The sequence below is a fragment of the Motacilla alba genome, chromosome 28, assembly GCF_015832195.1.
Source record: "Motacilla alba alba isolate MOTALB_02 chromosome 28, Motacilla_alba_V1.0_pri, whole genome shotgun sequence".
In the NCBI taxonomy this organism is placed as follows: Eukaryota; Metazoa; Chordata; class Aves; order Passeriformes; family Motacillidae; genus Motacilla; species Motacilla alba.
In genome coordinates this window covers 1,997,996-2,065,322 of record NC_052043.1, presented here as the reverse complement: position 1 = coordinate 2,065,322, position 67,327 = coordinate 1,997,996, and the positions used below count along the sequence as shown (strand labels likewise).

Sequence of the window (67,327 nt, the reverse complement as noted above, 5' to 3'; positions counted from 1 at the left end):
TCTCCAGTTTGAGACCTGCTGCCCCACCAGAGCCAGGCTCCACCTCTGGCTCCTGTGAGCAGATCTGCAGCTTTTCTCTGGATGAGCAATGCCTGATGGCTCAGAGACCCCTGGGGTTTATCCAGGGCTTCCATGCCAGTGCTCAGTGCATCCTGCTCCAAGTGAGCACCAGGAGAGGCCGTGCAGGGTGCTGGGCAGTGCAAAGCTGAGTGATCAAGAACGCTGACCGGGCTCCATCCTGCAGAATGAGCTGTTAGAGGATGACTGGAGCTGAAATTCCTCTTCCAGAGACAGCACCACAGGTGAAATAACCAAGAGCTGTCCCCTGGCTCCAGGGAGCTCCAGACACACCCCAGCCCTCGGAGGTACCAACTCCAGCAGGAAACTTCAGCTTGGAAAACAGAGCTCTCATAAAGCTCTAACAAAGGCTGATCCACTGTTCCTCAGTTCCAGGGTGACACATCACTACCCTGTCACCTGTGGAATCTCCAGGGACCAGAGCATTGCCCCACAGACAAACCATGGGACAGGACAGGAGAGTACCATGAAGCTGCTCTGCTCCTCGTGGGAGCACACAGCACTACGTGGTGGTCCAATACCCCAGTGAAGGAACTGGTTTGGCTGTGTTAGGTTCAGAGGACACTTTGCTGTGTCAATACTGGGGGCAGAACACCTGCAGGCACACTGCAATATGTGCAGTCTCACTACAGAAAGAAAGAGTCCAAACAAAAGCTCATTTGCCTAAAATCAACTCACTCCTGTCCATGGCTTCCTCTCCCAAAGGATAAGAGCAGCACAAGAATTATTTCTTGCTCTGGGAATCATTTGAGGTCATTCATGCTTGCTTTGTCTCACAGTTTCCTGCTCTTTTCTCCCCCAGCCAATACCCAGCATCTCCTTTCACAGAGAACCTCCAAAAATCTGCTCCTCCAAGTTGGCTGAGATCAATTTCTGTGATGCAGCAGGGAAGGAAGCTGACTGACCACTGAGATACTAGAAAATACATAAGTTAAAGAAATAATTAAGCCTTTTTCCCGTTGAACCCATCAGCCAAACCCCACCAGACCTGGAGGTGAGACCTATGGCAGGGACCCCTCTCCCCTTCCCATCACAGCCTGGTAAATGGTCTCACAGGTTGATGAGATCACCTTTCTGCCTCGTTCCTCCCACAATTAATTCTGCAGGAGGCAGAGATCAATGCTGCTGTGATTCAATTATTTATCTGGTTTCATCCAGCCAGAAAACCCTGCCCAGCAGCTCCCAGTGGCTGCCCAGGGGGGTCCCTGACGTGAAGCATGGGGAGCTGGATGGGGGGACCTCACCAGTGGCAAAGTGGACCTCACCCCAAAAAGCACAAATCCCCAGCACCTACACATTCAAACCTGCAGAAATCAGAGCCCCAAGGAGGGACAAAACCACTCTTTAGCCATACCAAGAAACCAAAAACACATCAAGGGGGGAATTAACACATACACCAGCAGACACCAAAGTCTGTATTGATTCCTAGAAAGGATATAAGATATAGCCTGTCCCTTCTTTATTCCAAAGTCAGCTCTGTCATATCAACTACTTGCAGTTTTTACTGACTAATCTTACCATAAGATGCTGCCAAAAGCCAGTGCAATGTTCCAAAACCTCCATGGAAAAAGCTCCTTCCCATCCAGAGAGATCCCCAAGGTGAGGGAGGTCTGGGTCCCCAGAGACGCCGAGCGACTCGAGGTCACCGCTCATTCCTCCCACACTTCAGTTCTGCAAAAACTGACCTGGCTCCACTCTTGGAATGCTAGGCACTGAGCTGATGTAATCCCTAAATATTCCCTATTCAGGAATCCACCACTTGTGACCAGTGAGGAAGAACATGCAGCACCAAGAGCATTTTGGGAGGGAAACAACCAAAGAGTCTGAAGCGTGTTCAGTTCACACTCTGGGACCCTCCTGCAGCCCCCCAGTGTTTATGCCAAACTCCCCTTGAAAAGATAGAAGCTGTTTTACCACAGAGAAGCTCCTACCAAACCATGGACACCTTTCAAATTCCTGGTGTCAGAGGACTGATCCCAACTGCACACAATTCCTCTCTGGGGGCTGGACAAATTTATCGCCCATCTCTTCATTTTCCCTAAGTAAGGCAGCACTGGAAAGCAATCCCCAGCACTCCAAAGCCTCATTTCTCCCCAAAGACATCAGGAACTCTGCACTTACCTGAGGAAAATCCCCATTTTTTGGGAAGAAGTCAGTGGGGTCCACAGCTGCATAGTTTGTATCGAAGAAATGTGGTCTGCTGATGGAATCCATATAAAAATCCTGAGGGGGGCTAAAATATTGCCTGTAAGGAAATGGGAAAAGCAGTTACTCCCTGTCAGTCCCCAGCACTTCTCAGGTCACTTCAGCCTCTGCCAGCAGTGAAGCTGAAACTTCAGGATGTCACATACAGGAGAGGGATATTATTGGATATTATCCAGAAGAGAGATGGCAAAATAATACCTCTACCAGTTCTAAATAATACCTCTACCAGTTCTACCCCACTTCCCAAACTCAGCAGTGTAAGGACACTGAATTAAGAATATAATTCTTGGCAATTTGTGTAGATGAGGAAGGAGTTAATAGATAGCAATGGTCTGCAGCACCCAATATTTCAGCCTGATGACAAAGCAGAATGAAGGCCTGGGACGTCCCAGCATGATGGGTGTGGTGGACCTGCCAGTCACACCATGTAAGGACATGAGCTGCAGGGAAACATCACACCTGAATGCCAGTTTAGGCCACAAAACCCCCAAAACGGCCCCAAAAATCAGCTCTGACAGGGTAACACCCCTGTTAACCCACCTGGACAGGGGGTTCACCACTCACAGAGCCCAAAGGCAGGTCAGAATGGAGGGGCTGGTGACTGGGAAACACAGACAGAGCTGTTACCCAGAGAGAGGAACCAGGGATATGACTGGTGTGAGTTCAAAAGCAAGATCTCTGTTCAACTAACAAGGGAACAAAGCAAAGATCCTGCCTGCTCCACCTGGGCAGGGCCATGCCAGCTTCCTCCTGCTCCCTGCACCCAGCATCCGTTTCCTCCAGGCAGCCAGCGGCAAAAACTGCTCAAGAGCAGCCAATTTCCTTCCTCCTGGCCAGGAGCAGCCCCTGGCCTCTGCTCCACGCCACCTCCTGGTTTGCACAAGCCCTTTGCCTCTCCTGCAGGAGCAAGGAATGTGCTTCGTAATCCTTCCCGTAAGGGGCCGTGCTCCTGCTTGGAGGATTGCCACCGACACCCTGGGCGCTGGAGCCACGGGACAGCCACCCCCGGCTGGGTAATTTCCTCTTGTGGGGAGCTGGATGCTCGCCCTGGTGCCCAAAGAAGCCACGGGGAGAGGGAGAAGCAGAGTTTGAACAGAACTCCTGCCCAGGAGCTGGGAATGCCAAGCTGCCAAAGGATTATTAAGCAATTAAGGTGCCATGTGTGGCCAGCAGCTCGTTAACACACCCGGTGAACATTTACATGTGGATTTGTGTGCAAACACAGTTATCTCCTCTGATAAATACATTTTTCCTGCTAATTTCCCATCACTAAAGGCAAAACCCTGAAAAACGAACAGCTCTTTCCTCCTTTCCTTTTTTTTTTTGATTTTCTGTGCTGCCCTGGCTTTACCTGCTGCAGAGACACCTGAGACCCTGTGTGAACACAACCTGCACATCCCAGCTCCCACAGTCCAGCCCTGATTGCTGGCTCTTTGTAATCCATCCAAGGAAATGAAAATCTGGGCATAAATTCTGGGAATTAATTATTTCCACACAGGAAAAGGTTGGTTTAAAAGGCTTTCAAGCCCAGGCTGCTGTGGTCTCACCGTCTCTCACACGAGGACACAGCTTGGCCAGCATCAAGGAACTAACCAAGGAATAGGAAAACTATTTTTACTGGAAAAGTGAACACCCTCTCCTGTTCCCCTGGCACTTTGTGGCCTGGACAAGGGTCAGTCAAGGTAACGAGAAAGAGAGCAAGAGAGCTCCAACCTCCCTGGCCTGCTGTGGAATGACCAGCTCTGCTTGATGTCCTGTTACCCTTAATCTTGGTCATCCAATCTGCCCATGTGAGATGCACTTGGTTCCTGCAGTTTGCAGGGAGAGCTGACAGCAGCTCCGGGCACCGCTCCGAGATCCTCCTTGGAAAGCCCCAAAATCCCTTCAGTACCTTTGGAGCTGGGCTTTACCCCCCTTAACTCAGAACTCAAAGCTGTCTCCTCTCATTTGCAGGGCTGGCACAGAGCCATTGACAAGTTTGCTTGAAATAAACTGAGACAAAAACGCTTTAACTGGAAGAATCAGGTCAGTGACCCTGCCACAGGCAAGGTGTGAGCACAGCCTGCAGCAAACTGTCCCCACCTGCTCAGCCTCTCCAGGGCTTAGCTCCTGCTAAACTGCTCCATGGAAGCTGCTGTGGGTCAGAACTTCCCTCAGATGTTGAGGGGGCTCACTGGACAACCAAAAACCGTTCCAGAAAGGAAATTTATGCTGGTTTAATCACACCAGCTGCCCAAAGAGGAACGCTCCGTTGCAATCCCGCTGCATTCCAGCTGCTCATCCCAATGAGCATGACCAATGCATCCAAAGCCCTTCTAGGCCCACTGTGCCACTTCTCTGAGACCTCCATGCGTGTTTTGGCCAGGCTCCATCCTCTGTCCTCCACTCAGAGACACAAACTTCTCATCTCAAGCCAGTGGAAGATCGGGGAGAGCTGAGAGGCCGCAGGCTGCCTCGGCACTAGTCTGGCACTTCCCTTCCCCATCAGACACCACTCCATGTTTCTTCAGAGCCTGCTTTACTATTTCAGCAAGCAATGCTTCATGCAGAGGTGGAAAAGGGCATAAAAACAGCAAGAAAAGGGCTTATGTAAACTGGGGACAAAGCTTTGCTGCAGCTGTGTGACACCTGGGCTGCCCCAGATCCCCCCAGCCAGGAACGTGCTGAGCCTCCAGCAGCAAGGGGAGCTGAGCTCTGCAGGGAAAATTTCCTCAGAAAAGAGCTGAGCTGCTGCTCTTCAGAGCTCTGAACCTCCCTGGTTCTTTCAGGGAGGTTTAATACACTGTTGACACTTGTCAGGTTAAGAAAATCTGAACCTAAGAGGCCGCGTTTGGGGTCTTCTAAAGACATTCCCTAGCATGAAAGTGAACTCCTGAAAAGAAACAGGAAAAACCTGCTTCAGGATAAAGGTGTTGCTATGAGAATAAGCCCTGTCCAAACACAGCTACTTGCAAATGAGATTTCTCTGCAAGGATTCTGAAGAAAAACGTGCACCACCTCTAATGCCAGCTGCATTTTTTCATGTCACAGCATGGGCTACAATTACAACTGCCTTTAAAATCCCACTTTTCAATGTTTCCATTCCTTCCAGGATTCCTACCTGTAACCCCTTCACCCTAAATCCACCTAAAACAGAGTCGGTGCCATTTTCAAATACAAAAAGCACAGACTTTTTTTTTTTTTTTTTAAATGTGAAATGCAGATATGGAAGATCTCACCTGAAAGGTGATTTTTACACCTCCTGGGGTATGAAGAACAGGAAGCTAAAGGTGCAGCCTTGGCTAAATCATTCCCTAGCAAATCATTACTACAATGGGCCTCATTTCCAGAAGTAACTCCAGCAAAGGCAGCAAGTCCAGGTTTGTGTCAGACCCAGGCATGTCCTTGCAGGATCGGGCTGAAACGTTCCCGGCAGCGCTGGTACGAGCGGCACCGAGCAGGAAGAGAGTGAGGGGCAAAACCAGAACAAACGGTCAAGAAGGGAAAAAAAAAAAAACCCCAATGCAATAGATAAACACAATCTAATCTTGTGGTTCAATGCAGCAAAACAGAAATTCTGTTATAGCTCTCCGGAGGATTCACAACATGTAATTTACAGGAATCCCGCTCAAAAAGCACAGCCCCTTCCAATCAGCCAGGCTGGCCAAGAGCAAAGGGCCTGAATGGATCTGAGAAGTCTCCTGTTCTCCTGTGGGGAGGAGGTGGCACAGCTCAGCTCCCTCAGCACCTGTGGGGCAGCTCCTGGTACCCTCTCACGGGGAACTGCCCTGTGCATCCATCCCCGTGCTGCTGGGGCCAGAGGGGACCGAGGCCACCAGGACAGCACAGGGACACGAGTGCCCTCGTGCCCCTGACAGAGGGGCTGATCCTCACTGCTCCTATCTGCCTGGAACTCACACCCTCACAGGGAGGGATCTCACCACGAAGATGCCAAAATCCCTTTAGGAGGGAGGTTACATTAAATCCCCACTTTAATGCCAGGCACCTGGAACACAGAATGTCAAAATCTGCTTCTTTCAGCTCTCCTTCCTCCCACCTCTGACCCAGATAAAGAACACATCCTGTGTACCCGTGCCACTCCCTGGATTCACAGAGACCAAAGAAGCCATGGATCAGCCTCCAAAGCCCCAGCCCCACCAGAGCCCCCATCCATGTCACTCAGTGATGGCACAAGGCCACTTCATGTTGTCCAAACATTTGTCATATCCCACCCTGTGATCCAGGATGAAGGTTTATTGTAAAGGGAAAATGGAAAACAATTTTTTTCAGTACAGACATGACATGGCTGTTAGCTTCAGTCACCTCCAGTGACATGGCAAAGGATTTTAACATCACCCAAAAACCTAACACCCAGTACAGGTAACATCTTCCCCCCAACCTGTGTAAAGCTAGGGACTGCCCAGTGTTTGCTCAGTTGGATCTGTAAAGAATTCCATCAGTGTTACAAACCAAAGCTGTTTCTCCCTTACTGCAGCCTCCAGGTTGAACAGAAAACCAAGTTTTTTTCTCGTTTTTTTCAAAACAAAAAGCTGTTTGCTGCTGTTCTCAAGCTGCAGCAGTGTCTGAAATGCCACAAGATCAGTGAGTGATGCAATTATTTCCCCATCAGATCATGAAATAAAGTAAACATGGAAAGCAGCAAAGAAACAGTTGAATCACGGGGTGTGCAAGAGCAGAGGGGATTAGACAAAGGAGAACAGCACTCACTGGTTTTCACTTGGGAAAGATGAGGTTGGGAAAGAGACTGGGTAGCAGCTACTCCACGAGTCGGCGGCCAGCATGGAATTCTGCAAGCAGAAGGCACAACAGTTAGAGCAGCAGAGGCCTGGAAACATCACCTGGGGCTGCAGATAGAGGGCAGGCCCATGGCTTCCCTCCCTCAGCGCTTCCCAGAGGCACAGGTGGCTCCTTGTCCCTCAAGCAGGACTCCAGTTTCAGCTTTGGAACCTACTCCCCTACCACTGTCCCCAGGTGGCCACCAGGGTCAGTCCCCTTCCCCAGCCCTTCCACAGGACACCCTGAAGGGACAAGAGGAAATGGCATCAAGAGGAAATGGCATCAAGCTGTGCCACGAGAGGCTCAGGCTGGACATCAGGAGGAATTTATTAGTGGAAAGGGTAGTCAGGCATGGGCAGGGGGTGCCCAGGGAGGTGGTGGAGTCCCCATCCCTGGAGGTGTCCAAGGAAGGACTGGACGTGGCACTCAATGCTCTGGTGTGGTGACAAGGTGGGAATCAGTCATAGATTGAACTTGATGACCTTGAAGGTCCTTTCCAACCTCAGTGATTCCATGATTCTGTGATTCAGCCTCTGTGGGGTGTCAGCACCAACCCAATAACCTGAAACTGGCCGGCAGAGGTCACACCCAAAACTGTCCTTTTGTGCCTTTTGTCTTCTCAGCTCATACCAATAAAACCAGGGAGAGAACACAGCATCTCCTCACTCAGCTCCACAGCAGCCTTTAATCTGCTCTTTTTGTGTCCAAAGCAATGAAACCTTGTACTTGGAGCAAGAGGAACTTGGGCCTCGCTTGAACCTCTGTGTCCCTGCATGTGACACATTCCAGAGTTTGAAACAGAAAGAGAAAACTCCAGGAACACATCAGCTATTTTGGGACAGGGTTTGCTTTTTGCCCTGTTGGACAAATGCATCAGGGACCTGGTCTGGTTTTAGCAGCTATATCAGGACAAATACAACTTATTTATCTCTGCTGCTCTGGAAACAGGGACAGCTGGACCCGGGCACAGATTCACACGTCTGGCAGAGATGTGCTGGGGTAGAAACAAAGTCTGCAATCCTGAGCAGATTCTCTCAGTCTCTTCAGTCCTTCCTCAAGGAGCTGGCAGGCAGCAACTTTCAGAGCTTTGTTTTAATCACAGCCCTGCTCTCCCCTCCTCACTTCAATCCTGCAACCCCCTGCGCAGCCGCCTGGGAAGCCTGGAAATTGCTGCTGTAAACACAGAGCAGGACTCCTAGGATCTACCAGGCCAGACTGCCCTGCCCAGACCCCTCCTGGGCACAGCCTCCCCCTCCCCAGGACCTGCAGGGCCTCACCTCCACATCGGGCACGGCGAGCTGGGAGCGGAGGCCGGGGATGCCGCGGACGGCATCGCCCGGCTGCTGGTGCTGTGGGAAGCTGTTCCCCCCATCCATGGTGGGGTGAGAGCATCAGCCCGTGTCCTGCCTCATGGAGTCCTCAGGAGGGTGGCACAGGCTGTGGAGTGAGTGGTGGCAGCGTCTTTAACTGTGCTCTTCACCCTGCACCATGTCCTGGGCTGGGAAAGAAAGGCACGTTTAGGTTTGGTGGAAGGGGAGGTGGGGGAAAAAAAAACTACTTGGAAGCTTAAACATAGCTTAGAGATGAGCAAACAGCCACCAGCCTGTGAAATGCTGCCTCCTCTTCAGAAAAGAGAGGGTTTTATGGGAAACAGAGCTCTCCATTACCACCACACCTGGAATTCACCCAGGCTGGAACTGAACACACCTCTCCTGCCTTTTACCAGGAGCCCTGCACGTCCCTAAGATCACCCAGAGCTGGGCTCAGCCTGAGGAATTTGCTTATCTAATGCACAAGGAGACTCTGCACTCTGCATGAGTGTAAACTCATGGCAATCAATTCCCCCAAACTGCCTGGTTTTCCTGAAAATATGCTCTGGAGGTGGGGCACTGCTGAGCCAGCAGGGAACCCTCATCTCCCACCCTGTGGCACACCAGGGTGTCCCCAGCTCCAAGGCAGATGTTTCTGTGCACCAAGACCTTCCCCACACCAGCCAAACCCAACCATATCTTGTTACTAATTTGAAATTAAGAGCATTAATGCCACAAATTCCTGAATTTATCAGCCTCTGGGACTTTCCCACTCGCCAGCAAAAGGGGATCCAATGCAGGAGCATTGTCCTGGCAGGATTAACCCCACAGTAACACCCTGCCGCCAGTGCAGCTTCTCAGTCAAAACCACCAAAATGATTAATTTTCTTCTAAATTCTCCATAATCCCACTGGAAACCAATTTCCAACTGGATTCAATGGATTAAAATAAAAAAGAGATGGCGAAAAAGCAACTTATACAACCAAAGGAGCAGAGAAAAGCCTCCACGATGTCTTTACTTCCACTGAATCTTTCTTGGCCACTTCCTGCCTTCCCTGACCCTCCCCAGAAGCTGAGTAAATCAAAGTGGCCAAAACCTCTGGATGGAGCAATCCAGCCACACACACAACACCTACAGAGCACAGACCAAAGCTGTAATTTAAAAGAGCCACCTCTGATCGTTCAGGAGACACTATTTGTAACAGGGAATATTTTTGAAAAGCCATTTCTGACTCCGAGGCCCTGTAAAAATAAGTGACCTTGCGGTGGACAAAATGACTGCGGCATTTGCAACGGAAAGTGAAATTAAAGTGACTCTTTCTGCCTTCTCGTGGTGCCACAGCTGTGCCAGCAGTGCCCTCTGGGCAGGGCTCATGTGGGGGCTGCAGGGACCAGCCAGGACCCCCCCAGCCAGGACACTGATCCTACAGCAGAGTCACAGGCAAAGCCCTCAAGTGCCAAGGATGTTCTGTGTGAAAAGCAGAGTTCAACACTCACATCCCACCTACGGAATGCTGTGCGGAGCTCCCAAAGGGATTATTTGGGTTTTGGTTCTCTTGTAGGGAGAAGGTCACCCTTTTCTATTTTGCAAAGATTCCCTACAACTCCTGCTCAGCTTTACCCAAGCCAGGGCTGAGGTTTGCTGATCTCAGGGTCAATATCACCAACTGCTCTGTGTCTATAAAACCCTGTGACTCTTCCTTACACCAGACTTCAGGGGTTTTGCTGCTTTTCTTTTTTTTTTTTTTTCTTTCCTCTACTTGCAACAGCTTTTGAGAGGAAATCAGCAGCAGTGATTCCTGTAAGAGCCATAGCAAATATACAGCTTTACTTACACGTCCAAAGGAACTTAGGAAGGGTAAAATCAATATCAGTATCCCTCCGTGCCTGCTCTGCATTAGCTGGTGTCTCACACCACCAGATCTCACTGGTGGGCCCCGCAGAGCAGAGGCTGCCTCTAAAGCAGCACCAGTTCCCTGGGAAAACTGCACAACAGATCACACCCCGCTGGCAAAACGAAGGAAAACTGCTTAGCAAGAAAGCTGGAACGCTCCTGGCCCTGGTTTGTGGGGGGCTGTTGTGCAAGTGCAAAATACACCCAAGCATTGAAAACAGGGGGGGAAAGAGGCACCAAGAGACCGCTCTGCAGGTGGAACCATTCCAGCCACACTTCAACCCTGGAGGATGCTGAGGGAACTCCTCACCCCAGCACTTACTGGACACCCCAAAATCCAACCTGCACCTAATCTTTGTGCTGCAGAACGAGCTCCTGCTGATGAACATGGAGGCTGACCCAGCTCTCACACCGAGCTCACGCTCCAGTGCCAGGGGCTGCTGTCCAGTTTACACTCCCAAATTCCAAGAAAAAAATAAATAAAGCACTCACTAAATCAAGAGTCAGAGACTTGTATGAGCCTGAGGACAGCAGGACAACACCCAGCACAAGAACAGAGAAGTGGGAACAGCCCCCAGTTTGTGCCCGTCCCGCCATCCTCCAGGCAGCCACATCACGGAAAACCATAAAAATCAGCAAGTTCCAAAGTGCTTCCACTTCCACATGCCATCCTGCTGCTGTGACAGTAAACACTGATTACACAGAGGCCCACACACGTGAGGGAACAGCTACAGCAAACTTTTCAAGTGATTTTCCACCGCTTCTCTTACCAAACATACTCCGACCAAGCAGCAGCTTCCGCTGTTATGGCAAATCCCCGGAGATGAGGCTCCCGGTCCCAGCACTCGTGTTGGGAGAGGGCTGGGAGAGGAAAGGCCAGCCCTCAGCAGCAGCAGCAGCACACAGAGACCATTCCCAACTCCAGCCACTTCAGCCTCGTCTCCTTGCAGCAGCGCTATGGAAGAGCAGCGATCCCCCAGATCCAGAGGGAGGACACGACCCTAAAAATCCCACTGGACGTTTTCCTTCCTGGCCAGGCAGCCCAGGTTTGAAAGTGAAAGCAGCTCCCTGCACAGGATGACGAAGCCCCTGAGTGATTTCATCCTATCACTGAGCTCCAGAACAGTTTCAATATTCCAAACAGTTTGCTTAAAGGTTTGCTGTCAGCACAGGGACTAAGGAGCAGCTCCAGCCTGGAATTCCTCAGAATTCATCATGTCTAGAGGTTACAGAGCACAACTTTCAGCTTTTAACAGCTTCAGCTTTTTAGGCATTTCTCAGACCAGCGCTCCAGCTGGAAAATTCCAATTAGGAACACACAAAGAACTGCTGTGCTGTAAGCAGGATGGACAGAGATGGGACTAAGGGCTTGGATCACTGATAACTGCGATCAGAAGAGGTGAAAACACCCCAGTGAAACGCAGCCAGCACTTCCTCCTGTTGTGTTCCACTCTTTGTTGGTGTATTTTAAATTGCTTCCATTAAAGGAACACAGCCAGAAACCCACAGACATGCCTGGAGCAGCGGGAGCTAAACCTGCCGATCATGAATTACCACGCGCTGGGAACAACAAAAACACCTTGGGAATGTGATCCTGTTCTTCCTCCTGCTCAGGGATCAGTTCCCCTCACCCTGCCCACCCCTACCGAGCAGAGGTGGAGCCCCAAAGTGTCCCCACCTTGCTGCACCCACTCATGAGCCCCCGGAGCTGCAGCTGGAGGGAATTCTGCAGGATACAGCCTGGATGTAACGGCCCCAAAGAAATGGGAAGTCAACCCTACAGAACTCTGAACAGCCAGTTTTACTTCTCAAGCACACAGGCACCTTCAAGTTCCTCTTTTGTGCTTCTCCTTGACGTATTTTTGGGAAGTTTAGACCAAACAAGCAGATGGGAATAGGACTCAGTCCCGTCACCAACACAAAGGAGAACACCAGAGCGGAAAACATGTATTATGGGTGATGAAAATGGAACTGCTTCAGGGCATCCTAAGCCAGCACGTTGAGCCACCCTGATCTCCTGAATGCTTTGGGCATGGAAAAGGCTCTTGGGACACAAGCATTGCAGCCCTGGAGCCGGGCACTGCTCTCTGCCAGGCTCCAGGGCAAATCCTGGCATCACCTGGGCACCGCAAGTCAATGCCGAGCTGCAGCATGGAACAATCCACGCCACCAACTAACTGTGGGAATTAGTCTGTAAGGAAAGGGAAGAAAAATCTGGATCATTCCAGAGATTCTTGCAGGAGCTGTGGGGTGCAGATAAAAGAACAAACCTGCCCTCCAAGGACAGCAGAGTTTCTACAGGGAAGAGCTTGATGCTTCAAGCAGTACTTGCTGCTTCTCGTCTGACACTCAGACCATACAGGGGAAAACCAATCAAATACTGCTTTTTGGAGGGAAAAGTCCCTTTTAGGAGAAAATATTAACTGCCCCCCCACAGGTAAATCCCACCTATCCCTGCTTTTCCACCTGGGAGAACACATAGGACTATTTCCACCTGGGAGAACACATAGAACAGGGCAAAAATGCCTCCCAGACACCACCCACGCTCTGCCAAGGAACTCGGCACGTTCCTGTGTAAATCACACATCCAGCACCAACATTCCCAAACCACAAACACATCCCTGCAAGGCAGAGGCAGTGGCTCAGACACTGGGTCCATGGAACATTCCCAAAAACAGGGCTTTGGGCACCTCCCAGCACGAGGCAGAACCTGAGCAGGGCACTCTGAGCACAGGGGCTGCTCCCCTTCCACGCAGAACTTAGCCAAGCAAGGTCAGAAGCCAAGAAAATGCAGGTCCCAAATTCTTTACACTTTCTCCCCAGTTTCTGTCCCAAGAGACACTTGGGAGAAACCCTCTGGACCTGAGCAGGTCCCAAAGTTCTGTTTCACACACAGCCACCCGTGGTAGAAAAACCACTTCAGGACATCAAAGCCAACTTCCCTACGGATTAGGGCAGCCCTAAGGCAGACCCAACGTGCACCTGCTCCGTGAGAGGCGTGTGTTCACTTTGATCACACCCACACTCGTGCAGACCTCGATTGTGTAACCAAAAAAGACTTAGGAGTTTTAAGTTTTAAACAGAAAAATGTCTCAGGAGAGTATAAACCTTCCCTGAAGGATCCAGACTCTTACGGTGACAAGTGACAGTGCAGTTTGCTCCTGTGCAGAGACCTCCCAGCAACATTTGAACAAGAAAGGTACAAGCTTATTTTAGGAAAATGAGGGTGTAAACATCCAAAAAACAGACCCCCATGAAGTAAAGAGCTTTTGGCAGAGATAGCAGAGCTCAGGCTTCCAAAAGCTTCAGCTGGCAGCTTATGGAGCTCTGCAAAACCTGGCAGTGCTGCATGGGACACACAGCACTCCCAACCCCACAGCAACTGTATCAGCACACCATTTTCCACTTGAACATTCCCACCACCAGCTGCTCTTGGTTCAGCCATTCCCACGTGGCTCGGGATGAGCTCAATGCTCGGATGACACGAGGATGATGTGCGGCAGGAACAGCCCCAAAGAGGCACAGCCGACCACAGCCAACACCCTCCTGCCCTCCAGACTCACCCCAGGGGCAGTGCATGGACCAGAAAACCTTCTGGGGGTTTGGATCCCAGCTTTGGGATGCCACTGCTGAACCTGCAGGACCTGCCCTGCCCAGCCTATCTCATTTTCACTGTAAATCGAGCCTGCTAAGGCTTTACACAGTCCTTACACTGGAACTTAGGGTTACTCTGAGGAGTTTTAGACCTGGCAGTAGTATTTAATAAGGTGAAGCCTCTGGTATCAGCCCAGTTAATGGTGTGACAGCACTGGTTCCACACTGCAGAGACTCTGAATTGGGCCGGTACGGGCTGCGCCACAGCAGAAGCTTGGTGCATGATGGATTCATGGCTCCACACTGACAGAGAGGAAGTTTGGATCAGATATTAGGAAATCCTTCCCCGTGAGGATGCTGAGGCTCTGGCACAGGTTGTCCAGAGAAGCTGTGGCTGCCCCATCCCTGGAAGCTGGAACCCTGGAACCCAAGGCCAGGTTGGACGGGGCTTGGAATATCCTGGGATAGTGGAAGGTGTCTCTGACCATGGCAGGGGCTGGAACTGAATGAGCTCTGAGGTCCTTCCAACCCAAACCATTGCATGATTCTGTGATCGCTGTGCAGTTTCCACAGCGCTCCGTGGAGAAGCGGCTCAAGAGGGAGTCAGAGACACGGGGGTTCGCTGGCTGCGGCCACCCCGCCTGCACCGGGGCGATTCCCCATCCGGACCCGGCTCGGACAGGGTTGGAGCGGTCTGGGCTTTGCTGGGACCGCGGTTACAGAGGCTCCGCAGCATCTCGGGCTCTCCCCGATGCAGACACGCGCCGCCGGTACCGGCACAGCCCCGAGCGGTCCCCGCCGAGCGCCCCCGGCCCCGCTCCACACGCGGGACGGACACGCGTGGGGGACACGGGCGGCTGCAGCGCGGCGGGAGCGGGGCGGGCGCTGCCGCCTCCACAGGCTGCTCCGGGCCCGGCCCGAGCCCCGCAGCCGCCGCACTCCCCGCGGCACCGACCGACGGCTCCCGGGACAGGCCCGGCCGGGGGCCACGTCCCCACCGAACCCCCCAGCCCGGTCCGAGCGGGCCCGCGGCCCCCGCCCACGGAGAGACCGGGCCGGGCGGGAGGAAGCCCCGGGGGCAGCGAGCGGGCGGCCCTTACCTGTGTCCGGGGGTCGCGGGGGTGCCGGGGGGGGTCCCGGGGACTCCGGGGCTCAGGCTCCCGCCCGGCCGCCGCCGCCTGGCGCCGCTTCCGGGTCCGCCATGCTGGAAGGGCCACAGCGCTTCCGGGGAAAGGGGAGGCGGCGACCGGGGAGAACCGGCACCGGGGGACGGGAGAACCGGGGAGCGGGGAACGGGAGAACCGGGGCAGGGGCAGCGGGGGACGGGAGAACGGGAGAACCGGGGCCGGGGCAGCGGGGAACGGGAGAACCGGGGCAGCGGGGAACGGAGAACGGGAGAACCGGGGCCAGGGGAGCGGGGAACGGAGAACGGGAGAACCGGGCCCGGGGGAGCGGGCAGCGGGAGAACCGGACACGGGGGAACGGGAGAACGGGGCCCGGGGGAGCGGGGAACGGGCAGCGGGAGAACCGGGTCCGGGAGAAGCGGGCAGCGGGGAACGGGAGAACCGGGCCCGGGGGAGCGGGCATTGGGGGAACGGGAGAACCGGGTCCGGGGGAGCGGGCAGCGGGAGAACCGGGCCCGGGGGAAGTGGGCAGGCTGCAGAGCGGGAACCAGGAGAGGCAGGGCTCGGAACTCGGTCTCGCTGAGAGCCGCCAGGGTGGCCCCGAGTGGTGAACGGGCAGCGAGGCCCGCGGCTCCGGAGACCGGCAGAGGCCCGGGGCCGAAGGAACCCCCGAGGCAGAGGGAGCCTCCGGGGCCGCGTCCCCTGCCCGGCCCCGTCCAGGAGCGGGCGCTGCCCCCGGAGCAGCGGGTCCTGACCCACTCCCGGCCCGCGGGCTCCTGTGGGTGCCGGCACAGCCCATTCCCACAGGCTTTGCGTCGATGCAGATCCAGAGCGAGCAGTCGCCTTTTGTCCCTCATCCACCCATCCATCCATCCATCTGTCCATCTCTCTGTCCATCTGTCCGTCCAGCTCGGGATGGGATGGAAATGGGAGACAAACCAAAGTCCTGGAGCATTGGCTGTGCACACCATCAGCACCTTCAGACTCCGCAGCCCAAGCGGAGTTTTTTTCCACTCCTTTTCCTCTCAAAAGGAAAGGAAACAGCAGCTCAACCCACAGACGACACGGAGAGCTGAAAACACTCAAACCCTGAGCAGCTTCCAAGCATTCTGCCCACTCCCATGCCACGAGTCCTGCTGTAGGAATTAAATGAATTACAGGGCTGGAGAATGACCTGCTCTGACCATCCTGGGCTTTTCACTCGTTTTCCCCACACTGAGTCTTTTAATATTTTTAATTTCACATTGCTTGCATTGGATTAATGCCACGGTAGGAACAAAATCTCCAGGGGTCACACAAAAGCCTCCTGGATGGGTCTGTTTTTACACCAGCACAGCAGCAGCCACAGGGAACTGATTTATCCCCAAGAAGGGAAGTACTGGCAGATGGGAACCATGTTAACACCGGCTCCTTGGGAATACTGGGTGTGTGCCAGAGGCAAAGGGGGAACCAGGCCCTTTGCTAATCCTGCTGCTCCCATCCTTCACTCGTTTGCATAAAGTAATTATCAAGGCAATCTCATCACATTTTCCAACATACCCTTCTTACAGGGATCCTTCTTTTGAATCCCCCCGGGTCTTTATTTGATGTTATACAAGTACAAATAAATTAGCACAGTGGGAGAACACACAAGGATCCATCCAGGACCAAATCAGCCTCCCCAGAACCACCAAACCCGATTTTCCCCTACCAGGATCTCTTCCTCCTCCCACCCCAGCCCGGATCCCAATTCACACAGGAAACCCCAAAGAAGCAGAAGTGACGCTGGGCTGGGAGCACTGGGGCTGTCCTGGGCCTGCACTGGTGGGAGATGTGGGGACACGGCTGAGCTGTGCTCTGGTCTGTTTGCCCCTTTCCAGGAGTATTGTCCCTGGAAAACAGCCTGGCTTCTCAGGAACAGCCCTTCCCGAGCAGCTGGTCCCTGTAAGACACCCAGGCTCAGGAAATGGGGACAAGATGGGAGTTTTTGGGCCCTGATCCCATGGTTTCAGCTGCAGAGCAGCTCCTCATTGGGGTGTGCCCGGCTGCTGTCACCCACTGCCACTTCCTGTTTTTTCCCAGAGCCTGGAAATCCCCTGACTTTCCGTGGGGTGAGGGCTGTGGAGCCATGCAGCCAGCTGGCCCTGTGCCCCCGGAGCTGTGGGAAGAGGCAACCAGGGGACAGACCCTGCCCTGTGCAGGGTCCTGGCAGTGCTGGGCTGGTGCTGGGGCCATGCAGCGGGCAGGGATGGGACCTGGCAGGAGTCATGCTGGGGTGCCAGGGTCCCACAAAGCCATCCCATGTCTGAATAAACCCTTCTGTGCCCCCTCGGCCACGCTGTGGGGCTGTAGAGGGTGAGGGGGCAGCTCCTGCCGTGCCCCATGTGCCACGAGCTTGCCAGGTGCCATCCATCTCCCCCACCTTGTGACCTCCCCACTGGAGGGGGACGATGCTGGTGCAAATATTTGGGAAAGCCCAAGAGCCTCTGGCTTTGCCTGATGCACCTGCAGCCCCAATGAGGGACAGGGCTGGGGGGCTCAGGGGGTCCTGGGGACACCCCATGTGAGCCCTCGGCTTGCCCCGCTCCAGTGGCCATTCCTGGAGAGTCAAGCAGGATTTTGCTTTTTGGGAGGGATTGTTCTGCTACCCTGGTGGGAGAGGGAGCAAGACAGGCAGTGGGATGGGCAGGGAGCAGAGTGTGGAGTGCCAGGAGCTCCTCCAGCCGATCCTGCCCTCCCACTGCTGGGAACACCTCGGGAAGGGGATGCACAGCACTTACCAGAATTTCGGGGATGGGTTCCAGCACTTTGGACTCAGTGCCAAGACTGGAGTAAATCACTTGGGGCCCAGCGCTGTCATGACAGAAGCTGTTGAGGGAGGAGGGAAAGGCAGTGCTAGTGGGATTGGAGGGCTCGGCAGAGCAGCCCCCTCCTCTGCACCCCCTCTTCAGAGCCCTTGGAACCTCCTACTGAACCTTCACTGGCTCAAATTCCTTGAACAAACCAAATTCCTTGAACAAACTGGAGTGTCGCAGTGCTCTGACCATTTGGGGACCCAGGGGGCCCTGACCCTGCTCAGGCCCCCCAAAACGGGCTCAGGGCTCTCCCACCTGTGCTTTGGAATCCATGCAGTGCCAGGGCAGGATTTGTCCTGCCCTGCCTCAAATTAACTGCTCGGCTCTGGGAGCTGGTGCTCCACGCTGCAATCCCAGCTGAGTCTGGCTCCATCCCTTTTTCCAAAGGGTTTGATCCCCCGGCACAGCGGGGCTGGAGGCGGACGCAGGGGCATCGTGGTTCCCCTGAGCTGACACTGCACAAACCCCACGTACCGGCGCCGGTTCCCGGTGTTCCCGGCGGGAGCAGGCACGGCAGAGGCCGGAGCTGTCATAACGCAACTCCACGGGCTGGACACCCCCGGTATCCGGTGAAACCGGGAGGAGACCCTTGAACGGCCCTGCGGGGGGAGCAGAGCGTGCAGCCCAACCCTTGTGAGCCACCGGAGGATGCCCGCAGGAGAAGCGTCTCTGCCGGGGCCGTGAGGGGCAGGCGGCGCCGAGAGGAGCCCGTTCCCTCGGGCCGTGCGGGGGCTGGCCGGGGCGCTGCAGCTGGGCGCCGTCATTGTGGGGATGCCCTCGCAGTTGCTTGGCTGGACTTACACAGCCACGCTGGGCAGGGTGGGACGAGAGGCAGCCGGAACCGAGCGGAACCGAGCGGGCTGGGGGAGCGGGTTCAGCCCAAACCAGGAGCGGCTGCAGCGCGGCCCAAGCACGGCAGGAGGACCGCAAGGGCGGCGGGGCAGGACCAGTCCCCGGCGGGGCAGGGCCGCTCCCCGGCGGGGCAGGGTCAGTCTCAATCGGGGCAGGGTCGCTCCCCGGCGGGGCAGGGCTGCTCCCCGGCGGGGCAGGGTCAGTCTCAATCGGGGCAGGGCCGCTCCCCGGCGGGGCAGGGTCAGTCCCAGGCGGGGCAGGGCCGGCTCCGTGCCGGTCCCGTCTCCATGACTCCCGCGTGCCCTTTGGCCTCCGCCCTTCACCTACCGCCGCCCCGCCTCCGAGCGGTGACTGACAGCTCCCTCAGCCTATTGTAGCGCGCCGCCGCCGCTAGCCCCGCCCTCACTCGCGACGGACATTCCTATGAACCGTCACATCTGAATTGCGCCTCAAACCCCGCCCATAGAGGTGACGGACAGCTCAGTTTACCTATCATATAGCTCCGCCGCCGGCCGGGGTGGGTGGGAAGGTCGTTCGTAACGAACCAACCGGAACCCGACGTGATGCAGCCGCGACCAATCAGCATCCGAGCGCTCGGGGACGGGGCCGACGGCGTGGCCAATGGGGGCGCGCGCCGGGGCGGCGCGAGGCGCGGAGCGGGGCGGGGGGGGGGGACGGAACGGCGGGGGCGGGCGGGGACAAGATGGCGGCAGCGGCGGCGTCGGCGGCGCGCGCGCGGCGGGGCGGGCGGTAACGGGGCGGCGCGACCGGGACACGGAACGGGATCGGGGCCGGGAGAGCGCCAGGGGGCAGCGGCCGAGGGGCGGCCCCTGAACTTGGGGGGACGCGGGAGGCGGCGGCTCGGCGGGGCGGAGCGCGGCGCCGGGGCCCGGCCCGGCTCCCCCGCCTGGCGGTGGGGAGGGGGGACTCGGCCGCCCGCCCCCCCTCCCCCAGTTCACCGTTCGGGCCGGCGGGAGCGGCCGGAGCTGCCTGAGGGGAAGGACCCGGCCCGGGCCGGGCAGGGCCTGGAGGTCACCGACCCCCCCTCCCCGGGAGCCCGTCCCGTCGGTCCCGGCTCCGGCGCTGAATTTGTCGCACTGAAAGTGTCCTGTCCCCTGTCACCCCTCTCTGCTCTCCCGCTGTACCCCGCCAGCCCCGGTGACACCTGTGGGAGGTGCGGGAGGGATCGTCCGGGCCGGGTGGGCATCCCTGACCCCCTCCGTGAGGAGGCGGACACCGGGCGGGAGGTCCCCCCAGGAGGAGCCGGTGTTGGGGCACGGGGCCGAGCGTCTCCCTGACCCCCCCGGGATCGACGGGCCGGAGTGGTTGTGTTGTCCTGCACCGCTGACACCCGGAGCAGAGGTGGTGACACATCATGTGCCGGGCGGAATCCCGGTGGATGAAGGATGCCCCCGGGAGCTCTCGGTAGGCACCGAAGGCCTCAAACTTTTGTAGGCGAAAGCGAAGACGCAAGAATTGTTTCGGAAAACTCCTTCAAGGAAACTTGCTTCCAGCTCCCCAACGGCTGAACCCCCGCCTCCGGCCCGTGCTCCGGGGAGGGCGGCGGGAGCACACCTTCCCACCCCAGCCGGGAATCATGAGCTCCTAGGGATGGAAAGTCACGAGAGGGACTGGGAGCTGCTCTGGTTCCACGGGGTGGCCTGACGGCCCGGAGATGACCTAACTCTTTAGGATCAAACTGGGCCCAGTCAAGGCCAGTTGACTGGGAAGAGCCCCCGGTAGCAGGACCGGGTCAGAAGCAACGTGAGTCCCAAACTGAGTGTGTCCCATCACAGATTTATGTTCTTTTTCAAAGACATTCTGGAGCCAGGCCGGGATCTTTTGGCATCCAACTGACCTGGAAGCAGCTCTTAGGTTTGGTTTTCTCTTTTCTTTTTTTTTTTTCCCTTCTTTTTTTTTTTTTTTTGGTTGGTGGTTTTTTTTATTATTATTCATGTTTGTACAATCTTCTGGATATTTTTTTCCCGAGAAGGAGTAAAAAGGGAGTGTTGGAAACTAACAAACAGGATTAAAGCCCCGAGCGCTTAAGGAAAAAAACAGGTTAAGGAACTTAATCCAGGATGGATCTGCAGGAGCCCCAGCAGCTGGGAATGTTTGCGGAGAGCGAGCTGATGTCGGTGGGGATGGACACGTTCATCCACCGCATCGACTCCACCGAGGTCATTTACCAGCCCCGGCGCAAACGGGCCAAGCTCATCGGCAAGTACCTCATGGGAGACCTGCTGGGAGAGGGCTCCTACGGCAAAGTCAAGGAGATGCTGGACTCAGAGACCCTGTGCAGGAGAGCTGTGAAGATCCTGAAGAAGAAGAAGCTGCGCCGGATCCCCAACGGGGAGGCCAACGTGAAAAAGTGAGTAAAGAGGTCTGGGAGCTGAGGGGGTGAACTTGGTCCTCGTTTGGCAGCTGAGCTCCTGTGTTGTTTTAGCTGACAGCGTGGCTCTGCTGTGGAAGTGCTTCCTAATCCGCAGGTATTTAGGAATCTCTTCCCTCTGAACAGCAGCCAGTGCTCTGGGTGAGGCTGGGCACAGGGAAGGGACAGGTTCCCAAGGACTGGGACAGTCTGCAATACACTACTTTGGTGTCATTTAAAGGATAAAATATTATTTCTTAAAGCAATTCCTCTTAATGGATAAAATATTGTTTCTTAAAGCAATTCTTCTGTGTCCTCTCACCTTTCCCAGCCAGCAGCACCTGGGCGAGGTGAGACCTTACAAACACACCTGATGTCCTCACAGGGTTATTCCTATATCTGCCCAGGTGTTCCAAAAGCCCTGGAGCTCTCTGGTGGCAATTCCTCCTCCAACCCATGTGGAAGGTGGCTGGAACAGGATCCAATATATGGGGCACCCCATGGGCACAGGAAGTTTTGGGTTTTTTTTCCTTGGCTTCGTTTCTGAGGTCCTCGGGAGTTAACTCAAGGCTCTCCCCAGCTGATTTCTGTGGCTGTAAAATGGGGCCAAGGGTTGTCAGCTCTCTGTGCCTCTGCCACACCTGGTTACTCAGGGCACGAAGCCCGAGTGGAAGCGAGCCCCAGGAGGGGCTGGATCTGTGGGGCTGGTGTGGGAACTTTCCCTTCCCTAGACCTCGCAGCAGCTGCGTCCCAGCCCTGCCAGGAGCTGCTTATCAGCCCTGCAGGAGCCTCTGCAGCCCAAACAACCCATGAGGGTTTATCTAGGCTGGGAGGGAGAGCTCTGAGAGGTCGAGGAGACTCTTGTGGTGTTCTGCTGTGGCTGAGCCCTGACCTGCAGAGTCCTGTGTCTGTCCCTCAGTTTGATTTCCCAGTTTAGCTGTGGGATATTTCACATCCTGTCCCAGGACTGCTGTCAGGGAACTCTCTCACTTTGCCTTCCAACCTTCCTTGACAGCCTTGGCTGTGGAACAGTCACATCCCAAGGCTGGGACCTCCCTGTCTCTCCCTTCCTGGCTCAGGTTCAGGATCAAGCAAACTTGGTTAATGTGTAATAAAATGTTTCTTGTTTTTCTGGTGGAGGCTGAGTGCCCCATCCCTGCGTCCCTCCACGGGCACATCCAGAGCTGCCACTGGGGAACGTGGAGATGGTTTCCTCCTTAGGGAAGCTTTCAATGTAAATGAGGTAAAAAGAGCTTGCCCACATCAGGAGAGTTCCCTGCTCTCAGAGCCATGGGAATGCTCCTGTGTCCTGAGGTGAACTCCATGGAAGTTTTATTCATGCCCAGAATGGGGCTGTGAGTATCAGACAGGTCATTAAGGGAGATAATAAAAGGGGCTTTCTGTGGATGTTTCCTTGCTCAGCCCCACCTGCTCCAAAACACCAAGGCAGATTTTAGGTCTTGCCTTGTACCCAGAGGTTTACTTTAGTTCAAGTTCTTATTTCTGTTCCCTCATCCTTTTCCCTCTACCCACCTATCCATGTGCTTTATCTGCTGCTTCAGTGGGGAATTTTAAGGCAAACTGTTGTATTTTGTGTTTCCCTGGTCCCCTGGCACTCTGAGCTTATCAGAACCCTTCAGCACTGCTGTGAGAGGGAGTGAAAGCTGCGTCTCTGCTGAGTTCTGAGTGTGAGATATGTGACCAAACCCAGATGTCTGAGTCAGTGTGGGAGGAACAGAGTGCTGTGGGGTCTCCAGGTGGTGCTGGACAGGACACTGACACGGTATTTTAATGTCAACACGGTCAGATTGCACTGGAACCTCACTTTGGGCAGCTGTGTTGGAGCAGCTTTGAGGAGTTTGTGCCCAAAAACTGCTCCTGTGCACAGGACAGCAGGAAATCAGTTTGTGGGCTGGATCACACCGTCGGGTTCTGCTTTCTCTCTTGGAATCTGATCACTGAAGTGCTTTCCAGTGTTTCCTACCTCACAGGGAAAAGCTGCTCGTGAGGCTTGGGTTGTTGGCCAGAGGTGATTGAGTTCCTGTGGTGGGCTCCTGCCTGTGCCCCCTCACAGGGCACCTCGGCGCCGCTTCAGCCGTGCTGATAGCACAGGAATGGAATTGTCATCCAAGGAATTCCCTGGAAAACGGTTCCTAGACAGTGGCCCTTGGGTAATTCCACAAGCAGTAACACACGGGGAGTAACGAGAGTGCAGTAATGAGCTGTGGAGGATCATACAGGTCTGAGCTGGGCCTTGGGCACCTGGAGATGTTGGGCTGGAAATAGGATGTTAATGCCAACCTTGGGTCACTCCTTGCTGATATCCCAGGCCACAGCCTCATCTCTGCCCCAGCCCTGTCTCCTGGTGTTCTGGAGACCCAGAAAATTACAGCTAAAATGTGTTTGGAACTTACATCAAATCAAATTATTTTTCTCTACCCCAAAATACTCTGCTTCTGCCCCAGGAAAATGAGCCCTGAAGGGCTCTCCGAGTCCTGGAGAGGATGTTGAGGGCTTAAACTTGTAAGACACAGTTTCCCTAAATCTATTGGGAGAATCCTCATTTCTCTTTAGAGCAGGTGGAGGTGGCTCAGTCAGGCAGACACTGCAGAATCTCATCCCTGCAAAAGAAAGGAGTTTAGTGGGATTGCCAAAAAGAGGCAGGAAAACCCGGCAGCCTGTGGCTGCAGCAGCAGAGGTTTAATAACGCCGTGTGCTAATAGCCTGACACGTTAATTAAGTGTTTGGGGCTCTGTGGGATCCCAAGTGCCCTGTGCTGTACTTACCACCTCAGCAATTGCTCTGGTTGGAAATTCGTGCTCCTTGGAATTCCTTGGAGGGTTAACCTGGGTTATGGGGGTGTGCTGAGACAGTTTGTTCCTGGGGTCTGCAAGTTCCAAGGAACCTCCAAACAAGGACAGCCCTGGAGGTGTGAGCTCAGGTGGGAACGGGCTGATCCCTGCACCTCAGAGACGTGTTCCCCTTGTGTGGCTCAAGGACTTCCTCTGCTGAGCTGGATGTTTGCTTGGCTTGAGAGGTGAAATGCTGGGAGCTGCGCTCCGTGGAAGAGTCCAGGTTGTGATGGATATAGAACTTGGAATGCCAGACATCCCTGTGGGAGCAGGATGTGGATGGACCCTTGGGACTAGGACAGAGAAAAAGTGACTCTGAAATCTTCCTGGCACTTCCAGCCCTGGGGCTCACACGGTCCTGGATCAGGTGCTGCACTTCCTCAGCTTTCAGGATGTTGTGGGAAGAACCAGAGGAAGGGAATGAATGTTTTGGCTGTGTTCTGGTTTTGTTTAGGCAGGAATGGTTGGGAACAAGCTGGAGGCAGAATGCTGGATCTCACAGTGGAGATGTCCAGGAAGGAGAGTCTGCTTTCCAAGCTGCCTTTGGCATGTTCCAAAATGGTGTGGCCCATGGAGCAAGGGGGCAGCTTTGCTATTTACAGTTCTGAGCAACAACACCCCCTGTTATTTGCCAGAGCAGGTACCTTGCAGGAGATAAGTCTTAATCCACCAGGATGAGCTTAATGGATCTGACAGAGCTCGAGTTAGGTCTTTTCCCTCCTTGTCTCCTTCCAAGGGCGTTGGACTTGGAGGCAGGCCTTGTCCTCTGGCAGTCTGTCTGCTCACACACTTGCAGTGGGCTGTGGTGGGGTTTTGTTGGTAGTTTTGGAAGAAAAAAAATCAAATTTCAGCCTGTTCTGAGGAGGTGAGACCTGTGTTCCCCTACTCGAGGGGTTTGCAAAGCGAGATGGGATTGGAGGTGACTGGGCTGGCTGTCCCTGCTCCTCAGGCATTCCAGAGCAAAAGAGGGGCTAAAAATAGAAGTAATCTTTCCTCTGGGAAAAGGCTGGCTTGGCCTCTGCCCCAGAGGTGGGGGCACTGCCCTGGCATTTTGGATTGGTTCGCATAGTCCTCATGGGGGGGGGGAAATCATTACAGAAATATGAGATATTTATTCGTCTGTTGAAGGTGGGAGGAATTAGTGTTTGTGCTTCCAAGCTGTATTACAGGGAACGAGCTGCTAGGATCAGGATTTTAAATGTGTTCCCAACATTTGGGCCTTAAAGCAGTTGTGTTTGAGTGTGTTTGCTCCCCTCTGGCAGCCCTGGTTGGAGCCCTCGGGCCTCTCCCCTCGTGCTGCAGGATCTCCTCAGCTCCACACTGACCCTGGCTGCTGTTCCTTGTGCTAATTTAATCCACTTCAGCCCTTTGGTCATTCCTATAATTAGACTTGTCTGCTATGTCCACACAACACTTGGGAGTTTTGCTGTGGTATCCTGGGTCTCTGCTCAGCTCTTGGTGGCTTCTTCTAAATCCAGAGCTGAGGAAGGAGTCTCTGGCCTTAATTTTGGTAGTGAAATAATTCATACTGCTCAGGCATCCTCAAAAGATCTGTAAGGATTCTCCTTGCACTCCTGCATCAGAGAAGCCCTTTCCAAGGAGCAGCTCCTGGTTGTTGCTCAACCTTTGTGCTGGCCCCAGCTCATTACTGGAGCTGCTAATTGTGCCCGTGAGGGGCTCTGAGCTGGCTTTGGGCAGGGGCTCTCACTTCCAGAGCTGTGCTCAGAATTCCTTGTAATGCTGCTTCCCAGAGGCTGAGCTGATGAAGTGTGACCACACCGCTTAAAGCCCTCACCAAATCATTCTGGAAGGGAGCTGGCAAGGAGAATTTGGGAGCTCAGCACAGCCCAGGATGGAGCAGCAGCAGAACAAAGCGAAGAGCAGGACGTGCACTGCCAGGCACCAACAGAACCACCCTGACCTGACTGTCCTGCTCTGCCTGTTTCTCCACAGCTGGCATCCAGTGGGATTTTGCAGGATGAGTTTAATGCAAAAGAGACTAAACTGTGGTTTGGGGCAGGTACAAAATCCCTGGAGCCAAAGATCAGAACAGCTGACAGAAGGTGGCATTCGAGGGGCTGTTCCCCAAGCCAAGGGAAGGTGGCTCCTCACTGTTTTACCTTATTTATTCCCCACAAACACAGGATTCACTTCAGGTCTCTAAGCCATTCAGTCAAGTTAAGTTTGGGTGAAATTTTGGAAGAAATGGGGTTGGGAATAAGCTTTTTAAATGTAACATTTTCCTTGTCTCTCCCTGCAGGGAGATCCAGCTCCTGCGGAGATTACGGCACAAGAACGTCATCCAGCTGGTAGATGTGTTGTACAACGAGGAGAAGCAGAAAATATATCCTTTTGCACAGGGCTGTTGATCAGGTTTGCACTCCCACTGCTCTCTGCTGTAGTTCTGCTTTTGGGAAGGCCCTTTTGGATGTTTCTTAAGCTTAAATTTTCGCAGCTAAATTGCTTTCACGGCTAATAACCATCCTGCCCATCTGGCAGACTTTCCACACGAACACAAATTCACACAGACCCTGATCAAGGCCATTTTATCCTCACTTTGCTGGATTTGGTGAGACTCTGCCACACTGAGAGCACTTTGCCTGGAACCAGTGTGGAAGTTCCTGGAGCTGATCCCTTGTAGCATATGTTATAAATGGATCCTTTTATTTTTGACAGTGTTTTCTAACTACTGCCTTCTTATTACAGTACTCCAGCAAAGGAGTAATTTAATTGTGTGCATTAATTAGATCAAACACTCTGCCACCAGATCATTAGGATAAAGGAGTGTGACAACTTCTGCTTGTGCTGTGGCCTCGACAGAGTGAGGGGACTGCAAGTCAATTATTGATAGAGAGATTCTGTTTAATTAGGTAGAAGGGAGGAGGCAGCGTGGGGAAAAGGAGCCCGAGAGAGACATCGTGTGTTGGTACCAGGTGATGACAACCCAAAACCATCACTGAGAAAGGGGATCTCTCCAAGGATGCTCCTTGCTGGACTTTCTGAGCAGTGCTGGTCCAGAGTTGGTTTTCAGTGCTTTCCTCTTGCAAGGACAGGTTGACTTTGTTATTTTTATCTTTATCTGCTTCTACACTCTACAGCACAAAGATTGTTCCTCCCTGTGCTGATTCTGGCATAACTGTAGGAATTTGTTTTCACTGGAACTTGGAGCAGGAATTCATCCATGATTTTGTTCAAGCCCTTCCCCAGCTCCTGACTGGCACTGCCTGTGCTGCGTGTCCTGGGCTGTGGTAGAGCAGACCTTGAGCAGCCACATGGGGAACAAGTTTGGGAACAGATCCAGCAGAAAAGGGACTGTTTCCCTCAGGCTGCCCTGGGGGCAGGGCCCTGAGGCATGCACAGGGCTGTGTTGGTTCCTTGCAAGAGGCAGAGTTGGGGTTTAGGGGGAGATGTCAACTTCCCTGTTGGTGATTAAATAGAAAAATCCTCATTTCCAGAAGAAGCTCTGTAGGATTGGAAATTGGGGTTGTGGAAGAAAGGATTCTGTCCCCACCTTAATGTTCTGCTGCCGTTGGAAGTGCACTGCAGGCTTGAGCTGTCAGAGTCACAGGAGGGCTTGGGTTAAAAAGGGCATTAAAGCTCACCCCATTCCAGCCCCTGCCATGGGCAGAGACACCTTCCCCTATCCCAGGTTGCTCCAAGCCCCATCCAGCCTGGCCTGGGACACTTCCAGGGATCCAGGGGCAGCCACAGCTTCTCAGGGAAACCTGTGCCACGACCTCACCATCCTCACAGGGAAGATTTTTTTCCCTAATCTCTCATCTAACCCCCCTCTCTGTCAGTGTGAAGCAATTTCCCCATGTCCTGTCACTGTGTGCTGTTCTAAAAAATCCCTCTCTGTCTTTCTTGTAGGCTCCCTTCAGGTTAAAACAGCGTTTGAGTAACTCACCTGATAAAAACCTTCAGTGATTTTCTGTGGGAAAGGGAAAGCTGTGGCGACTGGATTAAAAATATCAATGACTTTTAGTATTTAAGGGCTGTTTGCTGGCCTGCTGTGGCTGGGAGTGCAGAGCTAGTGGTGAATGGAGAGCTCATCCAGGCAGAAAATGAACCCAGTTCCATGAGGAGCATCCCAGGGATCCCATTACCAGTGTGTACAGCTGAGTGTAGGAGCAGAAGCCCTTGAGGAGGAGAACTGAGAGCTTGGGGCACCTGTAACAGATCTGCTCCAGCCTGGAAGTCTGTTCTCTAATCTGATTGATCAACCTGAAGTGGATCAGTGACCAGGAAGGGGTGAGGAGCAGCCTGGCTGTTAATGACACCCAGCCAGGGCTGTCCTTGAGCCTCTTTGCTCCCCAGGAGCTGGTCTGGATTATCCACCACCACTGTTATTCTCCTGACAGTGGGAGAGTTGATGTATTCCAAATCACTCTGATAGGAGTCGTTCACAGATTTCTTCCAGAGTGAGAAAGGGTAGGAATGAATTTTTGGGAGCTCTCTCTTCTGTTCTTGCTCTTATTGATTTACTGAGAATCTTCATGCCCATCATAAATTTTGGTTTAGGGTATATTTAGAGTATTTTAGGGTCTCTCTAAAGAGCAGTTCATGGGGAATGGAGCAGGAATTTAATGAGTTTTCAGTGTTTGGAGCTGCTAGATGGAACATGCTGGAAAGGGGCAGCAGAGTCTTCAGCCCAGATCCCACACAGGGCAGGAGTCTCCCTTCTGCCTCTTCCACCTCAGCTGGCTTCTTGGGGCAAAAGTCACTTATTTTGGGTTTAGGTTAAGATGGCAACTGCGTGGAGGAATAACTGACCACGCTCAGGATTGCAGAGGAGACCTGGCAGCTTCTGCTCTGTCAGGACACTCCCCAGTGTCCCAGGGTCTGTTCTCCCAGGCCCCTCCAAGCCAGACTTTGCCTTCAAAAGCCCAGGGAGAGGAGGAAACAGGCAATTACAACATCAGGCAGTCTGGTTCCCATGTTTTGGCCCCAACATTAAAGCTTACAGAGATAAAAACTGGAATATGCTGCAAGGGAACAAATGCTGCAAAGTGCCAGCAGCTCTTGGCATTCTGTTGTAACTGTTTTTATCCATGGTTTCACAAAGCTTCTCTGCTCTCCAAGGATCCTTTTTCCTGCTACTGGAATACTCCTGTGGAGCTGGGGGTAAGCAGCAGCTGCTCCACAGAGCACACAACTGGATTGTTTGGGACGGGGAATGAGGAATAACCAACTTTGGGGAAGGTGGTGGGAGCTCACTTTGATCTCAGCTGCAGAACACCCAGGGCACTGGGGGAATGGCTGCAGCTCTTCTGCCAGGGAGTTCCCAACTTTCTGTGCCCACTTCAAGTTATTTCCCTGTTGTCTGTCACACCTCTGAGATCTCCAGCTTATTTTCTGTGGAGTTCCCAACTTTCTGTGCCCACTTCGAGGTATTTCCCTGGTCTCTGTCACGCCTGTGAGATCTCCAGCTTATTTTCTGTGGAGTTCCCATCCTGTTTCAGTCTGGTCACGGAGATGCAGATGCTCATTTGGCAGAAGGATTTTCCTGTAGGTGCTTTCCTGTCCTGTGGGAGCTGGAGGAACATTCCCTCAGTACTTGGGAAGTGCAGCCATTCCCTCTGGGATGGGGCTGCTGCCCATCTGAGGAGTGTTTAACACTGAGGAGTGTTAACCCTGGAGCTTCCTTAACTCTGCCCTCACGTATATGGTGATGGAGTACTGTGTGTGTGGGATGCAGGAAATGCTGGACAGTGTCCCAGAAAAGAGGTTTCCAGTGTTTCAGGCTCACGGGTAAGTTCTTTTCCTCTCCCCACTTTGTTCTCTCGAGTGGAGAGCGCTTTCTCCTCTGCTCAGACTGCCTTTGAAAGCAAACCTGGCTTTGTGCAATAATTTCATATTTTACACCCATGCAAAAAAGTGAAAAGCTCTTGGAAGTGGCCAGCAGGGATTGCCCTTAGATTCTGGGAGGAAAACCATCCTTCTATTGATTTTTCTGTTATTTTTGTTTTACTTCCTGAGCTGCCCAACAGCCCCCCCTGGTCCCTGTGCTCTTGCCTTGCCAAGGGGTGTGAGGGGGGAATCTCCTGCCTAAATGGAGGTCAAGCCACAGTTCAGCATCAGAAAAGACTTTAAGGGCCTTGGGATGGATTAGGGATTGCCAATATCCAGCATGATCTGGTAGCTGGGGTAGTTAGCTGGGATAAGCTGGAGCCCTTTTTACTCCTCAAGGAAAAAAAACTCAGAATTCTGGGAATAGATACAAAAACATTGTCAGGATCAAATCAGGGCAGAGCAGCAAATCCATGGCAACTACATAATTTTATGGTCATATTGTCATTTTAGTTTAAGAGATCTCTGAGATTTCAGACAGCCTAAGTGAAATTCAAGCACATTAATATTATTTCTGGGTATTATGAGATGAAACACTTGCCTCTACAACTGCCAGGCTGCATGTGGGTTACGATGATGGCCCAGAGTCTCTGACCACAGCAAAAAGCTCCTTTCTGCTGGCTAAAAGTGTTTGATTTTTTTCCACTCTCCCTCTCTCTGCAGGTACTTTTGTCAGCTTATAGATGGCTTAGAATACTTGCACAGCCAAGGGATTGTCCACAAGGATATAAAACCGGGGAACCTCCTGCTAACAACCAATGGGACACTAAAAATATCTGATTTAGGCGTAGCAGAGGTATGTGAGAAGCCCAGCAAAGTCAGAATGGGACATTCTAGATTGAGGTCACCTCTGTGGTGTCATTGATTCATTGTGCATTTAGGCTTTTGTTCTGTTGCACTTGCAGAGTGCTCTGAGTGACTCTGAATATTTATTGCAGTTGGCAAAGCACTTCTTTTGGTAACGGCGTGAAACCTCTGCTCAGGAAACACAGAGAAGGAAGATGTCAGTCTGGGATGAGCCCAAAAGTGGGGGGAAATGGGGATAAGCTGCATAACCTTATCCTTCTTTTTATGTGGAGACTGTCTTAGGTAGGAGAGGTGCAAGACTTGTCGCTGTGGCGTGTGGCTGCTGTGGTGGCGTGATCTTATCATCTGTAGATGTTCAGTAGAGCAGTTTTCCCCTTTTGTTTCCCAGGTGGAACTTTTCCAAGAGTCACAGTTTGTTTTCCTTGGAAGCCTGACACTGTTTGGTCTCTCCTCCTCAGGCACTGCATCCGTTTGCGGAGGACGACACGTGCAGGACGAGCCAAGGGTCGCCAGCATTCCAGCCCCCAGAAATTGCCAATGGCCTTGACACCTTTTCAGGCTTTAAAGTCGACATCTGGTCTGCAGGGGTGACACTGTGAGTGCCCAGGAGCCCCCAGGATTTCACAACTAATGACGTCCTCAGATAGCCCAGCTGTGTCATCACTGCTCTTGTGTGGTGGGGGGTGCTGCTCACTCCTGTGGGTGGGTTTATGCTCCCCAAAGTACCTGTAATTCTGCACGAGGGGATCTTTGCTCTCCATGAGTGACTCTGCAGCTGTTGCTCAGCCCCCAGAGGCACAGCCAGGGCAGTAACAAAAACCACAAATATCTCCAGTATTTATTTTTAAGCTTTTACTGTCCCAGACTGTGATGAAGGCAGGCTAAACTTAAAGAGGTTTTGCACATACTGCCAAATATTCCTCTTTTGGTTTCCCCTTGGCTGCTCTTGGCTTATGTAGTCAGGTAGGAACTGAGTACCTGTGGACTGCTTCTCATCCTGCTTCTCCTTCTGCCTTCACAGATACAACATCACAACGGGTCTGTACCCTTTTGAAGGGGATAATATCTATAAATTATTTGAAAACATCGGGAAAGGCGACTACACAATTCCAGAGGATTGTGGTCCTCCACTCTCAGACTTATTGAGAGGTGAGTCTTCCCAGCTGGTTCCAAAAGGGTAACATTTATAGATGCAACAACTCCTCAGCTTGCACAGTGCCAGAGCTTCCTTCCAAGGGTCTTGTGGGGATATGGGATCCTTTTAGTCAGGGAGGTTATACTTACAGCCTTACAAGACTCTGGCAGCTCTCCAGTACTGGTGTTTTCCTGAGATCCACTAATGCCCTGCACAGCTCACAGCCACTGCTGTATAGAGTTGGTTCTTGCATTGCTTCCTGTGCTCTGAGAAGCTTTTACATCTAAAGACAAAGCCCACAAGTGGTTAAATTTAAAATGGCATAATAGCATTGGTGCAGGTTTGGACAGTGAGGGCACTCAGATGCTGTGTTCAGGCTTTCCCTAATGTCACACACTGAATACTTGGGTCTGCCTCATCAACCTCGCCTCTGGACTTGTTTCAAGTCCCATTTGTTTCCTTCCCTCCAAATTCAGAGCTGCAGGGTATTGGAGCAGTGACAGGTGCCCATTTCACAGCAGGGCTGGGATAGGACCAGAAGGACCAGGAGAGTGGCGCTTTCTGGGGAGAAAGTTGTGGGGTTTTTTGTTTTTTTTCCCATCACTTATTGCAGCAGTTTGATGTTCAGGGCTGAGGAGTCTCTACCTGTGGAAGCTGAGTGGTCAGGCAGGGCAGCAGCTGTGCTGTGCACAGCAGGCAGCCTGGAGAGCCTCTTTGACAGGAGCTGGGATGTGATTCCAGCCTGTGGGAGAGCCTGACCAGCATTCCCAGTGCCTCCTCAGCAGCAGAACAGCCGGGTGCAGCTGTGCTCACCAGCCCTCAGCACAGGCTCATCCTCTCCTTTCTCTTCAGCTCTTTGAGAGAATCAGCCCCCAGATGCGGGATGTTTGTCTTGTTTCACATTGGTTTTCCTGCTCCTTGTGCTCTGTGGGGTTGGTGAGGGGTTGGGGGGCGCTGAGTGCCTTTCTGCAGGGCCCTGGCCCCGGGCTGGATGCAGGGCCCCGGCTCCCGGGCTCGGTGCAGGGCCCCGGCTCCCGGGCTCGGTGCAGGGCCCCGGCTCCCGGGCTCGGTGCAGGGCCCCGGCTCCCGGGCTCGGTGCAGGGCCCCGGCTCCCGGGCTCGGTGCAGGGCCCCGGCTCCCGGGCTCGGTGCAGGGCCCCGGCTCCCGGGCTCGGTGCAGGGCCCCGGCTCCCTGGCTCGGTGCAGTGCCCGGGCTCGGTGCAGTGCCCGGGCTCGGTGCAGGGCCCCGGGCTCGGTGCAGTGCCCCGGGCTCGGTGCAGGGCCCCGGCTCCCGGCTCGGTGCAGGGCCCCGGGCTCGGTGCAGGGCCCCGGCTCCCGGCTCGGTGCAGGGCCCCGGGCTCGGTGCAGGGCCCTGGCTCGGTGCAGGGTTCCTAGCTCCCAGCTCGGTGCAGTGCCCCGGGCTCGGTGCAGGGCCCCGGCTCCTGGCTCGGTGCCGGCCGTGCTGGCGGCAGGTGGTGCTGTCAGTCCGAGCTCTTCCGCTGCCGGGGCTCCCCTCGGCACCAAGGAGCTGCCAGACCCCCGCAGCCCCCCTCAGAGGTTATTTTAGCTTCCCTGGCCCCATGCCAGTGATGAAATCAGTTATTTCCATGTGTTTCCAAAAGCATTAGCCAGCTTTAGCAGCTCTCCGAAGGCGTTACATAAGGCAGCGCTTCCAATGGCGCTCGGCACAGCCGGGATCCGGCTGCTCCGCTGAGCCCGACGCAGCGGCTGCTCGTGGCCTGATGTGCTTCACATTGTACCTGCCAGCTCCAGGGAACAGTGGCCTGAGCTCCGTGTGGCATTTGGCTTGTGACTGCTGACTCCAAACTTGGCCTTTTAATGAGCTGGGAATTGCCCAAATGGAGCAAATCCTGCAGTCCCGTTGGTCCGGCAGCAGTTCTCCTAAAGCATCCAGCAGAACTCCTTGGAGGTTTGTGATCAGCCTCTCAGCTGCACTTAGTGCTTCCCCCCAGGGAAAAGCAGCGTGGCAGTTTTCTCTTTTCCTCTGCTGAGGATATTGACAGCTTAAAATCTTGTGCTTCATTAGCACAATAACTCCCCTCCTAGTTCTCTTCCCACCTCTGCCTGAGATCTGGAGCCAGAATTTCCTGCTCTTCCCTCTGCCTGATTTTACATGGCGGAGCCTTGAATCTGGTGCCCTTTGTCCATCTCTTACAGCCTGAGTCTCCTCCTGCATCCTCCCTGCTGTCAGTTTGTTTGTCTGCATCCCTCCTGTGCTTGTGCACCACAGAGGTGGGAGTCGAGTGGGTTTGGCGAGGAGAGGAGCTTGTCTGGGAGGAGGTGACTAGACCCCTTTCTTTCAGGGCAATGGGAAGCCCTAAGGATCCCTTTTCCTATCCTTTCTCCCACCTGAGAACAGTCTTGCACCCTTCATCTTGCTGTGTACAAGCTGCTGCATTGCAAAAGCTGGCATAACCTTCTGATATTCCCCTTGCTTGGTGTGAGACACATTTTCCAGTGGTCAGCATGCCAGGTGGCCTCGAGGGAGATGAATTTAGGGGTGGGATTGCCCCAGCTCTGCCTGCTCTGGAGGCCTGAGCAGCTCCCCAGCATCTGCTGAAGCCCAGGGCTGAGCTGTGCAGCCGTGGCACCATGTAGCTATGGTGACAAACCTGGATGCTTTATTTAGTTCCTGCTTTTCCTCCAGAACATCTGCATTTCCTGGTTGGTGCCTGCTCCTCCTGCAGCAGGCTGGAGCTGAATCCATTGCCTGTGGATCAGATACTGTAGGTGGCTGTGTTTGTGTGAGCAGCCCAGACATTCCCAGCTCAGCTCTGTCGCTCTGGTGGTTTTGTCTCATCTTTGTGTTGCTTTGAAAGGCTCTAAAAGCCCTCACAGGGCTGCGAGCGCCTGGTCTGGGTTTGAGTGAGGCAGAATTCAGTGCAGCAAAGTGCTCATTTCCTCTGTCTGCCAGGGCTGTGCTGACCACAGGCACCACAGCCAGGCTGTGAAGCAAACACAAACACACTTTGTAAGGTTTTTTTGTTCTTCTGTTGACTACTTTTGTAGTGTTTCTTTACTTTTTCTTCCCCTTGAGCTTGTTCTTATCTTTGTTCCCTTTTTCCAGAACAGCAGAGTTTAGAGGACTTAAAGCTTCAGTGGTATTTAGCTTATAAAGAGACTCGCATGACAGTATATCCTCCAGATTAGTTGGGATGCTGCTCCTCATTTTGTCTCCCTAATCAGGGATGAAGCTTTATTTGTACTCTTCAGGGATGGAAAGAAGAAGGGCTGGTGCTGTTTTGTGTGTGCAGTCAGGAGAGATGTGTCAGAGTAGAGGGGTTTATAAATAGTCTTAACGTTCTTCTGGCAGCATCTGCCCATGGCTTATCAACTCCTGTGCACTTTGCTTCTGGACCAGAAAAATGCACAAGGTCAGCTTTCCTCCTCCTGGTCTAATAGACTTTTACTGGAAGAGGAAGTTCTGAGGCTGCAGCTCTGCATTAATCAGCATCTGGATTGATTTCCAGGCCCTGAGACCTGGGACATGGTGGCTGGATCCTCAGCAGTTTGTTTTCTCACTTCCATGACCTTCCCTTGCTGGGACAGTGAGAGGATGCATCCTGATGACAGTGGGATGCTTTAATTCTGCTGTGGCAAGGGTCCCCAGGGCTGTCTGTGCCCTTCCAGAGGCCTGGCCTAGATCACAGGCTCAAGATTTGCCTGCAGAGGGAGTTTGTGACCAGAACAGCCAGCTGAGTGCAGGGAGAAGGAAAAGGTCCTGCCTGTTTACAGATTGGCCTCACACTGCTTTTACAGTGGTTGTTAAATGTTGATCCAAGTTGGAAGTGGAATCCAGGTTGAATCCATTAATCTTGCTGTTGGATTTCTTCCTGCTTCCCCAGTCCCACACCTGAGACTGTCCAGTGTTCTGAACTCCAGGAGTTCTGCCCTGGAGCTGAGCCTGTCCAGGGTCACTGAGTGTAGGGGCTGGGGGTTGTGAGGAGCTCAGGGCGGATCCATGATCTCCAGTTTCTGGGTTGTCACTTGATGTGATTTGAAAGTGTTTTGAAACTGTTGATGTGCTGCAGAGGACACGATACCCCTGTCTGGGCACGACTGTGTGGTGTCTGTTCTTATCAGTTTAACACCTGATAATTCTCCATGAGGGGACTTCATATGGTAGGAATAATTTCCTCATGGAAAGGGTTGTCAGGCACCCAGTGAGGTTTGGAGCCCCCAGCCCTGGAGGTCTCCAAAGAGCACCTGGATGTGACAGTGTAGGGGCTGAGGGTGACAAGTTGGGGGATCAGCCGCAGCTTGGACTCGGTGATTGTGTGGCACCCCTGTATGCACACAGCAAATCCTCTGGGAATACTGGGGAGCAGAGCTTAGAGTTGGGCCTCCTGAGCATTCCCTGGCACAGCCTGTCCCATCCCTGCTCGCAGATAAACTCCAGGGAAGTCTTTACCCTAAATGGCCGCGAGCGGCGGCTGCTGCGAGCAGGCGCTCCGGGATGACTTGCCTGGTGAATAGAACATGATGTTTTGTCTTGCTGAAGCTTCTCTTCAGTGCAGGACTTGAGCCACGGAGCTGCCACGAGTGACTCAGAGCTGAATGTATGAATGTACATTTTCAGTGAGGACACTTTCCGTTTTTCTTTCAAATGTTGCCCCAAATGTGGTCATTTTTCATTGAAGGAAAAATTCCATTCGATTATTTTCCTTCTGCCTTTTTAATGGCTTGAGAGCAACAGCTCCCTGTGCTGTGGCTGTTTGTGACTACTGCTCTTTCAATCATTTACCTTAAACTTCTTCTCCTGCTTGTACCGGTTTCATCTGGTAAATGCCTTAAATTTCACAAACACCTTGAAGTGTGGTTTTTAAATAAATCAGTGGGGGGAGTGGGTGGTGTCCTGACTTCCTGTTTCTTACAACATGAATAAGAGAACCCGACCAATACTTGTCCCCTAATCTTCATGTGAGAGCTCTTTGCAGCCCTATTTCTTAAAAAGAAAAAAAAAGCCAACTCATTTGGGAAGCTCAGCTGTGAAGCTGTCTGATCATCTTATTAATAGGTTCTTTAATTAGGTGTGGGATGGGGTTTTTTTTTTCCTCTGAACTTATTTCTTTTTCTGTAACGTGAGGAGAAATTCCATCTGAACGTGAGAAAACTCCTTTGTGCCAGGGTTGAGCTCTGGAACAGGTTGCAGTGGTGGGAGGGAGGGTGTTGTAGAGTTTCCATCCTCAGAGACCTTCAAAACCCACTCCAAACAATCCAGAACTCTGAGGAATTGGGCTCTGAGGACTCCAGTGCCTTGAGCCAGGAACCTGACCTGGAGAGCTCTTCCTGGATTGCTTTAACTTGCTTCATGTGATGTCATGTGGATCAGTGGTGATCCCATCTGCCTTAAAGTTCTTAATGCTGTCACTAGCATGGATAAACCTTCCCAAATTGCCAGGGCAAAGTGTATTTTGGCTTCTGGGGGTAAAATAACTTCAATCTTTCCCCACTGTACTGTCCTATCCCCCCTCTTTGCCCTAGTCCTGATCTGATGTGGTATGAACAGACTGAGGGAAGATGTTCTGGAGCAGTTTTTGGTATCACATGTGCTGTGGTGATTTATCTCTTCCATGACCTTTGAATTGTAGGTTCTCACCTCCAAGGCTCTTGCAGCTTCCTGCTTGTACCAGGATGTGTCTTTCCAGCCCTCATTTCCCAAGTGTCCACCCAGATGAGTCCCCCACCCTTGTGTTCTCAGTGTCCTTGTCCTGGCTCTCCCCAGCACTCTGCACTGTTTGCTCCTGTCCTGGCTTTCTGAATTCCTGTTTGACAGTGAGTCCTGCTTCCCAGATTTTTCCTGTTGCTGGTGATGGGTTCCTCCTGTTCCATCTCATCTCCAAACCCTCATTCTTCATGCAACCTTCATGCAACTTTACAGTGCAGGTGCTTCAGGAGCAACAGATCATTTAGTAGAAGCAAAACTCCTTGTAGTGTTCAGCAGGTTCATATATTCCTGGAACCTTCACTGGAGAATATCTTGGATGCTGCTGGATGAAACTCTCAGGGTTCCATTGGCTCATTTCTGAAGAATATGGCAACATTTTCTCCTTCCCTTCTGTTGAGTTGTGAAGCTTCTGAAAGGCAGTGGAGCAGAGTGGGCATCCCAGGAGGCTGTTTAAGGAATCCACCTCCCTTTCTCCCAGAGAGAATAGGGATGAGCTGCTTTTCCTGTCCCTGCTCTGCTCACCACCCACCCCAGATTCCTCAGCAGATGATCCCAGAAATCCAAGTCCTGGCCAGGGCACAGGGATGAGCAGCAGGACGATTTTTTAAATTGTTGGGTCTCTCCTGCTGCACCTCAGACTAGAATTCCACTAGACCAGAGGATCTGGGACACTGAGCAAGTGGACATGTGCTGTGCCTGAGGCTTTGGCTCTTCCATGGAAGAGGTTCAGTGGAATTATCTCTGAAATGTAAAATCTTGATTGGAGAGTTTCTTGGAGCTGTGATTTAGGGCTGGATTCTGGGTTGATTTAGGGCTGAAGCCTCAGTCCCTGCACTGGGAGGGAGGGAGGGATGGGCTGTACCTGCAGGTGGGAAGCTGAGGAACAGGCTGGAACAGGTCAGCAATGGGATTGGGATTTGATGCTGAGTTTCCTGTGGCTGGCAGAGCAAATCCTGCCTGGAGCTGCCAGGACTGGACACGGCATGGCTGTCGGGGAGGGAAGAGCAGAGCTTTGTGCTGGCTTTGACTCAGCTGAGAGTGTCTGTGATCACATCTGGACTTTTTTCTTCTTTTCAGGGATGCTGGAATACGACCCAGCCAAGAGGTTCTCAATACAGCAGATAAGGCAGCACAAGTGAGTGTTCTCTTCCTGCTCCTCCTGTACCTGTGCTCCTGCTCTCACTCTCTGTTTCCTTTTGACAGCAGACACATGGAAGTCACTAGATCTCCTTCCTCCAGCTCTGCTGGAGCTCTGGCAACCTCCACTTGGCTTTTTTCCTCCCATTAGAGCATCCGGTGAAGCACTGGAATTGCTAACCAGTAAATAAGGAATATGTTGGAAGTCTGTTTGTGGCATGCCTGCTTCTGGATAATTAAGGGTTCTGGATAATTTTTTCCAGAGGCCAGCAAGTACTAATGGAGCAGAACAGGAGGTCCTGAAGGCTTTGTTTTTATAGTAGGACTGTTCAGTAACGTGTGTTAGTTCTGGCCAGTCTGGGGACAGAAATATCCCCTGGTATTTGCTCCATATGGAGTCAGCATGTGGAAAAGCGTTCCAGGACAATAGGAAATTTTTTTTTTTCTTTCTTTCTCTTTAATATCACAGTCCTCCCTCCCCCATATCCTCCCCCATTTTCCGTGCCATAGTCAGGGGGGGAAATGCCCCGTTATCACTGAGGGTTTTTTTTTTTAAGGATCTGTTTGAACACGCAGGCTCTGAGCAGAGATTTCCTGGGCGGATAAAAGTACAAGAACAAAAAGCATCATGAGGCTGCTTCACTGCGGAGGCTGCATTAGCTTATCTCCTCTTGGAATGGGAAGTGCTTCTGAGGACAGGCAGAGCTGCCTCTGGACTGCAGCTGCTTGGCCCATGAGCCTGCCCTGATGCTTTTGGGAGCTGGAAAAGCAAGGATGTGATCCAGGGTGGTGCTGAGCCCACTCCATGCTGCAGGAACAGCGCCGCTTTCCTCTTGTGTCTTTGGAAAAGCCATGTGCTCTCAGGTGATGGTCCCTGGGAGGTGCCCAAGGAGCCACAGCCAGAGCCTGAGAGGCCTGAAGTGCACTGGGGTTCCGCAGGGAGCGAATGGGACCAGCTCCAATAGGGATTGGAGGGACCAGGGTGCAAGCAGAGCTGGAGGGGCAGGGTTTATGGAGCTTCCCAGGTGATTAATTAATTGTAAGGACAACTCTTTTGTAGTAGCCAAGCCCCAAGCCTGGGTTGTTTCGGGGGCTCTGGGCACAGGCATCTTCTATTCGAGGCTGCCTTTGCCTGCACGTGCCTCCCAATACCAGTGGCCATGACCAGAGGGGATCAGCTTGCCATGCTTTGTCAGAAGCACTGCAAAGAAGGAGGAATTAAGTCTGTGGAGTCATCAGTAGGTGTTGAGAAAAGCACTTCCCTTCCTGTACCTGCAAACCCCTGAGCTCCGGAGCTGCCCTGGGCCCTCATGGGTCACTGCCAGGTGATTGAGCTGGTTCCCCAGTTCCAGATACTCCATTTTGCCCTCCTCCCATGTGGCAGTGATTTTTTGTGTCAGTGTTGCCCAGCTGGAAGCACAGAGGGGTCTCCAGAGATGCTGCCTGTAGTTAGAAAGCTGAAGAAACTGGAGCACTGCTCTGGCACGGGGCAGCCACCGAGCTCCTCGGCTGCTGTGCTGAGCCTTTTCATCCCACAGCACCAAGAGGGGCTGAGGAAAGACTCTACCTGCAAACCCAGGAGCATTTCCAAGGCTTAGGCTCTTAGTAGTTTTGTGTGAGCTTAGCCAGTGCTTCTTAACAGGCTTTTCTCCCCTATTGGTAATTGCCTCCTTCCTCCTGCTGTGGCATCTAGTAATTACATCAAGCACAGCAGAGCTTGTGGCCTGGGCCCTGGATGTGTCTGTGTGGCTTCTTTTTGTGCTAAAGAATCCAGAGCTTGGTTCTCCTGCCTTTTCTTTAAATAGAAGCTTAGCCCTGATGCTTAACCTGACCTTGTTTTTTTTTTTTTTTTGGTAAATGGAGCACAGCAGGCAGCCATTCGGGTATTGGCAGAGGGGTTTGGGAAAGCACTTCAGTCAGAAGACATTTGATTTCTAGAACCCTTAGATTTCATGTATTGGGGTGAGTAAATTGTTAATGATTGTGGGTTTCTCTACACTCCTCCCCCCAAAAACATGTGCTAAGGCTAGGAGCTAAACCAGAAAAACATCAAGCAGCTTCCCCAGGCTGCCCTGCTGGGATGGATCCCATCTCAAACCAGAATCACCTCGTGCCTTTCCATGCTGCTGGAAGTCTCCTTTTATGTCTTTGAGCTGCTGTTCCTGGGGACTCACTCATATGGACAGTCAGGATCATCAAAGTGCTCTGAAATCAGCAGGAGCAGCCCCTGGGCCCCAGGCAGTGGTTTTGCACTCAGGCTGCTGGACCGGGCTGGTGTCAGGGTGGTGGGAAGGGGCAGTGTGCCCCTGCCCTGTGGGAAGGGTGATCCCAAGGGAAGCATCACAGAGCGAGTGTCCTGCAGCCACAGAGGTGGGGCTCAGGATCCATCCTTCCCCACTTCCCCTTCCATAAAGTGGGAAGGCCCTTGCAGTGGGATCAGGGATAAAATCAGCGGTTCAGGGGTGCTGAGAAAGCACCAAGGGAGCACAGAGTGCAGTTCCACAGGGAGCAGAGCTGCAGGAGGCAGGGAAGGCATCCAGGCAGCCCAGCAGTGGTAATCCAGCCATTCCTCCCATCATTCCTGTCAGCTATTCCAAATGCTTTTGCCCTGCAGCAGCAGAGGAATGCTGGAGGAAGAGTCTGCTGAGTTTCATCCCTGCCAGCTGCTTTCCTCCCTCCTCACTCCTGCAGCTGAACTGCATCAATCTCCTGTCTCTGCACTTCTGGTGGAGTGGGACAAAACAAAATGCTGCTCTGTTCAACCCTGTCAGTGCAGAGCAGACCTGGAGCTGGAAATGGAAATGAGTTCAACTTCTCCCAGCCTGTCATCTCAGAATTTAGGAACTGCCAGAAACCAACCCCTGAAGTAGCAGTGGAAGAGTCTGAAAACCTGCTTTCCCTGGAAGGACCAGACCGGGATGAGGTTCAGTGGAAAACCAGTGCTCATAGCTCAACTCTAGGAATATTTGGTGCTCCTGGGATGGGGATTGTAGGGCAGGGAGGAGAAGCTGCCAAGAGCCCGGGAGTTCCAACCTCCTCCCTGTGGATTATCCACCACCTCCCCTCTGCCCTGTGCTTTTGCTGAAGGACTTCCTGCTCACACACTGCATTTTGTTACTAATCCACTGACCTGCTGCAGCACTTAAAGTGATGAAGTGGATGCAGAATTCTACCTCTGTCCCTTGTTTCCAAGGCAACCATCCTCCCTTCCCTCTCTACAAGTGTCACACTTAATTTGTTCAGGCGCAGATCCGATTGCAGGAGTTCATAGCACGAGAGGGGAGGCACTTCCACTTTTTGTTAGTGGAGGTGCAAATTAACCTGCAGGCTGGGGTCTCCTCCTGCCCTCCTGGAGCTGCTGTGCTCCCTTCCCCAGCTCCTGTGGGCTTTGGAGTGTGGCTCTGGGATGCTGTGCTGTTTAAACCTGGGTACCAAACCCCTTGGAAATCTGTGTGGTGCTGCCGAGGGCTCCTTTGCAGGGGCTGACTGTGCTCCTGGGCTGTGTTTGAGCGAGGGAGAGGGGCTTCTCTGAGCCTCTGCTGCTGCCTGTGCACTTGTGGGCTTTCCCCATCCCTTCTCTGTAGTGCCAGACAGTGATCTCCCCTCAGCAGGACACAAAGAAGGATTCCTCTTCCTTCCTGGGGCACCTGGCTCAATTTTCCTGCCCTCTCACAGTACACGGAAGGGATCTTTCCTTCTTTTACCCTCATTCAGCAAATCAGTTTTGTAACACGATGTGTTAAAGGAGTGAATCTCCAGAACCTTTTGCAGGAGTCTGAACCATCCCTGCTACCTTTGGTCCTACCACCAGCTGGGAGAAGCTGCTGTTTTCATACTTTTGTTTGTTCTGAGCGTGACTGAAGAGCTTGGACATCTCTTGATCCACCAAGGGCTGGAGCAGTGATTGCAGGAACACTGCTCTGTGTGTGTGTGTGTGTTGCCTTTCCCTGGGACATTGTGTGCCTTCCACAATTGCCTGTGAGGGAGCTGAGCTAAACTGGAACCCTGTTCATTGCTGCTTGTGGTGACAGTGACCTTCCAGGGAGCTCGAGGCCCTTACATGGCATCCCAGGAGGTGGAGAATTGCTCATCCTGACCCTGGCTGGCAGGGCAGGGATCTGCAGCTTGGCATCTGCTCTCAGAGAAAACCATCCCTGTGCAAACCAAGCCAACTGCAATGTTTGTGACCCAAATGGGAAGTGAATAGCTGGGAGTGTTGGAAAGCTGCAGCTGTGCTTACAAGATTCTTATTTTAACCTTGCTTATACCAGGACTTGAAAAGAGCACAGGGAGGACTTGTGATACGAGATCTGAGCTTGGGAGCTGCAAACCAAATGGGCTCATTAAGCACTGGGCAACCCAGATTCCTCTTTTCCTTCAGTCCTTGACCCTTGCTGTCTTATCTCCCTGTGGCTGACAGCAGCTGTCTGGCCACTTCTGCCTGGCAGGATCACAATTAACGCTTGTGCTGCTGCTGCTGGGGGTTCTGAGCTTTGCAGGCTCCTCAATGAGCTTGTGGAATAGGAAGAAATAATCCCTTACTACTGCTGCCTTCACTCTGAAGCGTTTCTAAGCCACTCCCAGCCCTTTGAAACATAGACCAGAGAGGAATCTGCCTCTTGTAGAGGGATGCTCTGCACAAGTAGCACTTCTGAGATCCAAAATTTTTTCTTCTCCCTCAAGGTTAAAGCAGCTGCCACAAGCACCAGGTAACTGTGTGTGTGCCAGTGCAGTTGGCTCAGAAAACATCCCTGAAACTGGGAATAACTGGTGGAACAGGGCACTCAGTGGCAGGGCTCTGACCCAGCCCGTGTTTTGGGTGGTGGTGAGGGCAGGGTTGAGGAGAGGCTTTATCTCATGGCCATCACTGACCAGGAGGTGCTGCTTTCTGGCTCAGGCAGTGGCTTCCTGAGGCAGTTGAGCGTGTTCCAAAAGCCAGTGGTCCTCAGCTGAAGAGCAAATCTTCAGTGACAAACTCCAGCACCAGCACAGAAAGCAAAATGTTTGTCCCTGCTGGAAAATCCTTGCCAGGAAATACTCCACTACTCCATACAGAATTGCTCAAGGCTCCTTCCAAGAGGTCTTTGATTTTTCTTAGAACTTCAATGGATTTCTCTTTTCACTCTCTATCCTCATTACCATATATGCATATGCAAGTGTTTGAAATCACCTCCCAGAGGATGGAAGCATAATGACTGGAGTACAGTGATTCAGGTTTCTGCTGCTAATAAAAACCTATTTTTACTCTCCTGGTAAGTAGGACAGGAGGGAAGAGTGAGGCAGAGCTGAAATACAGCAAAATAAAAACACCAATTGCCATAGACTTCCAGGCTTTTTCCCTTTAAAATTCTCCTTTCAACAGCCATCACTCTGATCTCATTTGTCCTGCATATTCCCTTCTCCCGAGGTCTCTGGTGTGGAGTTTGGATCCCTCAAGCCCTGGTGCCCCTGGCAAACTCAACTGGTTGCTGGTGGTTCCTCTGCCCCTGTGCTGCTGATCCTGCCAGGCTGGACCAGCCCGGGCTGGGTTTGCTGTCTTGGCAGTTGTTTCCTCAATGAACACAGTCTCCAAGGAGGAGAAATGGACTGATCCCATTAGGAGAGTGGTGTGCCATGCGTGTCACCGAGGAAGCCATCCATGGGATCTGGGAAGGGCCCTGGGCCAGAATCGAGTTACACTGGTCCAGCAGCTGGGATGGGCTTTGCTTAACTCCTGTAGTGCCCCTTCAGGGACTGGAGGTGACAACTGCCAGATGAGATCTGGAGCAGTTCTTGTCCCTCTCCCCAAACAATACCTTCCTCCCTGCAGTCAAGGGGCTGCAAAACTCCATGGCTGCAGAGAAAACAGTTTAAAGATGCTAATGGTGAAGCAGTTTCTGGGTGAGAATTCACCCCTCCCTTGAATCCTGCCTGATTTGTCCCTGTAGCTGCATTTCCATTTGTTTATCTCCTCACTCCTCGCTTTTCCTGATAGTTTTGTTAGAATCCCACTTTTTTTTTAGGCCGGCTGTCAAAGCAGTGTAAGAGTAGAACAAAATGATAATTACAGCTCTGCGCAGGAGGTGCCTTCAGCCTTCCTTCCTGAAAGGAATTTGGAACTGGGGTGATAAAAACCAGATGGCTCAGGTTGGTGAGAGTTCTTGGGCTGGCTCAGGCCCTCCTCCGTGGTTGGAGGCCAGGAGTTAAGGGATGCCAACTGCAGGGTGAGAAGCATTTGTGTCCCATCAGCCTCACGTGGGCTGGAAAGTTGTGTTAGAGGTACCTGAGTCTGGAGGAACTTCTGCTCCCACCCACATTTAGGGGGTCATTGGGAGTGTGGAGGCTCCAGCAGCCTCCCAGGAAACTTTGGGTGCCCACATGCAGCACTGGGAGATGTCCCAGACAGTCTGGAGTCAGAGCTCTGCTATGGGAGTAGGATGAAAACCTAAAGAGGTTTATCCCATCTGGCTCTGGGATGCTGCTGGAAGCAGCCTGCTGGATTCCTGATCTGATTAAGAACAGCTTTCAGAGACGATATCCTTTCCTGGCCAGATGGCAGCACAGGGTTTGGTGGTGATAGGAGTCCCTTGAGACAGGGGGGGATAAAAAGATAAAGTAGAAGCATTTCTGCTGTGGCCTTGGTGCAAACTGGCTTTTAGAGGAAACTGCTGCAGTAACTGCCCCTCTCCTCAGGCTGGGATCCTGCAAACTTCTGTCTGTTGGGCTGGATCAGCCTCAGCTTCGGGATAGGGGAAGTTCCTTCTGTCCTGCTTGCTTGGATAATAAAACCCAGGAGCTCTGGCAGCTCTGCTGATGTGCTTTGACTTACAGGTAGTTTGGGCTGGAGTTGGTGATGCAGAGAATGATCCTGAGCTTCCCTCTGCCCCTGTCCCTCTGTTCCTGTCCTATTCCCAGTGTGTCCTTCAGCACACCCCAATCCTAACACCTTGGCCAGCCCTTTTGTTTTCTCCTGACCTGGCACGGGTGGAACTCCCAGCTCGGAATATTCGAGGTGGGCTGGGGCCATCCTCACTGGAGGACTCCTGCCTGCCTCGTGCACTGACCCAGCTCTGCCCTTGGGCTCTCTGCAGCTGGTTTAGGAAGAAACACGCTCAGGCAGAGGCGCTGGTGCCCATCCCTCCCAGCCCCGAGACAAAGGACAGGTGGAGGAGCATGACGGCGGTGCCTTACCTGGAAGATCTGCATGGCTACAATGAGGAAGAGGATGATGACTTGTACGTCATTGAAGATGATATCATCTACACTCAGGACTTCACAGTACCAGGTAGGGGAGAAGTTGGTTGTGGGGGATTTTTTGTGTTTAAAGCTTTTTTTTAGGAAAGGCCTCGAGGTCTGAATAATCCTTTCAGCAGAGGAGATTCTTGGCTGTAGAATGGTGTGAGTGAGCCACGATGCTCCAGATTCCTCAGTCCTTGATTTGATCAACCAGGATGCCCATCCCAGTGTTACCCCTGTGCCAGCTTCTTCCCATCTCCCAGGAGCAGCTGCTGCTGGACTCTGCCGTTAATTCTTTGGGCCAGTTTTGCTAGAATGAGTTATTGGTGAGCTGAGCCCTGAAATGACTCTGCCTTCAGGGTATGTGGCACACCTGGGGGATCCCCTGCATGCTGGGAGACTGCTCCCAGCCTGGTCCTTGCCTTCCTCAGCTCTATGTCCACCCCAGCCTGGCCACTGCCAGTGCTTCCCAGCTCCATGTCCATCCCATGCTGGCAGGAGTCTGAGGTTAAGGATCACACTGGGAGCACTGACACCAGGAATTTCACCCTCCTCATACAAACAGCAGCGTTTAAACCCAAATCAGAGCTGTCATGGCAGATGACAGGCAGATTACTGGAAGATCTTCCATGTTCTCTATGTAACTTGTGCTGTTTCAGAGGGATTAGAGACCTAAAGGATGAGAGGGGCTGGTGAGGTGGGATGTGCAGTGTTTGTGGTGGGCAGGAATCCCCTCAACACTGGGAACACACTCGTGGGAGGAGCAGGGTGAGGAGGGTCCCAGCACAGACCCTCGGTGGGTTTGTGAGGCATGGCAGAGCTGGGGGCAGCTGCAGAGGGAATAAATGTGAATTTTCCCACCAAAGTCTTCCTGCAGCATCCCTTTGAACCTGCCCAGTGCTGCGTTTCTAGCAGTGATCCCATATTAAAATATAAATTAAAAGCCCCCGTGTACATGGGGGATCCGTTCAGCTGTGGCTCTGCTGGGCAGCCAGAGCAGGAGTGTGAGTGACTCATGGGTGGGGGTGGCTGTTGGCTTTGAGGGGGGGGAAGAGGAAACCTCATTAAATCCTCTGTTCTTCAGAGGAAGAAGGGGCTTTGAGGAAGTGCTTTCATTTTTAAAGGGTTATTTAAAGATTCATGCAGCTCTGTGGGGAGATGTAAATGTTCCAAGCCCTTGGTTCAATCGGTGTTAAACATCCCATCCAGGGAAGAGCTGGGAGAGGATGGCTGTGGCCTGGAGGCAGAATCCTCTCCCCACTCTTGTGCAGTGAAGGGATGTGGTCATCCTGGTCTTGCTTGGTGCTTTTGTGCTGCCTCAGGTCTAGAGGCTGAGCTCTGCTCTTTCCTGTCCAACATTAACCCCTCCTGTGCTGCAGCCCCATCCTGCAGCACCTGCTCCTGGCTTTTTCAGTCTGAGGCTGGAAAATACAGCCAGGACTGGAGCTTCTGAGCCAAGCCTGGTGCTCAGGAAGCTGCATTCCTGGCTGCTCATGGTGCCTGTGTGCTCAGTCTGACAAACAGCGATTCAAAGGCTCTTTGCGGTGTTATTTTGAAACCTTTTTTGGTGCCTGAATGAGCTGGATGCGGAGCCATTAAGAATGTGAGGGGTGGCAGAGATGAGCAGGGATGAGCAGCCACGTTCCTGGTTCCTCTCTCAGCTCTCCCTTTATTTATATTATTTTTAGCCCTGCTGGTGGTGAGGGTGAGGTGGGCAGGAGCTGCTGGGGCAGACGCAGCGCTGGGTCAGCGGTTCCGCGGGGGCAGCAGTTGCCAAGACTCCAGCCCGTGCAGAATTTTTATTTTCATTAATTTGAACGTCAGCAACTGTCATTGGTGAAGGAGGTAAAATTAGCTCACGATTCACCTCCCTCCTTGATATCCATAATAGACTCCCGGGACTGTGCTTTTGAAGCAGGGAAGGAGGGGAGGAGGGAAGAGTCACACAAAAGACAAGTGAGCTGTTTGGATAGATTCTTTTTCCCTCCCCAGTCAGAAATGTTAATTGACTTGGCCCGAGTTCAGCCGAGGGAGGGGAAGGAGAAGTGCTCGGCTTTGCTCTGAATGAGGTTGTTTGAGGCTCTGCAGTTGTGCTGGTGGGATGGAGGGATGGCATGCAAAACCTGGAGCTCTGGGGTGCTGCAGCCAGGCCGTGCTGGGCTGGGGCTGTGGCCTGACCCTTGGGAGCCCCATGCTTGGAGGCTCTGGGGCCCGTGTGTCTCTTCTAGAGCTCAAGAACTCCCTGAGCCCTTTCCAGCCATCATCCCTCCAGAGGGGTCAGGCACTGGAGGAACCCATAAGCAGGGCCATGAGCTTTGTGCTCCTGAGCCTGCTGCTGTGCCAGTCACTGCCGGAGTGCCAGAGGCCCTGGCACATGCCCTGGGGGGCCCAGAGCACCCCCATCACTGCAATCCCTCGTGGTGAGCTGGGCTGGGCCAGGAGCTGTGCTGCTCTGGAGTACCAGGCTGGGCACTGCAGGTGCCAGCAGCTCCAGCAGTGCCAGCGTTGGGTGCCAGGAACCAGGAGCTGTCCCTGGTCACTCGGTCCCTGTCTGTCCTCATGGCAGGAGCGCTCAGGTAAGCAGCTCCAAGCCAGTGACTGGGAGCTGTGGCAGCACTGGGAGGGACACGGCGGGGAGATCCTGGAGGAAATCGATTGATGTGTAAGCCAGGATACACCCACCCCTCCCTCCCCATCTCTGGCACTGGCCAGGGGTGATGTGGCAAGGCACGGGGGTCCGAGGTGGGACCCTGCTGTGCTCCCCCAGAGGAGAAGCAGCTGTCCCAGCAGCCCTGAGTGTCCCCCCCAGCTCCCAGCAGTGGGGTGATGGTTGGCGCAAGCAGAGCTGACGTCCCGCCCGGCCTTGGCAGAGAAAGGATTGAGCATCCTTTAAAGAAAATTATACATAATCGTCTTACAGCCTTTGCTTCCACTCAAACCTCTGAGTCATAACTGAAGGGCCCTGGAGCGTGACGTTCCTGCTGGAAGGAAATTGCCTCGGCTGGATCCGGTGGGGGGGAGCCAGGGGCCTGAGGAAGCCCCTCCTCAGCCTGTGCTGGGCTGGGGGCTGCACCCTGTTCCCAGTGGGAGCACCCCGGGATGCAGCCACATCCCTCTGTCGCTCCCCGAGTGAGGGGATGTGACCCAAGCCCCGGCTGTGGCAGCAGGAGATGCCTCTGGAAATGGCTCTTCACCTGCTCTGCTGAGTCACAAGGAGCTGAGGAGGGAGAAGAGCTGATGACACCCCTGGGGTGTTCCCTCAGGGGACAGTGACACAGCTGAACCCCAGCCCTGCCAGGAGAGGCTGTGCTGCCCCGTTCTGCAAACACACCCAGCCCCTGGCTACCCCCAAGTTGGTACCTGGGGCTGGGACCCGCAGAGAAGGCAGGAGGAACGGGGGCGACCTCATCCACTGCTGCCCCTCTGCTCCCCAGAGCAGCTGGGCTGCTGCCTGAGCTCTGGGGCAGGGCACACAGTCTGGGGAGGAGGGGACAGTGTGTCTGTGCTGGGGGAACGGGGCCCAAACCAGTCCTGGAGGGGGGCAGGGAGGGAGGTGCAGTCTCGGGCTCCCAGCCTTGCACATCCCGGCTCGGGGGTCCCTCTCCCGCGCTCCTCGCAGGCGCAGGAACGGGTCCGGATTTCCCGCAGGAGCAGGATCCATCCTGGGCCCCGGGAAGGGTCTGCTGCCACCCCCTGACCGTGGCCGTTCCCTTGCAGGACAGGTGCCTGAGGAGGAGGCCGGGCAGAACGGGCAGAGCCGCGGCAAGGGGCTGCCCAAGGCCGTGTGCATGAACGGGACGGAGCCGGGGCAGCTGAGCGCCAGGGCCAAGGGCGAGCGCCGGGCCAGCGCCTCCTCCAACCCCTCCCGCAAGGCCTGCTCTGCCAGCAGCAAGATCCGCAAGCTCTCCACCTGCAAGCAGCAGTGAGCTCTGCCCAGGTACTGCTGGGGCACGCCGGGCTCTGCCCGATGGAGCGGGGGGGACATCTGAGCCTGCCCCAGCCACGGGCAGGGGGAGGGAGCTGAGGGGTGTTTTGTAGTCTGGATCCTGAGCGTCCCTCTGCAGAGTTCCTGGGAGCCAGGGCTTGGATCTCCTGTGGAGCTGGGGGTGCAGAGCCCAGGGGAGACCCCTCCGTGCCCTGCTGTGCCCACCTGGCTCTGCTCTGGTCTGCCCTGTCGTGTGAGAGGTGCTGCAGTGATCTCTCTCCCCGCCTGGGCTGTGCCATGACACCCCCTTTCCCGGCACCAGGGCCCCTCTGCCCTGCTCCCAGCCTCACCACCTAGCTGGACTTGGGGAGCACAGAGGGAGGCCGAGCCCCAGGGTGTCCCCGTGGGACCTCAGGAGGTGGCCCTGTCACCGTGGCCAGTCCAATGCCATCCCCAAGCCACTTCCAGGGGAAGCTGAGCCCACTGCCTGCTTCCCCCCCTCCTTCCTGCTCCTTCCTCCCCAGCTCCCAGCCCTGTCCCCTCCTTCCCACCCCTCATTCATAACGGAGCCAGCAGTGACTCATGTTCAGCCTCATCCGCCCCCGGCCTCATGCTCGTCACGGCGCTGCTGGGGCTGAGCTCTGTTATCTCCTGGATCACGACCAGCTTTGTGGTGTGAAAAAAGCCCGAAATAAAAGCTGGATCCTCCCCCTGCAGCTGTCAGAGGCCCGTGGCAGCTCCATCTTTAATTCATGGGGGCAGTGAGTCACCTGCGGGGAGTCAGTGCAGCCTGGGATGGGGCTCCCCGGGACCTGCTGCTGCTCCTGTCCCTTCCTGCTCAGCTGAGGGCTGCCCGAGCCTGGCTGGGTCACTCCCCCCTTAGCCTAGAAACCTTTTGAAGGAAGGGAATGCTTCCCTGCTTGGCATAAATGACATTCCTTGGTGGTGTTTTCTCCTCAAGGGTTTTGCTTCGGGCAGGTCTGAGGGACCACATGCTGTGGGAGCCCCTAAAACCTTCCAGGGGCAGCACAGGGATCCTGAGCCCCTCGCTCCCATCCCAGGGTGCCAGAGGGAGTCCTGGGGCAGGGTGCAGGGCAGGAGCAGAGCCAGCACCCCAAACTGGGCAACCCCTACCATCCCTAACCACCTTCTCTCTGTTCTCCCCACAGTGTCCCTGGGCCCGGGCCAGCCTGTGTCCCCCTCCTTGCCCCAGCTCTGCCTCTCTCCTGGGACTGGACTGTGCTTGCAATCCAAAAGGAAACCAGAAGAAACCAACCAAGGAGCCCCCCTTCCCTCCCCGCACCCCCTGCTCCGGCCAGCGCCAGGACACAAAGCTGCAGCGGCCACACCTTCCCCATGGGACACCTGGAAGTTGAACTCTGCGGCTGCCAGGACGCTGCCCCCTTCCCCCCAATCACTCTTTGCCAATCAAGACACTGATTCTGTTTTTAATTTTGTGATGGGAAGGGTGGGATGAGGGGTTGGGGGGGGGTGGGACCCTCTCCCTCCCCCCTGCCAGGCCCCCTGGCCGTGTAGAGTCGTGCAAAGCCATTGCCGTGCACTTTATGTTTTAGACTACTGTTATATATTATATATTTTCCTCTCTTTTTTTCGTTTTATTTTTTGTTTGTTTGTTTTTTGTTTTTTGTTTATATTTGCGGTATATTTAGAGATTCCTACACATCGTGATGTGTTAAAATAAACCAGATGAGGAAAAAAAAAAAAAAAAAAAACAAAAAACAGGTATCAAAACAGAGCAGAACTCTATTACACCTGCATGCTGCACGGGGGCTCGGAAGGGAGCAGGGCCCAGGAAGGGCTCAGAGCTTGGGAGGAATCTGGGCTCCAAAGGGATCAGGGTGGTGGCAGCCACTTGGCTTTTTTTTCTGCTTTTTTTTTTTTTTTTTTTGCTTTTCTTCCCCCCCCTTTTTTTTTTCTTTTTTTTTTTCTTTTTTAAAGAAAAATAAAGTGAAAACAGCAGGTGGGTTTCATGTCCTTCCTCCTGCAGCAGGGTGTGACCAGCCCCTCTTCCTCCTTTTCCTTTTGGAAGGGCACAGCCCCCCTAGGCAAACCCTACACTTGTGGGGCAATGCCAGGCCCGGAGCCCCCCCTGCCCCCCACCCCCACAGAAGGCACCATCCCGGGGGGGGGCAGAAGGTAAGAAAAGAGCTCAGAGATGTCACGGTTGGTTTTGGTTTTTCTCCTTTGTTTATAGACTTAAAAACGCAGAGGTGATGGAGGGAGAGCTTTGGGCAGAGCCTGCACAGAGGGAAGGGGCAACCCGGCCTCTACTCGCATGCAATGGGGCTATGGGGGGGCCCTGCCTGTCCCCCCCCCGCTGCCGAGTCCCAGGTACCACAGCCGGGGCTGGGCTGGGGCATTTCTTTCTTTCTCTTTTTCACCCGTCCTTTGAAACACAAATAAAAACCCAATAAAAAGTGAACACCCCTCCCCGGCCCCCCCGCCCCGGAGCAGCAGCCGCCTCTGTAAAAATCAATAAATATCCTTGAGCCCCCACTGAGCTCCTGGGGGGCACTGGGGGTCACCCCCAGCACATGCTGGGGATGCCCCGCTCTGCTCTCACCCTGTACCCTGGGCCGGGGGGCAGCACCAGGGGCAGCACCGGGCACCCTCACCCCTCCGGGGGGTATTTTTGGGGTCCCCGGGGCCGATCCTTCCCCCCCAGCCCTTGGGCTGCCGCTCTGGGGACCCCCCAGGAGGAACTTGAGCCCCTCTGGAATCCCCCTGGCCCAAGCCCCCCGCTTCCAGTTTAGATCCCAGGCTCCCTGCAGATTTTGGAGGGGGGGAGGTTGGGGTTGAGGAGGTGACTGCCCCTCCCCAAATTACCCCCTGGCCAGGGTGGCACCACAGCGTCCCCCGCAGCGGGGACACCCAGCTCCGGCCCCTTCCTGGCGGGGACATTCCCGGCCGGATGAGAGGCTTATTGCTTGTAAAACCTCGGAGAGAGGGGAGAGCCAAGGTGCTGCGGGGGCTCAGCGGGGTGAGGGCTTCGGCCAAGTCCCTCAGCGCTGACCCCCGGCCAACGCTCGGCTTCTCCCCCAGCCCAGGCCCTCGCTCCCGGGAGCCGGGGGGCTCGGCCACCCCACGCTACCGGACCCCCGCGCTGAGGTGACAGCCAGGGGCCCCCACGCGCCCTCCTGGCCTGGGCCGGGACCCCCTTCCCGCACTGGGCACCCGGTGCCGGCAGCAGGAGGGGACGAAGCCCTGAACGCTGGTGGGGGCCGAGCCCCCCTGTGCCGGGGTCTCTCCCCTCGTGCGGGGCCTAGACCGAGCTGTGGTCGGGGGAGGCATCGCTGGCCGCCACGGCCACCGTGCGCTCGGGGGTCTCTCTCTCCGCCGCCTTCCTCAGGTGCCCGTAGAGCCGCTCCTCCAGGCCGCCGGCGATCTTGTCCATCAGCTCCGAGCCGGAGCCCAGCCCCAAGCACCTCCCGGGGCCGGGGCAGTCATCGTCCTCAGGGGGCTCAGAGCCGGCCTTGGGCTCGGGGGCTGCCTCTCCGGGCTCCTCCACGATCACCTGGATCTCGGGGTCGGGCAGCGCCGGGGCAGGGGGGACCCCATCGGACGCCTCTGCCGCCTCCTCGTCGCCGGCGCTGACGATGCGGGGCAGGGGGCTGTGGAACCGGGAGTCCAGGGGGTAGTTGGCGCTGTCGCCGCGGCGCAGGGGCGTCCGGTGCCGCTCCAGCGCCGGGTACCGCACGCCGGGGTCGCTGAACTGCTTGGTGTGCTGCCACTGCTTGCGCAGGTGGGTGCGGGAGCGGTGCTTCCCCCGCAGCGGGGACTCGTCGAACTGGGGGTCGTGGCGCACGAAGGCGTTGAACAGCGCGTCCGTCTTCTCGTCGATGCTGTAGTCCCGCCGGGGCAGCCCCTCCCGCCCCGGGAACATCTGCCCGTACGGGGACCAGGCCAGGGGGCTGTGGGGACGGAGGTGTCCCCCACCCGCCGCGCCCAGGGTCGCGCCGCCCCCCTCCTCCTCTTCCTCCTCTTCCTCCTCCTCCGGATCCCGGCCCTCGAAGCTCTCGAAGATGGTTCCTTTCCGCCCGGCGCTGGTGAAGCAAATGCGCTTCTCGGAGGCTGTCTGGTCCTTGGGGGGGCCCTCCTCGCCCCCCCGGCTGGGCGCCTCGATGGAGGCGTAGCCACTGTCCATCTGCAGCAGCTTGCGTGTGCCGGGCTCCGACTCCTCCGGCTTGGGCCGACCCCAGAACTTCTCCTCGGGGCCCTCGGGCTCATCCAGGGAAGGGGAGGGGCAGGGGGGCACGCCGCTGGCGGAGGAGACGCTGTCCCCGCCGTCGCTGCGCACCGAGTCCTGGTCGTTGCTGCGCTCGGAGGCCGCGTACAGCTCCAGCGAGGCGCGCAGGCTCCAGATGTCGTGGTAGGCGCTGGGCTGCTCGGGCACGCTGGACTCGCCGGGGCTGCCCGCGCCCCCCTCGCCTGGCTCTAGCCTGCGGGCAGCACCCCGGGGTCACGTCAGGGACAGACCCCGCAGGCAGCGGGCAGGGATGTGCCGGCCCGGCCCCCGCGGGCTCCGCAGCAGCGCCACGGTGCCACCCGCTCCTCCATGCTGTTGCCACCACCGTGCCCCAACCCAACCTCCCCCTCACCGGCCCCCCCCAGACCCCTCACCCCAGAGCCGCATGCCCCACCAGAGCCGCAGAGGTGGGAGCCCCGCATGCCCAGGGCAGCGCGGGGTCCTCGGCGCCTTCCCGGTGCCCGGCTCACCCATCCCCGTCCCCTCTTATCTACTGAAAAATACCTGCCGAGAGAGGGTGGGGGGCTGGCGGGGGAGGGCAGGAAGGGGCCCCCCGCAGGGTGGAAGGACACGTCGTCCGTGTGGGCAATGTACTGGATGATGTCGGTCTGATGGGGGTCCCGGTCCTCCTGGTCCATGCTCTCGCTGGCCGCCCGCTGCCTCTGAAACTGCCGACGCTTGGGGGATCCTGGGGGGCGCAGGGCAGGGCTGGGGGGACAACCCAAGCGGCACCAGCAGCCCCCCACCCACACATGTCCACCCACCCTGCCCAGCCCGGCGGGGCCCCCGCTGACCCCCACCTCTGGTGTCCAGGCTGGACGCCCGCTGGGTGCTCTCCAGCTTCCACTTCTTGATCCTGAAGTAGGGGCTGGCCCCGTCCAGGCTGGCGTGGCGACGCAGGCGGGTGAAGAACTGCAGGACGGTCCCCTGGGGGGGGGTCGGGGGGGGCTCCCCGGGGCCGGCACCGCCTGCCCCCGCCGCCTTCCCGCTCCTGGGTGCTGCTGTGAACTGGGGGTATGGGGGGGCCGTGAGTGCCCGCTCGGAGCCGAGCATGCCTCCCCAGCCCCCCCGCATCCCACTCGGCTCCTTTGTCCGCTCCGCAGAGCCGGGCTGCAGCAGATGCACAAATGTCCCCCGGGGCAGGGACAAGGCGGGGGCGAGGGGGACAGAGCCTGTTTCTAGCTGGGTGCCCACGTCTCTTCCTGAGCCCTGGCACGGAGCGAGGGGGCAGGGACGGGATCTGGGGGAGCAGGGAGGGAGCAGGACAGGACCCTTGGGGCTGTGCAGGCTGGGAGCCCCTTCCCCTGCCCAGTCCCGGCCCCCCGCCCCAGCACTCACCGAAGGCCCCTCCCCGGAGTCGGAGGAGGCGGACGGGCTGGCCTCCGTGAAGCTGGTGTCCACGGTGGAGTTGTAGGTGTCCCCGGGCAGGGCAGAGCTGGGGCCCACGGCACGGCTGGGGAGCACTGGCCGGGGCAGGGCTCCCGCAGGGGGCTGCAAAGCAGAGCACACTCAGGGGGTCTGCACGAGGCTGGGGACAAGGAGGGAGGCCTGCACCCCAAGACCTCCTGTCTCTACTTCCAGCAATGCCCTGAGACTGGGCCCAGCGGTGCCTCCCCGGGGTGCTGCAGGACGCCTGGCCCCCGTGTCCCATCTGTCCCTTGGGCACTGAGGGCTCACCTGGAAGATGGCGAGGCCGGGCTTGGGCGGGGGCAGGCGGGGGGTCATGGCCAGGCTGTTCTCGCTGGACTCGCACTCGTGGATGGTGACAATCTTGAGGGCAGGCGGCGGGAGGTGCAGGTGAGTCAGGCGGGCGTTCTTCAGGTGGTGGAAGTCCCCCTCTGTCAGTGTGTACCTGTGGGACAGCTGGGTCAGGAGGGGCAGTCCCAAACCCCCCGTCCCCCCCTCAGCCCAGAGCTTCACCTCCTCCCCTTCTCCTGGGTCTTCTTGCCCTGGTCAAAGAGCGCGGCCTCGTTGAAGGAGACGCGCCGGGCAGTGGAGGAGCTGGAGGACAGGAACCGCTCGCTCTCCGCATCCCGGTAGCTGGAGGACGACAGGCACTCAGGGTCCTCCGCTTTGCCAGTGATATCTGCAGAGAAGGGGGTCAGCAACCCCACCGCGGTGTACCCCAGCTTCCCCCGCTGAGGCTTGGCAAACTTGTTGCACTCATGGCCTCAACGCCAGCCCGGAATTCCCTGCTCCCAGCTGCCAGTCCTGCTCCACAGCCAGGGATGGACAACGGAGGGCACAAGGGGTGTGTGGTGGTCACTGCTGCGGGGTCGGGGGCTGCACCTTGGGAGGGGAGGGCCCAGGAGCTGCCTCACCTCCCTCCCCAGAACTCGGGATGAGCACAGCACTCGGGTCACTCACCCTGCGCCTGCTGCGAGTCATCCAGGTAAGTGGTGTTGGTTTTCTCCGGGTCATCGCTGGCTCTGCGGGGGGAGGAGGGTCAGAGGTGCCCGGGCCAGTCCCCCCGACCCTCCGTGCGGCGCCACACACCCCGGGGACAGAGGCGTGGTCACCCCTCGCCCACCTGGAGTGCCGGCGGTCGGCCTCGCAGCAGCGGCGGCAGATGATCAGGATGCCCGAGAGCAGGACCAGGGTGCCCCCGATGAAGATGGAGAGCAGGGCGAGGAGCAGCACGTACCCATCCTGAGGGGACACCTCGCCGGGCACCGCCTGCCCGGGGCCGAGGGGCTGAGCCGGGGGGCTCCGGCCCACCCCAAAGCTGCCCCCGCCGCGCTGACGCCAGCGCTGCCCCCGGAGCCGCCGCGCCCCCCCCAGCCGCCACCCCCCGCCGCCCCCGGGCCCCGCCTGCACCACGGCAACGGCAACCGGGGAGGCTGAGCCGCCCGCGGCCCCCGCGCCGAGAGGGAGCGGGGACGGGCTTGGGGATGGGGACGGCGACAGGACCCCCAACCCTGCCCCACCGCGGGGGTCGGCGCTCGCTGCCCCTGCCCGGGGGAGAGGGGCTGGACCCCCAGCAAGCAGAGCATCCCAGCAGCGCGCAGGGCACTGAGAACTGTCACCCACTCCCAGGGCAGAGCAGGGGGTGACAGCGGCGCTGCTGCCGTCCCCGCCCGAGCGAAGACGCCAGCCCCACGGCAGCCACGAGAAGCCACAGCTCCGAGCATGCATCCCCCTCCCGCGGGACCCCGGGGCTGGCGGCTCGGGGAGCGGCGCCGGAGACAGGCAGGGCAGGCAGGGACAGGCAGGACTCACCGTGGCGCTCTCGGTCGCGTTGTCCCAGGGTGTTGGGTCATCGCTCATGGTCTGTCCCGGCCCGAGCGTGTCCTGGGGCGGGGGGAGACAGAGGGAGGCACCGGCCGGGACGGCGGGGCCGGGCCGGGGGCGGCGGCGGCGGCTCCTGCCCGGCCCCTGCCCGGCACCGCGGTGCGGAGCTGCCGGGAGGGACCGGGAGGGAGGGACCGGGATGGAGAGATGGAGGGAGGGACCGGGATGGAGGGATGAAGGGAGGGTGTGCTCAGGGGAAGGATGAAGGGATGGAGGGTGTGGTCAGGAGCGAAGCAGGGATGGACGGATGGAGGGATGGGGAGGAGAGGGCAGAACCGCTGCCCCTCCCCAGGGAGTCCCTCACCCCCTCCGGGCACAGCCACCCCCCGGACTCGCGTGGGCACAACCCCCGGCCCCGCGAAGAGCGGCCACGGTCCCCACGCCCGGCTGGGGCCGGAGCCCCCAAACGGTGGCTAGCGCCGGTGGCCAGAGCTGGCCGGGGGGGGTGAAATCCCTGCCCCAGGTCCGGGGGGACACCGCGCTGCCGTCCCCGGGGGCCAAACGCAGCCCCAGCCCCGCCGCCGGGGGACCCCCTGCCCGCGGAAGCCCGGGGGGAGCCGCGCTGGGGGCTCCCGGCAGGGACGGGGGGCAGGTGGCCGCCCCACAGCTCGTGGCGTGGGTGTCGCCGGAGCGCCACGGGTGACGCTCGTGAGTCATCCCGAGAGCGGCTCCGTCACCGGGCTGTCCGCGCGGGGGGGGGACACCGAGGGGCCGGGGGGGCCGCGCCGAGCTCCTGAGGACCGAGAGCCGCCGGGGCTGGGGTCCCCCTCCCCTCCTCCGCGGCATCGGCCCCGCGGCCTTTGGGGACCCGGCGGGGACCTCATCGCCCTCCCGCGCGTCTGGCCCTTCCCGGGGGCTTCCGAGCTCCCGCTCCTGCTGCGAGGCCGCGTGTCCCCTCTGTGTGTCCCCTCCGTGTGTCCCCGGGCTGCTGAAGGGGCTGAGCCGGGGCTGGGTGGGCGATGCTGTGTCGGGGACCCCCGGAGCGGGCAGGGGTGGGCACTTGGAAGCCGCTCAAAATTAGGTCAGTGAAAAATGTGAATGGAGCCCGTGAAGGGGTGGGGACTGTCACTCGTGGGGACAGCGCAGGGGTGGCTGTGTCGCAGCTGGCAGTGAGGGACAGTGATGGCTGAGGGCAGCCCTGTCACAGGTCGGGGTATCAACCCCCTGGAGGGAGATCGGGGTCTTGGGGGCCTCCCGAGGCAGAGAACCCCCTGCCCACACCGGCCCTCGCGCCTCGCCAAGCTGCTGGGATGCAGCACGAGGTGAGGGGACCCACCCTGAGACCCCCGAGAAAGGGTAAGGGGGTGGGGAGGGGGGTCCCGCTTCCGACCGCATGGGGGGACCCCGGGCGAGGGGGCTGCGGCCCCGCGTGGGATGGGCGCCCCACGGGCGGGATCCCTGTGGGGCACCCGCAGGCCCGAGGCGGGGGGTGCGGGGGAACGGGGGGAGCGGGAAGAATGTCCCTCCTGTTCCCCATCATGGAGGAATCCCGTCTCCATGGTGACCCGACAGGAACAGGACGGCCATTGTCTGGAGGAGGGGGCCGGTCCCCGGGCTGTCCCCCCCGGGGGGGACACGGGGCGGGACCCGCGGTGGCCGCCAGTGCCCGGGGCGGGGGCTCGGGGTCGGGGGATCCCGGTGGTGCCGCGCCTCCGCACGTGGGAAGGGGTGCGGGGGGCGGGCCGGTGCTGCGCCCCACGCGTGTGTGCGACCCACGGGGTCCGGCAGCACCGGGGCTGGGCTGGGGACGCGGGGGGAACCCGCTCTGCCCCCTGAGACTGCAGCCCCGCGCCCCAGCCCGGTGACGGGGACGCAGTCAGGGATGTGGGGCGGGGATGGAGACAGGGATGCGGGATGCAGGCAGGGATGCGGGATGCAGGCAGGAACGTGGGGCAGGGATGGAGACAGGGATGTAGGATGGGCGACGAGGAATGCGAGCAGGGATGTGGGACGGGCAGGAATAAGGGATGCTGGCGGAGCTGGTGACAGGGCTGCCGACAGGGCTGGTGACAGCGAGGCAGGAGCCCCCGGGACCTCTACGCGCGGTGGGGCGTGATGGTCTCCCCTCGGCCGGGCCGGCTGCCTGTGTCGCGATAGGGGCTGTCGCGAGGCGGCGGAGCCAGACACTCACCTACAACCGAGACCGGGGCTCCATCGCCGCCGCTGCGCTCGGTGCGGCGGGGCGGCCCCGGGATTTATGAATGAACCGGAGCCGCCCCCGCGCGGCGCGGGCGTCACGTGGGGACAGGGGCTGCCCCAGCCCTGCCTGCACCAGCCCTGCCTGTACCCCCTGCTCCTCTGCCTGCCCCACCGTCCTGCCTGCGCCCCTTCCCGCACCTCAGCCTGCACCCCTGCTTTTATTCCTGCTTGCCCCAGCCCTGACTACAGCGCTGCCTGCTCCAGCCCTGACAGCACTCCTGCTTGCATCCCTGCCTGCACCACCCTTGCCTACACCAGCCCTGCCTCCACTGCTGCCCTCACAGCCGTCTGTGCCGGTCCTGCCCGCACCACCGCTCCCTGCATCCCTGCCTGCATCCCTGCCGGTACCCCTGCCTGTGCCACAGCCCTGCCTGCATCCCTGTCCCACCTCGCTGTGCCCAGCCCCGCCCCGAGCCCCCGAGCCGCCGGGGCACGGCCGGGCCGGGGCCGGGGGCGCGGCTGCCCCTCGCTGCGGAGGCGGAGCGGGCCCCCCGCCCGGCACCGCGGCACCCGGCGGGCGGGGGAGACTACAATTCCCATAAGGCCAGGCGGCGCGGCGTGCTTTTCCTCCGCCGGGCGGCGCGCGGGGTGCGTCGGGAGTTGTGGTCCGCTGCCGTCCCGGCCTGCCCCGCGCCGCCGCCGCTGCCGCCGCCGCCGCCATGGCCGCGATGTTCTGCGCCCGCCGCTTCCTCCGCCTCGCCCGCCCCTCGCTGCCGCTGCCCCCCACCCGCGGCTATGCCGATCCCGCCGGCGGCCCCGCTGCCATGGCCTTCACCTTCGCCTCACCCACACAGGTATGCCCGCCGCGGCCCCGGTCGCGGTGCCCCCGCCGCCGCCTCGCCCGGTGTCCCCTGAGGGCCCGGGGCGGGCGGGCCGCGGGCGGTGCTGCCGCCCCCGCGGGGCTGTTCGCTGCCGGGGGCTCTGCGGTTCCCGGGCACGGCCGGGCTGTCACGGGGCTGTCCCCGGGCTGACCTTGGCCCTGACCTCGGGCCTTGCCCGCCTGACCCGGGCGCTGCCGGGCCCGCCTGAGGCCGGTGCGGCGCTTCCAGAGCCGCTGTGCCTGCCGGGCCCGGCCCCGCCGCCGGTCCGCAGCGGGACACGGCCGGTCCGCCCCCGCCGGGCCCGGCCGGGGCTGTCCCCGGGGCAGGGCGCGGGCTGGCGCTGGGGACAGGGACAGCCCGGCAGCGTGGGCCGGAGCGGGGCCGGCAGCTCAGGGCTCCCCACGCTCTTCCCAGGCTGCTCCCGGCTGTGCCGGCGCCTCTCGCCCACTCCCGACTCTGTGTCTCCATGTGCCGCCTCCCCGCCGTGCCCCTGGAGCTGGGAACGCTTCCCCGCTGCCTTTGCCAGGACCTCTCCTCTGGAGCCCGGCTCCGCTCCCACCCCGTGCAGGTGCAGCCTGGCCTGGGCACACCTGGACGAGCTGAACCTGCCCGGAGCTGGGAGCTGGGCTGCTCCCTTGGGAAGGGCTCTTCCCTGGGCTCTCCATCCCCCCATCCCTGGTGACTGTGCCTTTCTGCCCTCTTCGTCCATGTAGGTGTTCTACAACGGTGCCAACGTGAAGCAGGTGGATGTGCCCACGCTGACCGGCTCCTTTGGCATCCTGGCGTCCCACGTCCCCACGCTCCAGGTGCTGCGGCCGGGCGTTGTCACAGTCCACGCTGAGGATGGGACGGCCACCAAGTACTTTGGTGAGCGAGGCAGGAGGAGCTGGGGAGGAAAGGTGTGCGTGGGGATGGTGTTCTTGGCGCTTTCACAAGGGAGGCTCTGCCCGTCCGGGTGTGGCCTGGTGCACTTCCAGGGATTTCTGCTTTCCCAGAGGTGCTGGAAGCTGATCTGGGAGCCGTGGGCTGGGGTCAGGTCTTGGTTCTGCTCAGGCTTTCTGGGACCATCCCCTGCTCCAGCTTGCCTTAGGGTGGGAGCGGAGTCCCTGAACGCTGGAACTGTGACAGGAGGGGGCTGAGGATTTGTTCTGGGAAGGGATGGTAGGGATGCCAGGGCTGAGCCCTCCGGCAGCCCTGGCTGAGCCACCCCACGTTGTGCCTCACAGTGAGCAGCGGCTCTGTCACTGTCCACGCCGACTCCACGGTGCAGGTGCTGGCAGAGGAGGCAGTGACCATGGACATGCTGGACCTGGCTGTGAGTACCCAGAGATTTCACCAGTCCTGGGCTCCTTCCCTTGGGGGAAATTGCTCCTCTTCTCTGCTCTGGGGTCCTTGTATTGGGAGCTTCCTGTGCCCAGAGCCCAGGGTTGTGTCTGCACCCCCACTGCATTTGGGATCGGAGGCTTGTGGCTCTTCCTTGGTGAGCTCTCTGGAGAGAGGGAGCTCTGCAGTCGTAAATCTCCACGCCATTCCCACCCCTTGGACAGACACTGACCTTGTCCTCACCTCCAGAACAGCTTCTCCCTGCTGATAAGGAGTCTGGGGCCAGCACAGCTGTGTCTGTAGCTCTGTGAGGCTCCCAAGTCAGGGGGGTCCTTGGCATCCATATGAAGGACCAGTGGCTGCAGGGGAGGGAGGGAGCGAAGGACAGTCCCCTCTCCTGCAGTGTCTCCCAGTGACACACATTCTCTGTGCCCTCGTGTCCAGACTGCAAAATCCAACCTGGAGAAAGCCGTGTCAGAGATGGCAGCAGCGTCTGATGAAGCTGCTAAAGCAGAAGCTCAGATTAAGGTAGAAGCTAACGAAGCCCTGGTAAAGGCTCTGGAGTAAATCCAGGTGAGGTTCCCCTGCAGCCTGGCTGAGCATCCAGACCTGCTCTAGGGCCTGCTGGGCTGGGTGAGGGGATCTGCCTGCTTTTGGGGAGCAGTGACCACAGCTGTCCCTTGTCAGGGTCAGGCCTCAGCTCTGGGGGGCTCATGGGGGTCCCCAACCTGGAGCTGACCTGGGGCTGCTAGGTGGCAGTGGGGCCTGGGGTTGGGCTGTGACACTCTGGGGTCCAGCCCAGCTGTGACACTGGAGTTCAGCCCTGACAAGGGTGGGGGGATAGTGCTGGGGCAGACTGGGAGCTGTGGTCACTGCTGGGGCCTCGCTGGTTCCCCAGGTCCCCAGTGGGTCTGGCCATATCTGGGGACAGCTTGGGGGCAGAGTGGGGCCCCACAGGGAGAGCAGCACATGATCTCTGCCACACACACTCCCACTAAAGACAACCAGCTTCAGTCTCAGGGGAGGTGAGGCCAGGCTCTTACCTCGTGGCCTCTTTTTGCTCTGCCCTGCACAGTCTGTGCCTCATCCCTTCCCTTCCCATGTGCTGGCAGCTGGGAATTGCAGCAGCGTGTGCTGTGCAGGGCTGTGAGTCACTGACAGCCTGCAATGGGCTCAGCCTGGAGCACAGGAGGGCACCAGCTCCTGCTCCCTCCTGATCTCTGATCCAGGTGCTCTTTGGTCCTGCTGGCTCGTGTTTACTCACAGCAGTGTCCAGCTGGAGTGGGGCCAAGCCCTGGGATTGGGATCCGAGCCCACTCCACACTAACCTGACCCCACTTGGTGTTTTGCAGGAATCCCACTGTGGATGCAGAACTCCCAGCCTGTCCCTGTTCTGCTCCCTGGCTGTACAGATGGAACAGGACAAATGGAGGTGGAGAAATGGTTCTGATCAATTAAAAGGAAATGTGACCCCCTCTTGTGGCACATCGCCTTCTTCCCAGGCAGCAGTTGCAGCTGGAGCCAGGAGCAGTTCCCAGCTCCTGCCCCAAGGCAGAGTCACCCTGGGAAGGGGTCACCTGCACTACCCTGGGTTTGGCTGGGCATTCCCAGGGGAGACTCACCCCCAGGAGGTTCATCAGGCAGATTTATAATCCCCTCCCTGTGCTCCAGCCATCCCCATCTCCAGTAACCACTTGGACTGCAGGATTTCAGGAGCACAGGAGCACAGATCTGTTCCAGAGCCAGCCCAGCACTGGCTGTGCCTCAGCCTCCGGGCTCCAGCGCTGCAGGAATCCACACTGGCACGGCAGGGTGCTTCCCACAGCTGGACAGCAGCTGCTGGGCTCTGCCCCATCCCCTGCTGCTGCCAGTGGCACTTCCCCTGCTCCTGGAGGAGGGCTTGGCGTGGAGAGGGAAGCAGATGCTGTGCACGGTGGAAATCTTTCCTGCTTCCGTTCGTGCTGGGGATGGCTGGAGCTGCTCTGCTGAGCTTGGTGCTCGCTGGGTGCAGCCCTGTCTGAGGGGGCCACCTGGGGTTCCTCAGGGCTCCTCACAGCCTGGGGAAGCAGGAAAGGTTCACTGGGCCGCAGCACCGCTGGGAAGGGGCGGGTTTGGCCAAGGGGACAGCTCTGCCTGTGCCAGGGATGTGTGTCCTCAGCTGCTGACGAGCCCCTCGCTCCATGCCACCCTCCCACGCCTTTCCAGAGGGATTTCGGGTTTCCACTGCTGTGCAGAGCTTCCGTCCCTCCCTCTGCGTTGCTCTAATCCCCTTTTCCCTGCAGCATTCCAGCCCGGGAAGGCGCGGTGGCTGCCTGTGAGGTCAGTGCTTGCCACCCCGGCGTCCTGCGTGCCCTGCGCGACTCCCGCCGCTCTGCGCTCGGAGCAGGGCACGGCTATTTTCGGCACTGCCACCCAGGATGTAATCTTGGCTGCCTCCTCACCACCACCTCCTCCCCCTCCTCTCGCTCACTCTGTCTTTCTCTCCCCCCCCTTCACAAGTGATCAAAAATAGAGCCTGTGGTGTTAAATTTCTCACTCTGTGGCTTATTAAAAGCCTCCGAGTGCCTGACGCGCAGCCTATTTGAAGCTCAGCCGACTTCCAGCTCCTGAGCTGCTCCAGTGCCTTTTCCCCTTCCCCTCTCATTCCATTTTTTTTTTTTTTTCCCCCTTAAAGGTCAGACATTGCACTGAGCATAAGCAAAGCTTCAGAGTCAGAGCTGTACTAATTAAAACATCTTGGGAATTACTGGGGCCGGCCGGCTCCCTTCCCTCTCGCGCTGCCCCTCTCTGTCCCCAGCTGCTATTTCGGCTGCGTGAGCCTCCCCCAGCACACGCAGCCGCGCTGACGGAAGGTGGCTGCCTCGGGTTTTTCATCTAATGGAAGAGCGTTGGCGAGGCCGGGAAGCTGGGGAAACGGCCAGCTGCTATTTTTAGGACGGGAAAAAAGTGTCTCCGTCAGCGTCCTCTCACCAGCTCTTCCCACTGCCTCCCGCCAGCGCCAGGGGAGCTGGGGGGGCCGGGGGATCCGGTCCTGCCCCCCTCGCTGGGTGCTCCGCAGCCTGATACCTGCTGGGACTTGTAGGCTGCATTTAGGGGGAGCATTGGGTGACCCTTCCGTGGCCAGAGACCCTGGGGATGGGACGTCATGGATGCAAGGACAAGGCTGTGTGCTGAGCCAGGACAGGAGCAGCCCTGGGCAGGGACTGTGGGTGCCTGGCTGGCGGCATCATAGCCCTGCTCACGCTGAGCTGCACTTTTGGGGGTGCAGGGCCTGTGTGGGGGATTGCCTGTGCTCCTCCACGCTGCCAGGTCAGCCTGTTCCCTGCAGCCTCGGCTCTGAGCCCCTCTGCCTCCGGCCCTTCCCCTCCGTGCTCATTATCTGCCTCTGCAGAGCCACGTTCTCCTCCTCCCTTGGCTCCCACTGCCCCTGCCAGAGCCACCTCAGTCACGTCCTGCTGCTGCTCCAGAGGCAAAGCCCGTTCGTGCTCCCAGCTCACGGCAGGTACTGCAGGGGTGAGCGCAGCCTGGGGGCTGCCAGGGAGGTGGGGGACAGCCCCGGTGTGGATCACGATGTGATTCAGCAGGTCACTCTCCCTCCTCTCCCCTGCCCCCACAGCAGCCTGGATTGTCACACCAGCGTGGCACTTTGCTGTTTGGAGTGCTGGCACCTGCCTTGGGGCACAGCAGCCTCCATCTGTGCTTTCTGCCTCTCTTTGCCGCGATGGGTGCCGAGGTGCCCCTGCCTTTGGCTCCCTGCTCTGCTGGGGCCACGCAGCCCCGGGAGCACGGGCGATGTGGCCGAGTTATCCCCGGGAGCCCGGGGCCTGTTTGTCTCCGGCTCTGGGCTGGGGCGTGGTGGGTGTGAGAGGGGAAGGGCTGCCCGGAACGCGGTGGGAGCGGGGGAGGGCCGGTGTTGCCCCCCTCCTCCCTTTCCAGCCAGGGCTCTCTCCCATGACTCGCATCCTCTGCTGCCAAATGGAGGGTGGGGAGCGGGGCCGGGAGCGCTCGGAAAGTGAAGCATCACGGATTCTGCCGGCGGCGTCGCTTCTCCGGGGGATGATTTCCGAGACGGGCCGGGTTCTGCCAGGCCAGATCTCCCGGTGCTGGCGGCCGTCCCTGCGTTCGGCCGCGTGGCATTTCCCCGTCCCACCCAGTCCCGAATGCAGGCGAAAGGTTCCAGCTCTCCTCTCTCTGCAGGAAAAACAACCCCAAACCCCACCGCAGCCCCAGGAAGCCCCGCTCCCGCCGGGCTGACTCACCCGGCAGAGCCGCCCCTTTCTTTCCCTGCCCAAACCTTGGCGCTGGGGATCCTGCTCGGCTCGGCTGCTGCCCCGCACCATCGCTGCCCACCCTGCAGCACCGCGCTGGGGCTACAGAGGTTGCCCCCACCCCTCTCACTGTCAGGGAGCTGCAGGATGTGGCAGCAGCTCCCCAGAGTGTGGGGACCCCCCCAGGGATGCCGGGCAGCTCCCTGCGTGTCCCGGAGGCTCTGTAGAGCTGGCCCCCTCCCAGCCCAGGCCCGCGGGTGCTGCCGCTGGCCCCGGCGTGGGAAGGTCAGCGGAGGCTCCACACGGAGCGAGCGCAGCCCGGAGCGTCCTTGGGCCACGCCGCCCTTGGGCGGCTCGAAGGCCGAATCCTCACAGCTTCCTTAGGATGGGGAGGGGGGGCCGGGCGCTGCTGCTGTGTAATGATTAACCCGCCAGCGTTAATCATTCCGGCCGGCAGCCTTTTTCCTCCGGGTTTCCAGCTCTGGAAAATGCTCCTTTTCCGATTCCCTCCCACGCACGTGGCCCCGCAGAGGGAGCGTGGCACAGCTCAGGGAAAACCCTGTGGGGAGGAGCGGGACCTGCCTCGGGGTCTGGCACCGGGATCTGTCCCGGTGGGGCCCCTCGGTTCTGGGGGTGCCTTGCCCGCAGATGGCGGCAGAGCCGTGGGGAGCGTCGCCCCGGCGGCCTCACCCCCAAAATCCCGACACGAGAGCGAGCACCCGCGGGCGTTGAGGAGGGCGGGTGCTGCAGCCAGCACGACAGAGCTTGTCACGGTGCTGCCGGGCCAGCAGTCCCAGAGTGCCACGCCGGCCACGCAGCAAACCTTGGCCCGGGGCGCGTTCTCTCGTGGGGAAACTGAGGCACGGATGGGAAAAAGCCACTGGCAGGCTGGGGAGAATGGGAACGGGACATGGGAATGTGACTGTGCGGCTGTGCTCGGCCGTTCCACCCCCGGGGAGCTCCCTGCGAGCTGCCGGAGGCAGGCAGGGGCGGTGGGGGCAGCGCGCTGCCCTTGGGGGTCCCAGGTGCCTCGGCAGGGGCTCGCTCCCGGGGGCCGTGGGCACTGCCCTCCAAGTGGCCTTGGAGGCCACTGTCACACGGCTCTGCTGGAGGTGGCCCAAAGCCGTAGGGGGCCGGAGGGGGTGCCTGCTCTCGTGCTGGGGGTTCCAGAAAAGCCCCCTCCCACCAGCTCCCGGCCAGGGCCGTGACCCGCGGGGGACAGGGGGAGCCTGGGGAGGAAGCGGCTGCCAGCTGGGCTCGACGCCGGCTACAAAGGCGGCCCAGAGAGCCCAGCGGAATGAGGTGGCACCCGTCCAGGTTCCCACAGTGGCCCTGGTGCAGAAAATACACCCGGAGCTGGTGGCGGTTGCCACAGCGATGGGCTGGGCGCCACGCCGGGGAGGGGGGCACGACCCCGGAGCCGGGTGTGCCGGCACGGGACCCCGGTGCGGGGCGGTGGGAGCTGCGTGGAGCGGTGGAGCCGGGTGCTGGCAGGGACCAAAGGCTCCTGC

At 57.2% G+C, this 67,327-nt stretch overlaps 4 protein-coding genes across 5 annotated transcripts in view; 2 read left to right on the top strand and 2 right to left on the bottom strand.

Annotated features, from left to right (window-relative positions):
* SBNO2 (strawberry notch homolog 2) overlaps positions 1–15,084 on the bottom strand; it is a 50,360-nt gene extending 35,276 nt beyond the window's left edge. The window contains exons 1-4 of one of the 2 annotated variants that reach the window (XM_038163846.1): positions 14,958–15,084; positions 8,337–8,557; positions 6,991–7,070; positions 2,200–2,323 (exon numbers count right to left, since the gene is read on the bottom strand). In XM_038163846.1, the coding sequence (XP_038019774.1) occupies positions 2,200–2,323; positions 6,991–7,070; positions 8,337–8,435 (303 nt within the window). In that variant the 5' untranslated portion in view covers positions 8,436–8,557; positions 14,958–15,084. Of the gene's footprint in view, positions 1–2,199; positions 2,324–6,990; positions 7,071–8,336; positions 8,558–11,033; positions 11,904–14,957 lie in introns of those variants that run through there. The other variant, XM_038163847.1, reaches the window with a different exon arrangement.
* Positions 15,085–19,358: 4,274 nt separating this feature from the next.
* Positions 19,359–51,375, top strand: STK11 (serine/threonine kinase 11). The gene is made up of 10 exons (XM_038163878.1): positions 19,359–21,038; positions 26,151–26,234; positions 29,552–29,641; positions 30,404–30,536; positions 31,006–31,142; positions 31,569–31,696; positions 38,448–38,505; positions 45,578–45,771; positions 49,440–49,659; positions 50,817–51,375. Exons 1-9 carry the CDS (start codon positions 20,749–20,751, stop codon positions 49,646–49,648), a joined length of 1,323 nt encoding a protein of 440 aa, XP_038019806.1. The 5' UTR covers positions 19,359–20,748; the 3' UTR covers positions 49,649–49,659; positions 50,817–51,375.
* A 461-nt stretch (positions 51,376–51,836) lies between these two features.
* Positions 51,837–59,747, bottom strand: LOC119712562 (CACN subunit beta associated regulatory protein). Its single transcript, XM_038163936.1, has 10 exons — positions 59,337–59,747; positions 57,134–57,205; positions 56,445–56,590; positions 56,282–56,343; positions 55,835–56,000; positions 55,592–55,766; positions 55,253–55,405; positions 54,715–54,922; positions 54,419–54,602; positions 51,837–54,107 (listed from the first exon to the last, which is right to left on the bottom strand). Exons 2-10 carry the CDS (start codon positions 57,179–57,181, stop codon positions 52,931–52,933), a joined length of 2,319 nt encoding a protein of 772 aa, XP_038019864.1. The 5' UTR covers positions 57,182–57,205; positions 59,337–59,747; the 3' UTR covers positions 51,837–52,930.
* A 273-nt stretch (positions 59,748–60,020) lies between these two features.
* On the top strand, positions 60,021–63,023 carry ATP5F1D (ATP synthase F1 subunit delta). The gene is made up of 5 exons (XM_038163937.1): positions 60,021–60,198; positions 60,939–61,092; positions 61,452–61,540; positions 61,993–62,121; positions 62,901–63,023. The coding sequence occupies exons 1-4, from the start codon at positions 60,064–60,066 to the stop codon at positions 62,113–62,115; spliced, it is 501 nt and encodes a 166-aa protein (XP_038019865.1). The 5' UTR covers positions 60,021–60,063; the 3' UTR covers positions 62,116–62,121; positions 62,901–63,023.
* Positions 63,024–67,327: the final 4,304 nt, after the last annotated feature.

What these genes read in the sequence shown, in the direction of transcription:
- STK11 (XM_038163878.1), top strand. Translation starts at nt 20,749, where the DNA reads ATGGATCTGCAGGAGCCCCAGCAGCTGGGAATGTTTGCGGAGAGCGAG. An exon ending in GGGGAGGCCAACGTGAAAAA is followed by an intron (nt 21,039 to 26,150) that starts GTGAGTAAAGAG and finishes CTCTCCCTGCAG; the next exon opens with GGAGATCCAGCTCCTGCGGA. An exon ending in CCAGTGTTTCAGGCTCACGG is followed by an intron (nt 29,642 to 30,403) that starts GTAAGTTCTTTT and finishes CTCTCTCTGCAG; the next exon opens with GTACTTTTGTCAGCTTATAG.
- LOC119712562 (XM_038163936.1), bottom strand. Translation starts at nt 57,181, where the DNA reads ATGAGCGATGACCCAACACCCTGGGACAACGCGACCGAGAGCGCCACG. An exon ending in CCGGCCTCGCCATCTTCCAG is followed by an intron (nt 55,406 to 55,591) that starts GTGAGCCCTCAG and finishes TCTGCTTTGCAG; the next exon opens with CCCCCTGCGGGAGCCCTGCC. An exon ending in CCCCCACCCTCTCTCGGCAG is followed by an intron (nt 54,108 to 54,418) that starts GTATTTTTCAGT and finishes TGCTGCCCGCAG; the next exon opens with GCTAGAGCCAGGCGAGGGGG.
- ATP5F1D (XM_038163937.1), top strand. Translation starts at nt 60,064, where the DNA reads ATGGCCGCGATGTTCTGCGCCCGCCGCTTCCTCCGCCTCGCCCGCCCC. An exon ending in CCTTCGCCTCACCCACACAG is followed by an intron (nt 60,199 to 60,938) that starts GTATGCCCGCCG and finishes TCGTCCATGTAG; the next exon opens with GTGTTCTACAACGGTGCCAA. An exon ending in GACGGCCACCAAGTACTTTG is followed by an intron (nt 61,093 to 61,451) that starts GTGAGCGAGGCA and finishes TGTGCCTCACAG; the next exon opens with TGAGCAGCGGCTCTGTCACT.